Source organism: Macrosteles quadrilineatus, unplaced genomic scaffold (genome assembly GCF_028750875.1).
Source record: "Macrosteles quadrilineatus isolate MER2022 unplaced genomic scaffold, UCM_ALF_1.0 Scaffold_7__1_contigs__length_78375512, whole genome shotgun sequence".
Taxonomy (NCBI): Eukaryota; Metazoa; Arthropoda; class Insecta; order Hemiptera; family Cicadellidae; genus Macrosteles; species Macrosteles quadrilineatus.
This window is the reverse complement of record NW_026542600.1, coordinates 72,466,472-72,536,536: the sequence shown is the minus strand read 5'-3', so window position 1 is coordinate 72,536,536 and position 70,065 is coordinate 72,466,472. Positions and strand designations below refer to the sequence as shown.

The 70,065-nt window shown below is 35.0% G+C and overlaps 1 protein-coding gene across 1 annotated transcript; it reads left to right on the top strand.

The window, feature by feature from the left end:
- The first annotated feature begins 24,615 nt into the window (after positions 1-24,615).
- LOC128998641 (protein O-linked-mannose beta-1,2-N-acetylglucosaminyltransferase 1-like) lies at positions 24,616-69,744 on the top strand. Its single transcript, XM_054424865.1, has 15 exons — positions 24,616-24,895; positions 27,770-27,923; positions 40,858-40,954; positions 42,580-42,722; positions 44,273-44,452; positions 45,813-46,029; positions 48,827-48,954; positions 52,212-52,282; positions 53,515-53,775; positions 58,940-59,141; positions 60,610-60,800; positions 66,153-66,261; positions 66,604-66,675; positions 67,754-67,863; positions 69,534-69,744. Exons 2-15 carry the CDS (start codon positions 27,789-27,791, stop codon positions 69,607-69,609), a joined length of 1,992 nt encoding a protein of 663 aa, XP_054280840.1. The 5' UTR covers positions 24,616-24,895; positions 27,770-27,788; the 3' UTR covers positions 69,610-69,744.
- Positions 69,745-70,065: the final 321 nt, after the last annotated feature.

Below are 70,065 nucleotides of genomic sequence, written 5' to 3'. Positions count from 1 at the left end.
ATTGTCTCCCTCCATCGCGGCAAATTCCTAAATATGCCCCGCGGTATGGAAACATCACCATTATCTCCTGAAATAGCAGCAATTAAGCCTCTAATATCACCGACGGTCACTGGATCCTCATCATTATCGTCTCCCACGGTCACGACAAAACCATGAACATCCAGCACAGTAACGGAAACATCAAAATGGTCTTCTGCAATCCCAGACAAATTCTGATAATCTCCTGCGGCCGTGTAAACATCATCTTCTATTGCAGTCACAGAAATGTCGTCGTCGTCATGTGCGATTGCAGCAAAAGCCATAATTTTTTGATCGCATGATCTTTGCAGGCAAGTCGGGTATGAGTATCATCATAGACTTTTGTAAGTTTATATACTTTACTATATACTTAAATACTTACTTCTGTGGCCACTGGTATCAAATTCATACATACTTTACTGTATGGCGACTGGCAAGTGAAATTCTAAATTCACCCTCACAGAGTAATATATACATAAACATATGAGACCTAGAACACAGATGCAAATCAGACGGAACCAAATAAAATTAAACTCATAACTTCCAAAAATGTTATCAGTAAAAGGAACAAGTTTTACTCACTGGAAGAAAAATGAAACTTGCTCTTCAACAGCCTCTAGAAAAAGTTCATCAAAAGCTCCATCCATCCAGATTTTATGTGTACGTAGCCATTTGCTACATGTAAAAATTAGCTTGGCAAATGGATGTACAATACTCTGCAAAAAGTTAAAGCAGCGTTAAACAATCATGAGACAATAATACTTTTTCGGTTCCCCTGGACTCTTAAGTGATATATACAGTAAGCCCTCATTAAATCGGGTCCCATTAATATGGACTTCCCTTCACCTGGACAGCCTTTTGACGGATTTTTGTAAGGGTTTGAAACAGCTTAGTTAGGAATCTGTCATTGTTGTCTAGTTATGTTGCACAATTTAAAGTGCTTCAGCAGTTTACTGTGTTTTAGCAAACTTCCCATGTAGGGAATAACCTATTACTATGGTCGTCCACACATATGGGCAAGAGGGGACTCGGGCTCCCCCTTTGATTTCAGGTTAATATTTTTTTTTAGATTGTGCACTAAAAAACATTAAAGTTCAATAATACACAAGTATGCTCGTAATACACGCCTAACGCCCGGCAAAGAAGAGGATGTTGAGGTTGGTTGACTCACGAATTCCCCCCCTCTCTTACGCCTTGCCTCGATTCTATTTATGGACTCGCCCCTCCCCCCCTTCATCCTTTTAGACTTATGCCTTGTTTACTGTATAGCAGTACAAATTGCCCAATAATAAGTAGTGGTTATGGCTTCTGTTCAAGTTACAAGATATGTAAAATGTACCTATGTGAATTTCTCAAAACATGTTCTGTTGAGAGATCATTGTAAAAACCTGGTTACCTAGTACAATGGGAGAAGCCTGACTGTCCAGTCTTTGTTTGTTAAGTATGCACAGGAACAGACTCAAGGCAAAGAAATTAGCACATTTTGTTGATGAAGTTTTGGATGTGTTTGCTCAAAATAAAATAAATTTACAGTTTACGTTTTCTGATTAGTTCTATAGTAATAAAACATTTTTGTAAACAAGCCAGGCCAGAATGTTACACTATAGCTAGAGTGCCACTGCTACAGGATTACCAATAATTTTTTCGTCTAGTTACCACTTTGTATATGTACACACTACAGTTACTGATTTTGTTCCAATTACAATAATATCATTAAACCTAATGTTATTTCGATAGGGAAGAAATCTGACATTTTTTACAAATATTTGAATGAAAATCCAATCAAAATAATGGAAAATTCGCTTATTTGACAGATTTGCTGAGACGGGGATATTTTAAATTTAGGATATTATATTCAAGCTATTTCTGTACAACCTGTTTAACTATATGCAAGGGTCATTCAACCGTTGTGAAATATCACTGCCTTTCTTCATAACGAGTTTATTTGGTTTAATCTGAACTTTTATTAATTCAGTTGACTTTGTCAATTAGTCCAGATAAATGAGGGTTTACCGTATATAACTAATGGGTAATGGGACACACAAAATAAATTCTGCTAATGGGTAATGGGAAATTTTCTTTTTTTCCGGAAATTGCAAAAGTATGTAATATATATGATTTTGTGGTTTAATGAATTTACGGAGATCAGATTTATAAAATATACGGGATTTATTTGTAGGATTTCTATATCAGAAGTAGCCATTTAGATTATAGTGTTGGAAATATAATTGTAAACTGTTCCTCAAAATTATAAATTACAAAGCTTTCATAAAATCTTATTTTATATAATTACAATCACATTATTTTATACAGCCTAATGTTATCAATCAACTACATAATCCTGGGTTTACTTTAGAACTTCTTGGACAATAGTTACTTTCTCTTGAGGCTTATTTGTTTTCTAACAGTTTAGCAAAATGTGAACATTTTTCTCAACTTCCTCCACACAAATTGTTACATTTTTAAACTTAAAGGGCAAACTTCAACAACTACTTGTCATAACATACTCAGTAAAGTTACCTTCAGTTCATCCAACTCAGGATATGTAGATATTGGAAACTTGAACAAGACTTCTTCATTGTTGATCCAGCTAACAACTCCGTCAAACTGTTCCAGTCTTCTCAAGAACTTTTGAATGAACTAATAGACAAAAATAAATAAGTTTAGGCTTACGTTAATAGTTCAAGTTTATAGCTTATCTTTTCTATATTCAACATGTACTGTAATGCAACACTTGTACTGTTCAATAGCGATAAAGATTATTATTTACTACATAACAAGTAGTGACATTTTACCTGGACATACTCAGCAATCTTGTTGACATCGTCCATATTGCTGAGAGAAGTAAGAGATGGTCCAACATCTTCCAACTCCTTATTGAGCTTCTCCGTACTCCTCTGTAGCCTTTCCTCCAACTCATATTTTGTGTTCTCAAACAGCTGAAATAGTGTCGTCAAAAAGAAAGGAAATCAACTTTTTCATTCCCAAAATGAATTACATATAACTATTTAAAAAAATTTAGACTATAAAGTCTAGTTAATTTTTCTACGTATCGTTTGAAATTCATTGAAATGATGGGTGTAAAATGTTAGGTGCTTAGCACCTTATGATTTTCAAATATCTACGTTCACTAGACGGGACTGCTGTTTGGTTGGGTTAGGTGGCTAGACTACTTGTTATTAAACTATCATTTAAAGTATATTTAAATTTTAAGCTTCTCTTACGTCATTGTACTCCTGAAATATAGGCTTGATCTTGTTGAGCCAATTGATGACCCTTGCGTTGAGGTGTAGCTGCTCTTCACTTAGGCTGGTGAAGTCCATGAGACGGATTGCTAGCTGGATCGATCCCAGGATCCGGCTCTTGACCTTATCCATAAAGGTTGTACGACAATACTTGATGTAGGAACCCATCGCTACAAGCTCCTTGGTCTTAACTGGCATGTGGAGGGTTCGCTCAGCTACCAATTCAAACTCACTGCAGATTCTAGCCAACAAAACAATTATAAGAATAAGAACAATTTATTTCCTACAATCTTTTTACACTAAACAATGTAACAAATGAACATATATAAAGAACACTTCAGATGATAATCTACTAACTGTCCATTTCCATTGTCAGACTAGATGTAGAATGTATACAGTAGACACCCTCTTAACCGACCCTAATGGGACCGGACCTAGGTCGGATAATTCAAAAGGTCGGTTAAAACGGGCAATCCCTAAAAACATGACATAATGAAGTTCTATTCATTTGGAATAATATAATCATTATTTTGAAGTCGTTCTTGCATTATTTATAAAATAAACTACACTTATCTCCTTTTTTCACATTGATAGAAAAGTCACAAATAAACACAAAACACGGTTAAGTCAAATACTTTCAATGGAATAAATTATAGTTGTAGGCAAGAGTAAAAAAAATCTTATTTTAATAACTTTAGTACTGTAATATTATATTGATGCTTTCCAAATCTATTGAAATAGGGTACAGAATTTTTTGTGAAAAATAAATATACAAGCAACTATTTTGTTACGAGACAGGATGTTTATTTATAGCCTCTAACTAGAGGCTTGAGTCACAAAACCAATCTTGACCTTGGAGTCATTAACCCTCCTTCCCTTCCCTCCCTGCAAGTTATGTTGTTTGATTACTCTAGCGATAAGATAATCAATCAGTTATCAAAATCGTAACGCACTTAACGATTTTATTAATTTGCCGCACAGATAACAAATCAGATGTGCTCCCGCTACAAATGATGATGACCAACTGGCAATATGCAACATTTGTTGAGATAAATACAAAATAAATTTTTCTTAGTCACATCCTGTAGAGATAAGCATATGGTTTCCATTGCCGAGCATGGGAGCGGAAATGCCAAGCTTCCTAGAAAGTGGCGATTGAACCGAACTGCTCTTAAAGCAAGGTTGGTTAAAACAAACTGTAACATTTTACGATTGAGAGCGGATAATCCGATTAATCGGTTATTGCGAGGTCGGTTAAGAGAGGGTCTATTGTAGTTGTAAATAAATTTACATAAAAGAAAACTTCATGTTAATGCAAATAAATATTTAACATGTTGTGTCAAGTTTCAATGAGAATGGAGGAAACATATGGCATCCAAGGCAAAACCATAATAGAAGTTCCCATCTCTGCTAACAACTACAAAATTAATATCGGCGAGATGTAAAATATAAATGTGAAAACAAAAACGGTCTCTACAACAGAATTTAAATTAAATGTGTCCAAAAGAAACTTAACTGAAAGGTCTTTTTTAAGGAAATCTTTTTTTAAGTTTTGAATCTTTGAAACCAAGCACCGCACTTCACCACCGGCACTGGCACCTTCCCGAAAACTTGCCTCCGTAATTGGTCTCCTCGGGTGCCATCTGCATAGTATGCATAAGTATTCTATGCAATACTTAGACTCTGTATGGTGAAGATCACTATAGTGAACCCTTAAGTTAACTCAAGCTTAATTATACTCATAATTGTTTTAGTATTACAAAGAGTGATGTTTCTTTCTAAAAATTGGTTTCTTTAAAGAAAAAATGTTTTGTTTGATGCATATTTCAGATTCTACTTAGTGTATTATAGTATTGTATCATAACAGAAGGTTTACTTGAATAAACATTTACTATTATTAAAGTTTAGTCATATTATTAGCTACTTATGAATCAGAGTAACTTCACTGATGGACAGTAACTATGCAAGAAAGAATATTTGTATTTTATACTGTCAATTAATAAATTATTTGCTTCTTTTTTTACTTGACAATCTATGTAAACAGTAAATTACTTTGACAAATAAAATCATACTCAATACTCATTTCAAGGCGAATAATGGCAAGGTGAAACAAAAAATGATGCATATTACTTTACAGAGGAGTGCAAGTAAAAGTAGGTATTTTAAGCCAAGTATGAATGGAGATGAGTGTAGGATGAGTAGCGCGATCTTGTAGTCTTGTTAGTGACTAAGGCCGACTTATTCCTTAGACACAGCTGTTAATTAATAGCCCATACAGCTAATGGCAACTAAGGGGCCTACAGTTTATAGTGGAATCCGAACCACATTTTTGCCTTGGTATATACAAATTGAAATTGGTCTAATTTTCAGGATAGTACTGTGGATAGTCATAATACTCACTCGTGCAGACGTTAATCCACACCAGGGAGTATCGCATCCACAGTGCATGCCTATAAATATCCACAATTCGTATCCTCCTATTAGCTGGATTACAGGACGACGCCACCCTTCCCAGTTGCTGATGGAAATGGAAAAGTAGTCTTTTTTACATGCACAGTAATGAAGAACTTGAAAAGGTAATTATGAGGACTGTCTGTATGTCTGTAAATAAGGGCCTCCATTAAGATCTTGTTTCCAATTCTGAAACCTGTGCCATGTACTTTACTTCATCAACTACTTTTCTAGCTGGAACATAGCCCTAGGCTCATCATAGAAGCAGTAGCTAGTTCATAATAGCAGTAAGTAGTTCATCTTAGTTTGTGATGTGATGAAGTTTGAAGTTTTTAGTCAAGTATGAATTGTGCTCTGCGAATATGTTTGAGTGGGAAACATCGGTAGCTCTTTGGAGACTTTAATTTACTGACAACAATTGTACTACCAACCAACCACAATTGTATTTTTGCACCCCTCTGTATAGAAGCCAACCAACACACAAATTACCAAACATCTAATGAAAACGCAACAAACTAACATATACACTAGAGCTAAACATTTTCAACTTTTAAGATGTATTTATTCCTTTTAATTTTCATGCTCACCACCATGAGGCTTTTTTAATTTAGGGATAAAATTAGTGTAATAGCTACTGTATTTTAGGTTCCAACGTTCCAACACATTTTTAGGAGTTAAACTTACTTTTTATTTTCATTTATCTGTTGGGCAGAAATCTCTTGCAGTATTTGGGACATAAATCCATTTGCTACTTTGTTTAGATAAGTAATCACATCACTTTGTGATAGCCTGAAAAAGTAAAATTTGATTATAATTATTCAATATAGACATGGATGAAGTGATTATTGTAGAACTCTGATTATCCTAGTTAGACTGATTTAGACAGTAGAACTTGAGATGGATCATACAAGACCCAAATCAAACATGAGTCTGTGGAGCTTTTAAACTCAGAAAACAAATAATTTAATGATTAATTTAGATAATGATTAATAAGCTTAGAAATTTTGTCTGTGCAACAAAACATGTAATCCACTGAGAAATTGGAATAATTGTTGGACTATTTGACTGAGGTACTTAAACTTGTTATTTTTAAGTGGACTCACTTGACACCACAAACCAGCGAATGTTAGATTTTAAAGAACCAAAATAGGACAATGGTCACAGATATTGTAAATAGCACGTGGTTGCTGACTGGTAACAATATGCTTATTCATAATACTTATTAGAATTTAGAATTTATTTGTTTATTTTCTTTAAAAAATAAATTTTTCCCCTATATTGTTATGCCACCAATTAGTATTACAGTCAATCCTCACAAATGCATCAATTCAGAGACTATGCTGGGGTAAAAACCCTCCAGTACCCAGCATAAGATTTGTTAGCCATGATATAGAAAACAAGAGTCACAAAGCAGAAACCTTATTTGCAAAATAAAATCCATTGATAGTAAAATCATATGGGAAGTACTATGGTATATATTGAAGCGATGACATTTTCAAATAAGAAGATGGATATGGTAGTCATGCATCATGAGACCTAAACTTTCATCAAGCGAGCGGAAGTACGACAACAGACAGTCAGAAACAGTAATAGATTCCGAGGAATTGGTTATCCCAAGCTGGACATATAGGGTTAAATAATGTAACCATAATTTAACGTTTAGAATGTCATCAATTCCCAACTACATGACTGATTGGCAATGATTTAGTAGAGTAATGAACTCAATCTGTTAAACCTACCTCAATGCAAAATTTAATGGCTAATAATTCATTACATGTTAAGTATGTAAACAAAATTTATAAAATCTATCATTCTACTTGACCTTACGACAGTGAAATATTCTTTATACACCATTTTCTTCACTTTTCTTGAATACATCTTTAGGTAAGAAACCTTTTCAAACATTTCTTCATAGCTGTGTTTTTCTCTGATGAATGTTTGAATCTTTTGTTGCTCACTCTCTGAACATAAGCCAGAAAATTCTTCTCCTAAAATAGAAATAATTTAACATTATTTAAACATAAAAAAAATTATATACAGTAGAATCCCGCAAACTCGGCACTCACTAACCCGGCAGTCTGGATAACTCGGCCATCACCTGGCTCAGAAAATTTGTGATTTTTTGAGTCCAAGTTAAGCATGGACTCAAGTCAAATCATTCGCAGCTCGTACGAAGGATTTGACGTACTATATCTGATAACTTAATACTAACTTGTGTTATAAATATAAATAAAAGAGGGAGTTAATAACCTTAAAAATTTTATTGTTATTATTTTTGACCCTAGTTCCTGATAACCCGGCATTTCACAAGCTCGGCACCCTTCCAGTCCACATTACACCGAGTTTGCGGGACTCTATTGTATTTAAAAAAATTATTTAAAATCTTAAAGGCTAACAGATTTTTGTTTTGTTTAGGGGCGACGAATATCACATAGGCTTCTGAGCTGTGAATACGTAAGCTACCAAACTGTCTTTCAGCTCTAGATTGTTAACATGTCTTTTAATGAATATGAGTTTATTTGTACAGAAAACATGAGTTAAGCTAATTGTACTCTCAGGTGCATATCACAAACGCCAACGCATACACATGAACTAATTCAACCCATATACTTTTGTCATTAAATTTTACAAGAAAGTCCACACAAGAGTGGGATAATTCATTATTCATAAATCCTTATTCTTACTAAATCATGAAGTATGAAAGGAATGTGTCATAATGTGTATAAAAAAAAAACATATTTCTTGTCTTCTTACAAGCACAGAACTAACCAAGCGCTTTCATGTAGTCTCGAACGGGGGTAAAGAGCTGGTATAGGTTGCCTTCAAGAGCCTGGTGCGAGGCTCTAAGGAAAGACTCACTGCGCTTCACAGCTATAAACTTGTTTGGACATGGGACAGCGAACCAAGCCTCCATAGCTGGCATATCCTGGGCCATGTAGGAAATCTGAAAATGGACAAGTCTCCCATGAGGATAAAAACGTAATTGTAGATAAGATCAAAATCTTTGTCAGTACTATACTTTGTTTATGTCCCTGAATATTTACACAGTTGGACCAGAAAAGGTTTAGAAATCTTTGTAGCTTCTTGAAAATATCTTTCAATACAAATATAAATGTATTTTTTTATCCTTTCGGCAACTATTTCATCTTCTTTGGATCTTTTTCAAGATTATTAAGTTTTGCTCATGTTGAGGTATTGAACATGTTGAGGTATTGTCATCGAAACATTGAACTTGCTAAAAAATCATGTCACATATTTAACACATGGGATAAATACTGTGGCTACAGAGACACACTGTTCTGGTGACATTTGATTTAGAATATAAAGTACGGTACAGTACATTTCACAGAACAAATTAATGAAACCAGTCGCAAGTTTTTAATACTTTATTTAAAATCCTTAACTTTTGTAACAAAGGCTCTTATATGGACACTGCAGAGGCATTTAAAATTTATAAAGCCTCAATTAAAGATCCAAAAACAGTCTGACTTGCTAAATAAGTTTTAAACCTAATGAATTATTTTATATCAGGGTTGCCACCATAGTGGGATGATAAAATTCATGCAGAATTCATGGATTTCATTGGTAGTTTAAAAAAAAAATCATGGTCGATGCGCTTATAACAACACAATTGAGTTTTGCTGATTTCATAAACTGACGTTAAAGAGGCAGTTTCTTTGTGTGTTACTTTAGAATAACCTTTCAAACTTAATGTAGAACATACAAATTTTTTAGAGTGATTTATAAACATTCAAAACAAAGTTGAAAACAAAAGAGGTCTAGCTATTTTATATGAGATATTGGAGAAGAATTGTAAAATATATTAAGTCTAGGTCTACTTCAGTCTTTCCACTGGAATAAAACAAAAATCCCACTCACCCAGCCAAAAAAGTATTGTTTTATACATAATTTTCATAAAATTTGCATTCTGGTTTATCTTATTCCACAACGTACTAAGATATGATGGTTTTATCCAAAAAGCTAAAAAAATCAGGCCTCAGAGTCGGAAATTTGGTTTTATTGCGCACCCCGTTTCAATTCCGTGCATGGTCTAAAACTTCTGTTTTCGTGATTTAAGTCCCCATACCCCTTTTTCATACGCAGGGGTTGACCTAATGATATTTCAAACCATATACGGTCCTAAGGAAGTCTCAGCTGACATCAGCATCTTTGAATGACTTAAAATGAACTAAGCAATTGTTTCTGATCGTGGAACATGTTAAATAATCATCTCCACACAGTATTTTCATGGTGTTCGTTTCTATGAACTTTTTTTAAATATGAAATATTTGTTATTTGGAAAATTTAATGGTACTGGTTGAATAATTGTTCCTGATTTTGAAAATTCATGGTCCATTGGAGAAATCCATGCATAATCCATGCCTTTTTTTCAAGGTCACAAGAATTCATGCATAATTCAAGCTTTTCAAGGTTTTCATGGCTGGTGGCAACCCTGTATATGCTCCTCAGACTACAACAGTGATAACAACAGGTTACAGAATCACCTGACAGAATCAAGGTATCCTTTAATTTATACGTTAAGGGGATACCAGACTAAAATTTCAAACAAAAATGAAACGTATACAAACTTTTGTAAGGTAGTATGTTTAACTGTCACATTTGTGTCTATTAATTCTTTTACTATTCTAACTTGTTTCACTAAAGCTAGACCAGCTTCATTGATAAAATGTTTGACTGATGTTTTAAGTTTCAAAAGAACACTAGGGTTGCATAAAGTTTAATTTTGGGTTATAATTTAATACTGATGTTACAAACTAGAGTTCTCCTTTTGGCAATCTATAGTTTTGCTTTTAACTTATGTGTTTGATGTAGCATATAGATAGGAAACAAAGATCTATAGTTTGAGAAGATTGAAAAATTAAGATGGTGCAACTACGCTCTCCTTCCGTTTTTTTCTAATGTATCTTGATTCTCTTTTTTCTTATTACATATTAAAAATTGTCTATCAGTTAGCAGCTGTATCAGTCTGTCTGATAACTATTATTTTGCTAAACCTTCAGTTTCCATCAGTGATCAGTTTCCATTAAAGTCCTTTTGATGGGATTCCACTACCGTAACTACAAAAAATATTTGATATCATAGTAAATGGCCTTAGGGTATCATACGGTGATATCATACAGTATAAAATTTGATCTATCTTGTGCTTTAAACTGCTATAAAAGCTCACAGTTACAACCACAACTTAACTGGCATCAAACAAAAGGGAAAATGTAACTTGTACACTTACAGTATCAATAATTCTATGAAAACTTATAAAGATTTCATCCTCCGAAGGAATCATTGCAACATTACTTCCTTGGAAATATGCATCAAGGTTGAGCTGAGGAAATGTATTGGCATCTGACAAGGTTTCTATGATGTGGCTTATTGTCCTCTGCATCAATTGAGTGATCTGCAACAAATGAGTAATGAAAATGATTAATGAAGGTATGAAATATTTGTTGGAATGTTAAGTACAACTACGGCACTAATTACTAGCAGCTAAATATATACAAGAAAAGTTTATGTAGACAACGTTTAGTTGTCAAGTATTTGTTTCTTGTGGTTTAACTTATTTTTAGACAATTCAAATAGAATAAAATGATCTCTCTTAGTTCACTCCAAACTTTAGGCCTACCAAAATAAACCCCATATGAAAATAGGCTATATATGATACAATATGTTGAGAAGTCTAGTTGCACTATCAAAGTTGATATTACGATATCAACTTGTTTCTAGCACAGTTTCCATGGGTTCACACAAACAAATTATAGGCTAGTGGATTCCGCTAGTAGATCACATGACAACCAGCAATATCATTAGCTAATATAAGCTAATACAAAATGAAAAAAATGATTTGTTCGTCCACGAGAGAGACTTGGTCCCCATTGAAAATGTTGCTATTAATATTGTAAATTTTCAACTTGCCACTGGTGTTCCGGTTTCGGTGATAGTCCAAGAAGAGAAATCGTCAAGAACTCTTTACAATAAACTGAGCTTTGATGCATTAAAAATAAACACCATCGAGAAATAAGTGAATACAGGAAGAATACTTGGGAAACAAATTAAATGTTAAGGAGACAGGTCCCATGGTATCAAGACCTCAGGCAAATATGTCCCAGCATGCTGTTGAAGATGCTACATCCAGCAACTCCTGCCCAAGACCAGTGGAGTCAACACCGGTTGATAGTGAGAGGCAGTCAGGGGCAACATCAGTGTCCAATGAGTGTAAAAGCCAGTCTGTGCTCCACCAACAGTGTTCTCTTCCTAAGCCTTCCAACACCTCTACTCCTTATTCAACTCAAATTGATGTCTAATGCCATCCATTTATAGAAAATAGCTATGCCTAATTTATAAGGGGTCTGACAGACTTGTTACAGTTCCAATTAGTATGATATTTCTTATTTATACTTCTAAAATATATCGAAGCATATATTTTTTCTGACAGCGTGTTGCTACTTTCTAATCAATAGACTTCACTGCATTAACTAATCCATAGGTTACAGTTTTAACCCTCTAACGTTGTATGTGAGGTGTTTGGGAATCATAACACCGCAAAGCTGGTGAATTCAATAAACAACCCTCTTTCATTGAATTGATTTGTTCGAGGGATAGAACAATTTGAATTTACCAAACAAATTTAGAGGGGCTGGGTCTGAATAGCTATTCCACAAAAGCATTTTTGTTTGCTCTGAAAAAATACCCCTCATTGGTTAAGAAGAAGGGAGGAAAGGGAAGATAATCGTAGGTGTCATACCAAAGCCCACTGTTTAACCCTTTGGAGACCAATTGCTGATCTAGTGGTCAAGTCCTGCCAATCACCAAAGGATTTTATCTAAGTGATGGTGCTGTGAAACTCTAGATTGAACCTGAAGTAATGTAAAAACGGAGCAGGATCTAGCGTCCTAAAAAATGTCAAGGTGGGGAAAAAACAAACTATTCAACCCCTGCTAATCTACTGGATTACACAGACCACCTGTAGTAGTTTACTTATCACCAAATTATGGCACCTGTCAGCAAAATCAATTAGGCCATAGTCAGTGCTCCACACATTACCAAGCAGGCTATTGAAAAACCAATACTTTGCAACACATGATGTTTGGTGAGTTGGTGGCTAAGTCGGCATTGCAAAGGATTACGAATCCATGGCAGTGATGTCGTGGGTTTGTGAGCTGGTACCAACCACTAAAATTTATCACAACAGTTCACTCTTGTATTTTGCCTTGCTAGCTAACTTCTACACACCGAACCAAAGCCTGTGTGGACAGTCAAATACAAGGTAAAAAGAGGGTGACTACCTCTTAAATAAAAGAAAATGCAATAACTTAGTTAAACTACTGATTTCAAGTAAGGGTGAATGACTTCCAAATGGTGTAATAATCCTTAAAACAAATAATATTCCAGGTTGTCACAAAATCATTAAAAACCAGAAAAATGAACCGACCTGTACAGATACCACAGTGGAAGCACATTTCACAAATCTTGGCCACAGAACCATGGGTACTGTCTCCAGTGAGTTCTTGACTGATATCATGTTTATCAACTTGGGGTACCAGTTCTTGCAGATCTGATGTTCTGCCATCTTCATATCAGAAGTTATCAGGGACAATAGCTTATCCAGGTGAAGCCATCCTCGTTTTCTGACAAAAAATTGTCATTCATTGAGTCAGCGATACAAATAAGATTGAATATAGCAAGGTGTATGAGTGAAGTATGTGACATTTAGTTAGAGGTTTTGTTTAGCTTTAGTGTAAAAAATAACAGGAATAGATACATTAAAATAAATATAGATTTAAAAACAATACAAGAACTACAAACAAGTTGTTGTGATTTTTATTACAAACACACACACACACAGAGTGTTCAGTGTTGTGTGGATATCCAAATAAAATCATTGTTATATGTCAAAAACAAATTTAGCATAACATAATTATTTAAGTTCATGTTATTTTAAATATTTTTCATTGAAATTCTTAAATATTTTTTTGTACAAAGCACAAAGATGTGTTTACATAAATCACTAGCCCTAATTGTAGACTGAGAGCACTGATTCAACAATTGAGCCTGATGACGAATGTAAGTTTACTGGTGTAAATGTATAGCGAATGAAACATAGCCTATATTATATAAAATATATATACATTCACTATCATGTAAATTATCACAATATAATGTAAATATGTCAAATCAAGTTGGAAGACATATTCTATTTTATCCAAAAGAGCAAGAAAGGAATTTATTTTGCAAGCATTAACACATAGGCTATATTAAAGGTTAAAATAAAAACTACAAAACAAAATTTGGAGGTAAGCCTAAAAAAATTACCTGTAGTTTTTGAAGTTCACCAACACTTCAGGAATAGCCAGTTTACTGGAACTCAGAATTTTTCTTATAAGGGGATGAGTTAAAAATAACTCATTCTCTATTATGCGTCTAAACCCATAAAATCTGTCAAAATTTGATGTTTTCCCACCGACACTGAAAAAAAGTAAAGTTTGTTCACAATTCTTAGAATAAGGATATTACTACATAGTCCAGTCAATGAATGCTCAAAAGAGGGGTGTAGAAGACATGGAGAGGGGGAAAAATTTTTTCTGCGGGAATGTGTTTGGGGTAGTTAGAAGATAAAAATACCAAAAGTCCCCGCCCCTGGCCCTGCTGCTTCAGCGGGGGGAAAGACCCCATTTTTTTGTTTTAGCGAATTTCCTTATAGGGAAGTATTACCGTAGGTGGCACGGTAAGACCTAGACCCGGGACCGATTTACTTTTTCATTTTGATGTCCCCAGAGGCCAAAAACACCATTCGTTCAAATTTTTATATATGTATATATATATAGACTTATATATATATATACGTCCGTGAACGCGATAACTTGAGTAATTTTTGTCCGATTTTGATGAAATTTGGTTTAAAGGTGTAAAGCGGGATAAACTTGAATGAGTTCGCGAACCAGCTTGATCGGACTATGGGAACGGGGCTTTACGGGGGGTTTTATGGGGTCAAAATTGGTTTTTCTCACTTTTGACCCTCAAAACACAAAATTTCCCGATTTCTCTTTAGACCTTTTTAAAGAGCTTAAAAAAACAAATAATTTAGTATATAAAAGTATTTTTGTTTGATTATTAGTAACGGAGAAAATTAAAAAAATTGTAAATTTAAAATTCCCATGTTATTCTTATGGAGAATATTGTCAAAGGTTGTAGTTTGCGTGTTTATGGATATATTTTGATCAAACTTGGCAAATTTATTTATTTTGTACTAAGCTATCAATATTTTACCCAAAAACACACTTTATTAGTTTCCTTGTAGCAGCAAACCTAGGTACTCGTTAAACCTAAAATTATTAAAATATATTTAACTGAAAATCAATTCAGACAAATGGAAATTCGCTTAGTCGGCAGGTTTGCTGCGGCGGGGGTATTTTATTTCTACAGTGAAAACCGTGCATCGTACGGAAAAATGTAAATTATAAAAAGAAAGATGATGAAATTCTCTACAAGAATGGTCATATACATTTCTTCTGTATATGCATTTGTTTAAAAGATATTCTCAAAATAATATAAAAACTCTTTTATTAACTGATTTTTCACGCGTTTTTGTCTAATAAGTTCATATAATCCATTAGCCTGCTGTTGTTTTACAATAATAAGGACATAAACAGGGTTTGGAGCACTAACCTATATAATATAGTATATCAATTGTATATATTGTGTTAAAAATAGTTTATATAGTTTTAAATAAGTTATGTATATTTGTCATGGAAACAAGCAATTTTGGCATAATTATTACACTAAAAATTAAAAAGATTATGTTTGTAGCTATATTTGTCCATTTTTATATATAACAATTACCGAAATCAAGACTTAAAAAATACTACACATATACAATACATACAATAATACTTGTAATACTATTGTTCATGGTCTTGCTCACTTGGGACGAGAGGGTCCGACTTCTGTCTCGAAAACAGGTGCCACCTGGATCTGAGAATCACCATCGAGGGCATCTCCATAATCCAATTATTTTGCATTAGACTCAATATCTGCTATCGATGTGAGAGTGCAGTGTATATAAAAGTGTAAAGGATTATTAACGATTTGAACTTGCTCCATTTCCCTTTATTTAATGAGAGTTGTATGAGAAAGACCAAAAAGGCTGCACTGTTCAAGTTCTTTGGAACCAACCAACAACAGTTTTAATGACTTTTAATTTGGTTATCGATGGGGTATTTCTCAAGCTTAAGGCTATATGGCAAAGGGGATCTTCAGTGTCTGCGATATGTAATGGATACTTGAGGTACGTGGATAAATATTACCCTGTAAGGTAATGCATTGTTGTTTTTGACGGATATAGCAATTCAGAAAACAGCACGAAGATGGCAGAACAAGAAAGACACTATAGATTGAAAAAGTACAAGTACAGTAGCAGAGGCGGTCCCAGGACTTCATTTTTGAGGGGGGGGATAACCACCGGAGGGTCCGCCCCCCCCCCCCCCCCCACCGGGAAAATGGGAAATTTAAAGCATAATAACGTATTTTTATATGTATTTGAGCTCTAAAATATCTTAAAGCTAATAGTATTTATTAAAGCTAATAAAATATTTCGGAGGGAATATATACCTCCCCCCCCTCCCCCCCCTCCCCCCCAGGGATCGCCACTGGTCAGTAGATATTCATTTGAACAGAGACACCGAAATTATAGTAAACAGGAACAGTAAATCCCTTAACCAAGTTTTTTGCAAATGTACAAACAATTTTAACAGTGCCAGATGTGCAATTTGTGCATGCAAGAAAATGTCCAATTGTTCTCCGTTATGCCAGAACTGCTAAGGGAACTTTTTACATGGAATACCCCATTCTGATGAATGAGAAAGATGAATAATATATAGGCCTACACCGCATTCTCACTTCGATAGCCAATATTCAGGCTAATTCAACCAAAATTGAGTGATGGAGATGTCATGGATGGTGGTTCTCAGTTCCAGATGGCACCAGTTTTTGGGACAGAAGTTGGACCCTCTCGTCCCAAGTGAGCCAGATCATGAACAATAGTATTAGGTCTTGGTTTCGGTAATTGTTATAAATAAACCTGGACAAATATAGCTACAAACATAATCTTTTTAATTTTTAGTGTAATAATTATGCCAAAATTACTTGTTTTCATGACAAATATACATAACTTATTTAAATCTATATAAACTATTTTTAACACAATATATACGATTGATATATTATATTATATAGGTTAATGCTCCAAAACCTGTTTTCTATCTTGATTATTGTAAACCAACAACAGGCTAATGGATTATATGAACTTATTAGACAAAAAACGCGTGAAAAATCAATTTATAAAAGAATTTTTATATTATTTTGAGAATATATTTTAAACAAATGCATATACAGAAGAAATGTATATTACCATTCTTGTAGAGAATTTCATCATCTTTCTTTTTATAATTTACATTTTTTCCGTACGACCCACGGTTTTCAGTGTAAAAGTAAAAAACAAAAAAATGGGGTCTTTCCCCCCGCTGAAGCAGCAGGGCCAGGGACGGGGACTTTTGGTATTTTTATCTTCTAACTACCCCGAACACATTCCCGCAGAAAAAAATTTTCCCCCTCTCCATGTCCTCTACAATCCCTTTATTGACTGGACTAACAAATTTAATTCTTTTATCATAAAAGAAATTTAAGAAAAAATGTTTAACTAACTTTCCAAGCCTAACACGTGGACTAATTCAATGTAACTGAAAGATTTTGAATGGTCATACCCTTGATACTGTAATTTTACCAGTAGGAATAGCTTATCACAGTAAGCCACTTTCATTGTCAATAAACATTTTGCAATGGTCTATACCAGGGTAAGTATTTTACTTATGTTTAACAAACAGATCACTTGATAATTAGCAAACCATGCATGATTGCATACTCTTAGCTTTGATTAGACTATTGTAGTCAGACTATGTAGTCTATAAGGTGGTGTTATCAGAAAATATCATCCTGTTCTAACATGGACATGACAAACCATATCTGTAGAGTGAGATGTAAAGAGTCTTGTCATATTAGAAAAAGAAAAGAGAAAACAAATAATATGCCATGATATAAATAAGTAAAGAGTTAACTAGGTAATTATTTAAATTTTTTTAAATAGCTAAGCATATTAACAAACTAAACACAAGTACATACTCAGGTTTAAGAGGAAGCAAAAACTTTATATTTGGTTCACTCAAGACGGAGCCAAACTTCAGATAGACACTCAGCCTGAATAACGTTGACTGGTAATCCTCTTTCACCTCTTCTATAATCTGTTTGACCAGGTTGCTGTGTTTATGAACCACTTTTGGTGATAGTATCTGCAAAAGATATAAAGCAGTGCAAATTTCCACCCTTGTCCTTGAAATTGCTATATATAACTGTGTGAGTCTTGAGTCTTGTGTATCTCATTCATTTGTTGGTTCACTTTCTAGATTTTTGACATTGCGAGTTAAGGGAATTGCTCTGAATTGACTACAGTTGAACTAGAAGACTGAAGGTAATTTAACCATTATCATTCACTTTTAAGGTCGTCGTGTTATAAGAGGACACGATTATGGGAGATGATCATGGGTGTTGCTGCAACCTCAATAGACAACTAAGGATATTGCAAAGATTGCAGCAACACCGCGATTGTGGGAAATCATCGCAATGTTGCCATGATTACGCAAGACAATTACAGTGTTGTCATGACGGGAGCCACATATGACCAAAAATACTTTTTCCAATATTTTCTTTATGTAAATTTATTACTCTTCCAAATCACTCGAACAATTTGGTAATCCAAATAGACTTCCAGTTAGTTCGAATTAGTAAGCTACGTCTACACCTACGAATCTACGTGTACACATACTACGAATGAACACCGAAGATGAATTTATACTAAGGCTGTCTGGCTGCAAGGTAACTCACCGATGAGCTCAGTAGTTCTCTAAGTTGTGTATGCGTGGTGATTAGTGTGGTGAAGTGTGGGCTGGCCTAATCGACTATAGAAGGTGATTTCCAAAAATTAAAGGTACAAATCAACAGGTTAAAAGAAACAAGATATCAACTGGGAAAAAATTGCAAGTAAATTGGCGCTAGGGCCTACTCTAAAAAATTACATACTTTTTACTAACTAAAATTGTGTCCAAGCATTTTCTAGTTAGATTTAAAATTACTGTAACAAGTTCAGAAGAAACTTTTGGGATGAACTTACTATTATATTCCTAAGCATAACTTATTATATATTATTACAAAGTTTGACTTTTTGTCCTGCTTTCGGTGCCCAGGTCTGTACCAAGATTTGATAATTAAATGAAGTCTTTCAGGCCCCATAATTCTACATTATTTGTCGAAATCATTTAACGACCATACATTTTAATAATTATAATGTAATTATAATACCTAATCCAATGGAAATAAAATTATAATAATTTTTTTTATAGAACACCTTTAATTTTCTAGTAGTCCACGATCTAGCATTGTACTATTAGTAAACACTACATCAATGAAGCCTATAGTCTCATGTCCAACCTTATAGATGTTATCAAGCCAAGATTGTGTGATAGGAGGAGGCTGCACTCTAGCAAACCTTTGAAGCACAATCTCATACTCTGGAGCAGGAGTCGGTTCTCTCTCTTTCTCCTCTTCAACTTCCACTGTTAGAGCAATTTCTCTCATTTGAGCCACCATTAGTTTTACTTTTGCTCTCAGGGCACACTCTTCTCTGTAAATCATATGAGATAACTAAAGTTAAATACAGCGATCAATTAACAAGAAATAAAAACAAGGTGAAAATAAAAGTTTTTTTAATAGTTACTTTTGGAGATTTTGTGCTGATAAAGGAAACATATCTCCCCCTTTTGACCTGGCAAAATGGAAAACTAAATCAATTTTAAGAAGAGATGCTATTGCCTAAGAGGATAAACTATAACTAAAAATAAGGTTATTTGTCCATTTTTATATGCCCACCACCTAGAAGGCAAAATAAAAAAATATGAGTGTTTATGGTGGGCTCCCCTCAAATTGAGTATAAGTTTGAGCCTGAATCCCATTCAAATGTTGCTGGGCTTGGGCCGGAACGTTACACTGTAGCAATAAATATTGGAAGGGTTTAAAATCATATCCTTTAAAAAAAAATTAAAGTTTTGTTAAAATGTTGTGTTCAAATAGTGTATTTTAAAGTGTTGTAATTGTATTTTAAGGATTCTGTTTTACTTACTCTGTATACTTGTTGCTGGGTAGGGTGGCAAAAATAATTGTACGCAACTCCACCTTGAAAGGTGTTAACAGTACTTGCATGAAATCCAGAGCTCAGCAAGCTTCGTACGGGAACTTCAAGCTCGTACAGTAAACGCCTACTTCGCAACCTTGTAGCATAATATTCTTTAACGTCCTCAGGGAACAAAATACCAGAACCTTAATATCTTAAGCCTCTAATGTTAAGGGATCTGAATGGTTTAAACACAAGACTCACAAGTATTCGTGCACTTGCTGCTTCTTGGCAGCAGGCAGGTTGAACGCAAGCATCTTAAAGCTGGTGGAGGGGATGAGATCAGGTGTACTGTGCCGAGGAGCTGTTATGACTGTGTCAGGCCCCATCAGCTGTTGAAGCTCTTGCTCTTCTCGGCCCAACACTGGCTTCAGCATTCTACTCCAGCTGCACTGTGAATTTATTTCTACCTCAGCTTGTTCTTCTTCCATTGCTAATATTGTTAAAAATCTCTGCCGTACCTGCTTTTCCTCTGTGAAAATATTAGGTCTACGTAATCAAATGATTGACTATAAAGGTGAAGGCATGAAGAGTTATTTTATAAATTCCCTCTAACAAATAGCAAACAGCTACTCATCAATTTATTAAAAAGAAATTATATTGTTAATTTAAAGAAGTTGGTGGCTTCTTTTAACCTTGCATTTGCCTATCCACATAGGTATCGAGCAGTTGCTGGTTCCAAGGGGGGCTATAGTGGCTAAAGCTCCCCCATTGAACCTTGTAAATATAAATTTAAACATAGGCCTACATTTTGTCATAAAAACGAAACGGAGGTTGTTTTTTGGACCTAGTTCTAGACCTTAAAAATGGACATATCCCGCAAAGCAAGGGGTGAGCCAGTAAAGTACAAGAGTCAACTGTACTAATAAAATTTAGTGGCAAGAACCAGGATGCAAACAATGTCAACACAGCCATGAATTTGTAGACTGTCTTGCTACCAAACGAGCCACTGACTCACTAAACTAACCTGCTAAGAACTGGACCCAGCAACCATAATGCTCATAGTCATTAGCAGCCTAGCAAGGCTTTTACAGGAGGCTAGTTTTTGACGATGAATATTCGACTGATCTCACTCACTCAAAAAAGCTACCAAAAGGTACTTTGGTATTGTGCTGAGGCCACATATTCTACTGTGCGCTGCAGCGGCTATGTTTGGTTGGATTATCACAAATATATTTAACCTTCCTTTTTTTGTAATGAATCGAACAATACCAGATGAGTCATACTTTCTATTTATGATAACCCAACCTAATGTAACCGCCGCAGCGCGCTGTAGGCCTATAAGGGTGCCCTCCGTATAATACCAAAGTACCCAAGCGACTAAATATTTCACCCATCCCACATTCTCAGACTATCCGTAGGCGTAAGTGGGTTAAAATACACCTTATTTGTGTAGGCCTATCTGTCTTTTTCAAGCTGTTTAGTGATAAAGAATGACAAATGTCATGACTTAATGTTGCTAAATGGATTTCAAAAATACCATTTTGTCTTCATGGTCCATATGATTAAGGTGATGGGGAGACATATACTTGATGCTACTTATACCAGGCCTATGTTAATTCAAAAGTACAACACTTAACAGATTAAAGTTCAATAGTGGAAGAAGATTTGGTACTTTAGGAATGAGGTTTGAAATGATCTTGTTTACTCATGTTATTTCTTACCTCCTGGATTAAAAATTTATACAAAATAAAAATAACTAGGTATGTTACTTTTTCACATAACACATGATGCTTTAAGCATTCACTGCTACGCATCATGATACATAAAATAAACATGAACGGCACATTTACAGTAACAATTGCCAGGCTGGGAATTCTAACAGTGTTTGGTCACTATATCCTCGCCTGTATAAAGTACGTAATAGATAATATTGAGGAGTTTCCTTCCAGAGCTGCAAAACATCACCACCTTACTAGGCATCGCAACCAACTAGATGTTCCTAGAGTTAGACTATCATGGACTCAGAAGGCCTTTAGTAATGGAGCCCTAACAATATATAATAAGTTGCCAAACTCCACCGTACTACTGCTTTTTTTTACCACACTTCTCGACAAAAGGGAACTCCTCAAGGTACTCACTGCATACCTTAAAGGAAAATCCTACTACTCGCTGAAGGAGTCTTTCGATGACCCCCTAGTAGGACTAGGCTGACTTACGCCTGTCCACAGCCTCAGTGTTAAAAATATGTTTTTTAAATTTGTAAATAATGTATATATTTTAGTGCAGTGTTTTCATGTTATTTAATGACGCCATCAATCCCCCATGGGGTAAAAGATGAAGAACCGGTAATAAGGTAATGTATTTTATAGGTTAAAGCCTATAGTAATTAAATAATTGAAGCAGATAAGTTGTCTCAAGTTAAGCCAATTATACACAGTTAAGAGTGTGGATGTTTTAGTACAATTTCAAAACAGGTAGGCCTACTTACAAATTAAGTTTTGTTTCTGTAATATTACCCTCATTAAGCTACAAAAAAATACATTATTTTACCTACCTCAACTATTATTCATACTACTCATCTTCAGAGCATGGGCTAAGCATGGCTTAATCTGTTTTCTAATATTGATCTAACTTCTACATTACTAAACAACAAAATACAAATACACTTCCCATAGCAGTAGCTTAGCTACAGCTACTTGTTTGTTTACAAAATATAGCAGACAGCTTTGATCTCAACCAAGGAAACGGAAACAGATGTCAGCTGGGACAAGCCGAGACTAGGCCGAGACAGACGTCAAGGAAGAAGATAAACTGTTGAACGACATGACCATTGACTATATATGACCCACGGCCGCCTTTAACTCCTGACCCTACGAAGTCGACATCTCACAAGGTCGAGTCAATTGAAAAAATCAAAAGTGCCCCAAAGCATCGAAAGTCAATGATTAATTTGAATAGTAAAATTATACTTCTCATCATGTATATATACAAGATGCCTATTTTTATGGATGTTCCATATTTATTGACTTCGTTTTTCTCTCTTATTTAGGGATGTTGAATTTTACTTTGGTTGTGATTCCAGAAGACAAACAATTCATAATGGGGGTTGATAATGGGATGATAAAAAATAAATATTAATAAACAAACAGTAAAAAACTAAATTCACTATACAACAAACCATACGCAACTAACCTTAAAATTGTCTTCAACCAATCCAAATGTATGAATCGGCCGAGGTTCATAATTTCAAGTTATAATAATTTACGGTTTATCTCTAATGTTTTAATAAGTTAACAGTTTTCAGCCGACACCCCATAGCTTTGGCATCCGCAAGACTGGTGACTCATAGGCTAAACCAGCAAATGTTACCAACAAATCCTACAGTTATAGTTATGGAATCTTCTCTGTAAACATTAGGCGTACACCGTACAACTACGCTTCAATTAACTATGTGTGTGTGTGTATTATAAAAACAGAACACAAACGGATGGAACCCTCCCTCTACGACAGTACTCGACCATCTGTTTTAATCATGTATACTGGACTAATGGAATACCTAAAGAATCCATGTGTAGGAGAGACATGTTCATAGAGGTATATGGAAACTTCACAGCTATTGTGCCTACATTTCTGTCATGGCTTATATTGGGACACACCAATCCGTGAGCATGAGGCGCAGCTACAGATCCAGCCACTACAAATTAGAGACGTGTAATCGTTGATGCAGTCTTCCTATTCAAACTGATCAAATCTCTTCTCGACTGCTCTGAACTTCTATAGAATAGATCTTGCTGTAAGTTACCTAGAGGAACGCGCTCCAGAACCCCTTTCCAGTGACGCTCCCAGCCGACACTTTTTACCTACCACAGCGGCCTGTCCAGGTTGCATCGAATGGGGAGTCAAATTCCTGCACATCATAACTTCTTCTCTGGTAGGCCCTACAACTGCTTCTTTCACTAGATGGGTTGGTGCTGTGCTAAGTGAAGCTATGTGAAAGCTTTATGTTGCTGTTATTGAACCGCTACGATCATTAGAGCGGATTATAAGGGTCAGTTTTGCAGGGTTGTAAAACAATTGAACCACCACGCGGGTTCTGCCAGGTAGCGAGGGAACTTTTCGAAATATTTAACCCTCCAGTTCCCCATTTTGATATAGGATTGACTAAAATAAGAATCAAGATTCAAGACTAGTATGAGCAACAAACTGCAGTTCTCACCACAGGAACCCAATGTAAATATGGAGGGTATTCGTCCAAAATTTCAAGTTATGAGAAGCGTTATAAAGCATATGAATTAGAAAAGAATCATACACACAAATAAAGTTATAAGCCCTGACAGAAATATATGCTCAATGGCTGTGAAGCTTTTGCTGTTGCTCTCTGAACGAACAGGTCCCTCCTACACAATTTACACAATAACATAGATTAAACATGTTATTGTGCTCCTCAAGGAGTTTAATCTATGACAATACACAGTCATGATGGATTCTGTATTCCATCAGTTCAGTCGTTCAGTCAGTCTACAAAATGATAAAAAAACAATAGGTCGAGTTCGAGTACTAGAAGTACTTTCGTACGTAGTAGAGTAGAAGCAGACGGAGACTCTTTAGTTTTCATCTGTTTGTGTTTGTATTCTCATCTCATCCTGTTTGTTTGGTTTGTTTATAATTTTGTGAACTGCGTTGCGTTGGTTTGGTTTGGGTTTGGCTGATGTTGAATCATGTTGGTTGATGATTGTCCGATGAATATCGAATGAACGACACTCCCCCTTGCCTAATCCTCTTTGCACGGATTTATTTTCTAACTTAATTATCTTTTAACTTAGTTAGTTATTACTGTTTTATCAAATAAATTCAGTTAAAGTACAGCTTCGATGAGTGTTTTTAAGAACATCTTTAGTTTTTCTGATTACAGTTTAATCAGAATTTTAAGAATTTCATTTTAACCACCAAGGTAAGTTCGAATTATCCTAGAAATATTTGTTATAAGCATTAGTTAAGATTTTGTTTTTGTTTTCCTGCAAAATACTTATAGGCTAGGGTTAGTGTGTTAGGCCTACTAAAATGCTGCGAGAAATTCTGCCTAATGTTTAACCTAAGCACACTGTAAAGCACGGGTCACGCTAGGCTGGCATCAGCGGCGAATTGAAAGAAGCCGCTACTGTAAGCTTAATGTGACCACAAAATTCGCAGCTGGTACCGCTAGCCGGCGAGTATTTGTCAGCGGCTGGCAAAGTTGGACATGTTTAACTTTTGGGAGCAAGGCAGCGGCGACTAGAGGCCACGTCACCACTCGCACTTGCTGACGCCAGCGAGCAGCGTAGTCTGATCACCTCTAGAAGCATGTCATTGTCAGCGGCGACTGAAGATAATTAACAACTTGGTTTAACACAAAAGGACAATAGCCAAACTGTCTTAATTTTTAATTAGAGGTTAAACTAATTCTAGTAATTCCTGGATGGTGACTTTCGTAAACCATGTCTGTATGTTTCTGATTCATCTTTTAGTGCGTTTGAAAACATGGTATTTAAAAAAAATCATTTATTTATAAATTATTTGTATCCATGGCCTGGTCTACTAAGTAACGTCTCTTCTTGTGGTTATGCATCTTTTAATAAAATTACCTATTTCTCTTTCACACACATCCTCAATATTAAGGTTTATGAGGATCCAAAAAAGGCGACAAGAACTGAGCTTTAAACTAGGCGATTAAAAGTACTATTTGTAAGTTAGCATAGAAATTATTGAGCTTAGGTGGTCGAGGAAGAAAGTTATTGATTTCTTAAATTCATTCCAAAACTATATTTACCTGCTTGTGGGACGTTTCTTTAAAGAAGTAAGAACATCAAATAAGCAGCTTACGGTGATTTGTTATAAAACCTCACAGCTGTTCCTTCTCACACATCGTTAATATCACGATCATCAGTGGCTGACAAGCAGCCTAGTGTGACCCGTGCTTAAGTATGGATGACGTGAGCACTTGCTATGGTAATGGCAATAAGTCAGAATCTTCAGCAAAACAGTGGTAGGTATACTTAAAACCAGGGTTGCCACATTTGGTTGGGGAAAAATCTGGACAGGCCCCCCAGATTAACATGGGCATAAACACGGGCACAAGGGACCGAAATCGGGACTGTCGCCACAGTCACAGAATCGGAATGGGCAACCCTGGAGAACTCTTCACTCTGAGAAGTTTGAACCATATATATCAGGAGGACATGTATGGACTGTGGGATAGGCCCATGTAAGCCTACATTATGCATAGTGTTATCTAGTCCTAGGGCTATCTTGTTATTTAATTCACATGGAGTTTTAAAATCTCAAATTACTCTCACAGAATCACATGCTGGAGAGCTGTAAAGGCTGTCCCTCCTCAATCAGACAGAGACTGAATCGTATGGCACAGTAAATGTCAGTATGCCTAAGTTGTGAGCCTGTTTAACAAGAATATATGTTGTATTCTGTTATCTAATATATTAAAATTGTAGAGTTCTAAGGTACCAGTACCTATAATATAGCCTAAACTAAATACTTTTATCCCTGAAATTGGATATACTTACTAAAACAATTAAGTTAGTATTAAGTTATTGGGCGCGTTCTGGGAACATGTACCGGTGCACTAGTGCAGATGAACCGGTGACTTACTCACCATTACTACGCCGTGGCAAAGAGTCTTGGAATCCCAGAACGGTTAGTCACTGGTTTACGGTACACATCGGATTATAATTTACACATCTACCTACTATTTACTTAAGAATAAACAAACTTACCCTGCAGAGTAAATTGTTTGAAAATTATTCACTTATTACGTAATATAATTCCCTCATAGAATAAATTATTCACTCATTACGTAATAAACCTATCAAACTGATGAACCTTATCCGATGGATCTTGTCGTAGCTGAATACTTTTGTCCAAGAAACTGACCAATCAGAGGCTGCCGGTGTATTATGCACCGTAGGCTAAAATTTTTTCGGTGCATTAATCTTGCACTGGTCTCGAAAAAGACGTAATAGCTGTCTGCTAGGTTATCTCACCAGTCTCCGAGAACGACGCATTTTATGCACCGGTCAGTGTTCCCAGAACGGGCTCAATGTTGACTGCAGCAAAACCCTTTTCAGAAGGGTTGTAAAGTATGTTCTGCACTTGCACTCATAACCTTTTTTTACACTACTGTACGGTATTGACATTTGCTTGTTTTTTTCTAGCCTAGGCTGACTTATTTACTGATAATAATAGGTTAAATACCTTATTTACGTCTTCAATCCAAGTAGTTTTTTGTGATGACTATAGTTTCGGGGCCAACAGCCCCATTGTCAAATCTTCTGTTTTGTTAAATTACTTTTTGTCTTAGAATACAGTGGAACCTCAAAAAATAAATTTTTCTCATTTCACAGCATAAAAAAGTCAACAAGTTAATCTTAATGGTATATAACAAGTTTACTATTACGGTATACCATTAACTTATGATACCATTATAATTAACAAGGGAATTTTAAAAAAGGTTTTAGACTAAGTCTTTGCACCTAATTTTTTAGACCACCTCTACATAAATTGAGCTTCAAACAGAAAGGCATTTTTTTAATAACTCCCTAGTTATTTAAACCTTGGTAGGCTTAACGTCAATCTTTTGACGGAAAACCTCAACAAATTAAAGGTTAATATCACCCTACAACGCTAGCCTAATATACTATAAAATCAATTTCTGATACTGTTTATCTGAACAAGTTACTATAATATCATCCAGCCCCATCAGTTGTTGATTCTCAGAGACTCAAATTATCATTGAATAAACATTTAACTCTATTGACTCTATTTGTTATTGCAGGCAATAATGAACATTACAAATGGATTCCTGGAAGCCCAATCCTCATGCTGTGCCTTTTGTGCCAAGGAAAAATGCTGGAAAACTTTTCATCCACCACCATCGTTTTGTAAAGGGTTCTATGAGCAAACATAAACTGTTGGCCAACATATTTCAGGTAAAAAGTTACTACAGTGAACTAGGTCCTATTTTCTTACTAGTAATGAAAAGATAATTTCTTTGAGCAAAATACTTTTATTTATTGCGGCGAAGGAACATTTGCACAGGCTGGGCGCTGGTGATGTGAGTCAAATGACCCTTGACTTGAAACACTTATAAATGGGTATTCGTCCAAAGCCATTTGGAACACCCAAAGATTGGGCATTTGTAGTAGACTCTGAAAATCTTCCCTCCTCACAGCCTATTTTCTAGGCTAAACATATTTTTGTGACATTAATTTACTTTAGAATGCTAAACAGTCAGGGCCTCTTCTAAGATCGATTAATTGAAGGCCTACTGAATATTGCCTCAGGGATTTCTAATTACAACTTGATACATTTATGTTTATCATAGTCTTCCTAAACATCATCAGGCATTCATCATGTCATGTTGCAATATAGTAGGCTGAGGTTGCCTTATTAGCGTTCTAACCGTACTGTGGTCTCGTAGATAATAGATGTTGAGGTTTCAGTTTTAAAAAACTTAGTTTCCTAATGATTGTTTTATAATATGGGAGAGATTGTACATCTTTTAGGTAAAAACTTTTGGTACGTTACTAAACGTTCTGAATTATTTGTTTGAAGTAATTGTTTACAGTTTACATAAATGCTGTATAAGAGCAAGTTAAACTACAATCGGTACTTGATAAAAAATATGTGATATTTGCTAGCCATGTCAATAGCTACCACACTAGGATTTGCGACTTTCGCTACTAGTTTCTACCTGGCAGGGAAAGACATCAGCCCTGACTAGGGACGTAGCAATCTTCTCTTTCGATACCATAGGTATCGGTCTCGGTATCAAATCAAGCGATAGTTTGTCACTATCAAAAGAAGTCTATTTATTTATTCAAATGGTAAATAACCAATTCTGTGAATAAAGAATTAGTAATATGACACATGTGTGCAGGATGGCTAATAATAGAGATCAAAGTTACAATACCATATCATAGACAAGACCTATTACTTTTTGACTTGTGGCTATGCCATGAGAGGACTCAAAATGTGTGTCTTATTATCTGAACAAGATGGTAAAATTTATTTTCACAATAGTCGGTTGTAATATTTTGTTATAACCAAGTATTTAATATTAATAACAAATTATAAGAAAGCTGCAACAATTATTGTTGTGTCACAAGGTGGAAATTCCAGTTGGTAGCAAAAGTCACTGGTAGAAAAAGTGGACACCCTTTTTTAAAAACCAATATATCAACACTATTAATGTATAATGATGCATAATGATCTGTGTCATTATTACAACAAAACTACCGTAAAACCGGCTAGACCCGGACAGGGGGTCTAGTCCCGGACAGATTGCATAATTCAACAAAATAATTAATTGTAAACTAACCTGCAACGATAAACACCTGATTCCGACGTCACTTGGCACAAAACAACATCTTAGAAGTGTCTGCACCAATTAGAAGTGAGTATTTCAAATATTTCAATGTCATCTTACAGGTTTACCAACTTTCAGTTTTTTGAAAAAATAAAATGCGTGTCTAACTTAGACATATAAATTTCGTCAACATCGTCGTATCGGGTTTAAACTGCCATTGATGTATTCAAAATTTAAGAGCGCACAATTTAATGGGGTTTGATTTTATATTTAACACATATAAAAATATATATACACTATTTACGTATATCAGTTTTGACCCGGACGCGTCAGTTACTACTCCATGGCCGCGGTTCGCGCCTATACTCCCACTACTCCCACCACCAATCCTTGCGTTCCCGCCGATTTGACACCTTTCTACCTTGTTTAGCTGCAAGATAGATATTTTATTATAGGTTATCTCGCTACAAGTTGAGTTAACAAAGTTTTTGACGGTAGTTTTGGTTTTAATTAAGACAGACGGCATTTAAATATGAGTATGTCACGAATGAAACTAATCGAAGAAGCAGTGAAAGACGTAAAAGAAAGAAAACTTAGTATACGAGCTGCAGCGATTAAGCACAATTTGCCTAAATCTACAATAAGTGACCATGTCACTGGCAAGTACAAAGGCCCACACGGTAAGCAGCCCGTGTTTACATCGCAAGAAGAACGGGTGATGGCGGCCCACATAGAAAAGGTTGCCGACTGGGGGTTTCCCTTTTCTAGACTGGAAATCAGAATGTTGGCTAAGTGTTATCTTGACAAAGATGGGAAAAACGTGCAAGTTTTCAAAAACAACTTTCCCGGAGAAGATTGGGTTGATGGATTTCTTAGAAGAAATACCAATCTCCGACTCAGGATGTGTCGAAACATCACAGTTCGAAGATCAAAGGTAAGAAAATAATTACAGTACCGGTACCTATTTAAATTATTAATAAAATTATCTGATGATTTAAAATTGTTTAATGTAGCAGACAACTAAATGTCAAAAAACGATTTTATCTTAAACATACTGTCACTTAATCGTAGGCCTAACTAATTATAGGCCTAGCCTAGCCTAGGCCTAGCCTTGTTTAAATTTCATAGTTTTTTACTTACCATTTCAAAATTTATTATTCGTTCCTTTTTTCTTTCAGGTTGATGCGGTTTGTGTCACGTCATATTTTGAAAACCTGAAGGTTACACTCGACAACGTACCAAAAGAAAATATAATGAACTACGATGAGACAAAACTAACAGATGACCCTGGAGCCAAGAAGTGTGTTTTCAAGAGAGGGACAAAATACCCTGAGAGGGTACTCAATTCCTCAAAGAGTGCTGTGTCACTGATGTTTGCTGGGACTGCAAGTGGTGAAGTTCTCCCGCCTTACGTTTGCTACAAGGCCGAACGACTCTGGGACACTTGGGTTGTAGGGGGACCCGAAGGCACCAGGTACAATCGATCCAAAAGTGGATGGATTGACGAAATTACGTTTACGGATTGGTTTAAAACCATTGCCTTGCCTTGGGCGAAATCTAAAGATGGTAAGAAAGTCATGATTGGGGACAATTTGTCGACACATTTCTCACCTGAGGTTGTAAAGTTGTGTGAAGACAATGACATTTTGTTCGTGTGCATGCCTCCAAATGCCACGCACCTCCTTCAACCCTTGGACGTTGCCTTTTTCAGGCCATTAAAACATGCGTGGAGGGAGATTCTAGGCGAGTGGAAGCTGTCAGCAGACCGCCGACTTTCAAGTCTGCCGAAAAATCATTTCCCGCACCTCCTAGGGAAATTGATGGATGCCATATCCGGAAATGCTGGGAAAAATCTACAGGCCGGGTTCAAAGCGTGTGGCATTGTTCCCCTAGATGCCAACGTTGTTTTGGCTAAGCTCCCCACCAATTCCGTAGATGAATCACCAACAAAAAAAGCAGTGGAACTTGTTGGAGAGGGGGTGATTGAGCTGCTTTCCAAACTTCGTTATGACTCTCCAGGGGCAGCCAAAAGGATAAAAAAAAAAAGTTAAACGTCGCCCCAGGCAAAAGTGTCTCACAAAGCGATTTTGTCGACAACGCTCGGGCATCTACATCCAAAGATGCTACCGGTACTATTGTGCCACCCAAAAAACCATCAACGGGAAGGAAGAGGAAGAGGGTCGAATACTGTGACACAGAAGATTGTGGCTCCAATCCAGATGATCCCGACGAAATGCTCACGGATGTAGCCATCAATGGATCGCATGTACCAGAAACCGAAGATGCTAATGAGCCATACAAGGACCCTGAAGTCGGGGACTGGCTCCTCGTGAAGTTTTGTGGCAAGAAATCAACAAAATACTACGTTGTAGTGGTAGAGGACAAGAACATAGACCTCTTCGTCAGATGTGCGCGACATATTGACAGGAATAACTTCAAATGGGCTGATCCCGAGGATCGTTGCACAATCGACTACGATCAAATCGAAAAGCGGCTGAAACCCCCGAAGTTTAACTTCAGAAATGACAGGCTGGTCAACTTTACCTTTGAGTCAGTGTTTGCTGGAGAATACATCGTTTCCTAAATAGACTTGGTTTTGTCATCACTGATTTTTATTTTATACTGTATCTTTACCTTATGTATTTTCCATATTACCAAAGTATTCAATTGCAATTGTAAATAAATATTCTTATAGGCCTAACTCACTATTCTTTATTCCTTGCCATTTTTACACATTAAGCTTTAACCTTTGTCTAATTTCACATGGCCTTAACTCACGATAAGCTACTATACATCTTTGAAAGGCTTTGATAACTTAAAAGACATCAGACGACACAAAACACTGTCCGAATGCGGACAGGAGATGTTAGTTTGCAATTTATTGTGTTATTTAAGTACGCGTCCGGCTCAAGACCGATCGGGTGGGTTGACCCGGACACTTTATTTTATTTTTTTTTTCTTAATCTTAACTTCTAACAACACAAACGGGTAAGGGATATAATAAATGAAACACACACTTTATAATGGTAATATTTTTATTGGTGATATCTAGGTTATAAAAACACCATAACCTAAAAATAGCAAAAAAGTGTCCGGGTCTAGCCGGTTTTACGGTATTTCACAAATAAACCGAAGAAATAAAATAAATCAATCATAAAAGAGAGAGTAGTACTTTGTTTTCCAGTTACCTACTATTAAATAAATTGCAAAACTAAATTGTTCATGTAATAAAAACCACTCACAGAACATAGCCTACTGTTAACATGCTTTTAAAGCTCAAAGTCCTTAAAACTGTTTTAAAATTTATACTTATTTTTCAGTTTTATTTCCTTTACATATTTTCTTTAGTTAAATTGCTTTATAATATTTATTTTAAATAACATTTTTCAATAAAAGTTAGTATGCATTCAAAGTTTGTTCGATCACCCTACATATTTCTTCAAGCATTTGAGATTGTTTGTTGATGTATCTGTTTGGCTTGGGATCAACAAATAAACACATTCTTGACTCAATGTATACAGTGATATTCTGGATCTGTTAACTGGCTCCCAAGGATAGCAAGAGCCCGTCGTTGAAACTCCGAACGTATATGAATAATTTATTCAAATTCAATTGAAAAAAATCTGTTGTCTATTTACATAATTTTTACAGTAATAGTAGCCTATTTTAGAGTGCATATTTACCAGTTGCCTGGTTTTTAAGTACATCAAATTGAGCTTAAATAGAACCTTATATTTGCTAAAAAATAAAAGTATCCTGCAGTGTGACCATCATTTTTTTAAAGGTCGCATGTTACTAAAAGTAGTTGTTGAGTAAAATATACCATACAAGATGCTATTGCTTTTATACATGAAGTAACAATGTACATATTAGCTTATCAACTTATTTGACAAACAAATTTCTCATTATAAGCTATGTTTTGATATGTATCAGTAATTTGAGCATATCATAATCATCATTAAATAATACCACCTGCTGCAGCAAACTGCAGACTGAGCAAATTCCCATTTGTTCCACTGGATTTTTTATTAATATTTACATAAATATGTAAAATTTAATTCTCATTTTAAATAACATTACTAGGTATAACAAGTACTTAGGTTCCCAGCAATAAGCATAGGCCTACCTCTTCTCTATAAAAAAAACATGAGGATTTTAAATAAATGTAAACATTTTTGGATTTTCTCCGCAACCTTTAATTGTACAAAAACACTTCAGTAGACTATACAAATTTTTGTTTTACCGCTTGGAGACTGAATATTCTTTGACATAGCATGACAATCAGAACCCAATTATAAGGTTTTAGTATAAAATCCATAACAAATCTGTTGCCTGACCCACATGCAATTTGTCTTATTTTACTCAGAAATTAATTTCCTTTCAAATAACATAAGTTTTTAATCCATATAAAAATATATTTATTTTTATCCTAAGTAACAAAAAAATTTTTTTTTGAAAGCAAGGTTCAAAAACATTTTGTATTTTGATTTTGATGTGCTAGAGATGTATAATTGCTATTCATGTATACCGTATTAATTTTCTACGTGGAAATATAAAATATATTTGTGTATCTGTTATACTTTTTTTAATTAGGTAGGTATATTTTTTGTAAATCACGACAAATATGAAAATTAAGTCATTTTTCACTATCTAACCAAAAATTAAAACAAGTCAAGATATTTTCTCTTGTGATTACTAGACTGCATAACAATTATAAACAATAAAACTAGTGAAAAGAAAAATAATAAAAACAATGGAATCTTACCATAAACAAATTATCTATCGCACTCGATTCAAGTTGGCTGAGGTACACAAATCCAGGATTTCATATACAAATTTCATGTTCATTCACACACAACTTTTCCTAACTAACTTTTTCAATAAACTTAGGCTAAGTTTAGCCTAACCTACATAATATTTACACTATTTACAAGTTTGTTGAGGTCCTTTCTAATAACTGGACGTAGTGTGGTAGGTCTCGAAACATCCCTCGAGATGGAGTGGCTTTTGGCATTTCTTGCATAGCCACCTAACTTCTGATCGAAGTTTGTTCTTTTAACCTTATAACAAACTTTACAATTCCTCGTGGGAAATTTAGAAAACAATTAAATAAAAACTGAACAATACACATACAATCACTCATTGTAAACAGTAGTAACGTAGTTACGTATCACAAAACGTAGTAAAACACTTTTGTTGCTCTGTTCAACATTTGAAATTATGTTTTAAAATTAACTTTATTAGGTTAACTTATTGAAAAATAAATTTTAAGTTGTGCTTGTTTCTAATGATATACAGTAAACTCGCAATTATCCGAGAGGGGTTATCTAAGGTTGTTAAAGGCCTAAATCTATTTTTTAAATTTTCAGGCGGAAAACAATAATTAGGCCTACTTTATTATTGTATGTTTTTGTTCTAAGAAAAGTAACAATTGTAATTTGGGATTTATTAATCATAATACTTGAAATAACCATTAATTATTATTTAAACTTAAGAATAGAATAACCTAGAAAATGAAAAATCACACTGTACTAGGTTGGCCACCAGTTGGCCGAGCCATCTACAGAACGTAAACACGTGCATTGGCAGTCATGTGGTTACGATTTTTTGATGTAGACTGTGACCGTGTTTTCGGTGGGGTGTTCGGAATCTAAATCGATGCCCAAAATAGTTCAGTCTGCGCGGGTTCTTAAATTTCCAGGGGTCTGTCGAGATTTGTTTTTACCTAAACAAGGTCGCAAGAGTTTTGTTTGCAGGAGTGAGAAGGCTCAGAACTCTGTCCAGACTCAAAACACCAAGGTTTATTCTGTACTTCCATAATCCAAAACAAATAAAACAATCTTCTCTCCTTGTTCAATACGTCGTTTATTATGTATAAGGTCAAACATTTTTAGGTGTCTATTTTTGACCGTTACACACTCCTCTGTTTTCGTAAAAAAGACCAGTAAAAAAAGACGTATACTTGCTGCAACTCAACAGAAATCCTAATCTTACGGAAAGTTCCCTCTCCATGGGCAAACGTAACCTTTTATATTTTTTATTTTTTTTTTGTATTTTGTATTTTATTATTTTGTTTTGTTTTTTTTTCCGCTGGTGGCATAGGTTAGCTATCCAAGCCTTCCGTGAAAATTTCCAACCGCATTGTAACCGTCTTCTTCGGCCCTCCAAATAAATTTTCTTCTTTAACAGTCAAAATAAATAAACAGACCCCCTGGGGTATAAAATCAAACAAAACTTCCTTCTTCTATTCGAGTTCATCTCGCCCGTCTCGGTGATCAGCCAAATGGTTTGAACACGGGTAGGCCCAGCCTCTTCATGTTGACTCGTTTCCTCGACCCATTGTCAACCGTCACCCACATCTTCCTCCTTTTCATCCTTGGCTTCTGGCCAGCCGAGCGGTTTACACGAACTGTCGCCGGGTCCCTTGGAGGATACCATTCCTCCTAGGTTAGCGGAGGATACCCCCGCTTCGGTCGTGAGTCATCCATGCCGGCGCAGCTGGGGTCTGGCCTCCCTAGACAACTTTGCACCACCGGAATAAGCAGTTTTCCTTCCGAGCCCCTCGTTTCTCCCTGGCTTCCTAGATCCATAGCCTCCGGGTGCTCTTTTACCGGTGCTTCATTTGGTAGCAGCTCTTGGGTCTCTGATCGTTCTCGGGGCGTCTTCACCCGATCACTAGAGGCGTCAAGGATGGCTTCTAACAAGTCAGCCTCCGCGTCAATGGACAAGGCTGGGGAGGTTGGTCTTCCGTCTCCGGAGCATGAGGGTTTATCTACGACAACGAAGTCATGTTCCGCTTCCATCGAACCACAGACTTCGTACATATCTACGACGTCCTTGAACGGGTCTTCTTCGTCTCCGTCGGGGTCGATTTCGAGGTTTTCAATCTCTTTGACCTCTAATACTTCCAGCTCTTCTACGGTGGAGAACCCTTTGACCAGATGCATCTTTTGCAAATCCTCCAACATCATCGTCATCTGCTGCTGCAGACCTCTCTGAAGCTCCCCTTCGGTGTAAGTCGCAGGTGGTCCTGTGAAAAGGTCTTCGGCGGGTTTCGCTCGCTCGGCACCAGCGGTCTGCACTCTATCCCTCCTCAGTACAGTGGATACCCATTTTCTAAGCTCCTTGCTGGATGGGTCCTTCACGGTTGTGGGATCTACTCTCGTGACGATACAATTTGCGTAATAGCAGAGGAAAAACCCACAGTCAATGGTGTTTGACTGCAGCACTAAACCGCCCGGATTCCCTTTCAGGGTCCACTCTCTGCGGTCAATTTTATGGCCGATCCGGAAGGTCTCCCATTCGATGTAATTGACGCATTGCCGAAGTCGTGAGGGATATTCCTGTCCCAGAGTCAAAGCTCCTGATTAATTTCTCCTTTATGAAAGCGGCCACCAGATACAAATGGCCTCTTCCCGCGGACTTCCCATCCGACTTCTTTGGGGCGGGGACATGTATGGGAAACAGTAGGACATCATAGGACAAAATATTGATCTTCTTGATCCACCTGGCGACTCGCGAAAATCCCCCTTCATCGACGGCCTTGGAAAATACCGTCGGAAAATAGTGGAAACTAACGGCCCCAGTAGTTCTCCCAGCCTTGTTCTGCAGGGCACGGAGGAAATCTTCGATGACTTTGTCACTACACAGACTTCTCGGGGAGATTTCCGGGCGTTTCGTCACTTCTCCTTCCTTCCTTCCTAATTACTTTCTACTTCTACGTTGGCTACTCTACTCTTCTAGCACAGATAAAGCTGCAAGCAAGCTTGCGAAATTAGGCAAGCAGTGCAATAAGCTACGTACTACTTAAGCATACAAAATGGAATTACAATTTACGATCCCACCTACATGCTATCCTTACTTAATTACGGGCGATCAATGATGTATCGGTTTCCCATTGCCGTCGTAATCCATCGCCGGTTCTTCAGCGTGGGGCAAAGGAAAAGGGGCAACACGTGGTCAAACATGTTGAAAAGGAGAATTCGATATTTTCGGGCGCCAGCCAAAAGGCAAAAATGGTCATATGTTCTCAACAGTTAACGATGTAGGGTCCCTGTTCGGGCGCCAAAATGTGACCGTGTTTTCGGTGGGGTGTTCGGAATCTAAATTGATGCCCAAAATAGTTCAGTCTGCGCGGGTTCTTAAATTTCCAGGGGTTGGTCGAGATTTGTTTTTACCTAAACACGGTCGCAAGAGTTTTGTTTGCAGGAGAAGGCTCAGAACTCTGTCCAGACTCGAAACACCAAGGTTTATTCTGTAAGGCTCATCATCACCAACTCCTTTCATTACTACTTCCATGATCCAAAACAAATAAAACGATCTTCTCTCCTTGTTCAATACGTCGTTTATTATGTATAAGGTCAAACATTTTTAGGTGTCTATTTTTGACCGTTACAAGACATGATTTAGTCAAGCTTTAGTTTAGGTCAAACTCAACAAAATGTAATTTTATGCCTTTTAAACTAGGAAGATCCACCTTATTGTTCTGTTTCAAATATTATAGTGTATTGGTTTAACATAATTCTCTGTGTATGAAGTTTTTCAAGACAACCGAAGAAGTGTTGAGCATGTTTGTATCATTGTTTTCTTTAATAACACTACCTTAATTAAAAAAAAGATTTGGGCCTACATGAAAATCTCATTTGATCACTTTTTATTTGCCAAGTATTGTTAAAACATTAATTTTACAAGTATTTGACTTCCTAATTTGATACCTAGCTAGGGGTTATAGCTTCAAAATATATGCGACCTCTTTGTTATCCAAGATTCTCTGTAAACGAGATAGTCTCGGTCCCAACAACCTCAGTGTACTGTGATTATTAATTAAAATTCGGTCTTATGCAGGAATCATACAGCACTTGGGAAAGATTAAGGTTAAGATACTACCTTAAGTAAACAATATTCTGAGTGATTTTTTTGCACAAGCAGAAAATTATTTTCTGTTTGTGCAAAAATCACTGTTTTTTTCCAACAATAGTTTTATGTACCTACTTGAGTAGCTGTCCACTTCATTATAGAGTGCTCTTCTCCCTCTGTGTCTCTCTCTCTCCCTCTCTTTTTCTACTGTGTTTATTTATAGTGTATAGCACTCATGATTGGCCACAAATAGAACAGGGCATATGGGCAGGTTTTAAGACCCACACTTCAGATAAGGTTTAATTATATAGTTTATGGGGAATGATATACATATAAGGATATTTTTAACTGCTTAGTACTTTAGCTTAAACTTTGTAAAACAAAACTTACACTATCCCTCTAAATCATAAGAAATTACATTCTACAAGGTAAATGTTTAACCCTATAGCTGGCAGTCATTTAACTCTGTAGTGGCAAGGATTTTTTAGGCGCCGCCCAACCATTTTTTAAAACACTTAAAAAAAATATATAAATAACCCAGAAAACACATTATATTATATATCATTTTTTTCAGCAAAAAACGAGGAATAATATTATATAAATTTTAGATATGAAATTTTAATTTACAAAAAAGATTTTTTAGTATATTTACTAAGCGTAAACTTTTTTTATTTATATATGCATATATAATTCCGTAATATAACACAAATCAATGAACTCAAGAAAATTTTTCAAAATATACAAATTGTGCAGAATTCTATGAGGAAAAGAATGATATATAATACATGTACCTTGTTTCTAAAAAAAATACATATAACAGTTTTTATTACCATATACATATTCGGTGTACAACCTACACTAGGCCTAGTACTTGAATTGCATGTCTCCTCGCTACTTAGAATTGGAACTCACTAGATTGGTCACAGTAGTTACAATCATTCATCTTGAAGTGAAATCAACTCACATTTCAATAAAAAATAAAACTTATAACGAAAAAACACCGAAACTAACCAAACACAACACAAAATAAACAACAACAGACGCTGGTAATAAGCGATTGCGTCATCATGACAATGTCGTCAGCTTTATTTTCATAGAGTTTTAAGTTTTCCCAAAGGCGTATAAATAGTTTAAATGCACATCAATTGACAGATTATTCATTTCTGAACCAATAAATACTATATTAAGTGAATTTTTTTTCATTTTCGTGCAAAATTGGCGATTTCCGTTAGCTGCCGTTTCGGCCGCGGCGTAAATCGCCCGATATCGGGCGCATGCCAGCTCGAGGGTTAAAGTACGGTCAAGTTTATTAATCTTTCAATGAGAGATTACTGAGACTGCAACTAGTTTTAATCGAGCACTATCTAATTTGATTTATTTTTTAAAATTAAAATACCGTACTCATTATTACAATGCCAGAATTGTTTTTCTTGCACACAAATGAATGACAATAATTAGAGTAAGATATGACATTGAAGATTTAAATAATTAAAAACTGTTAAAAAACTTTTGATACTATACAGGGTTTATTCTAATAAGTGATACAAAAGGTGTTACCAGTAGAACTCTAACTATATTAACTCCAGCTATCAATCTACTTACAGATAGAAAAAAACACAGTAGATAATTAGAATCTTAGAAGGCCGAAGCCGTGATCACAGGAAAATCGTAAAACTCTCTTGCGGTTGATTTTTCATCATCTCCCGCGGCCATGAAAATATCATCAACGTTTTTCATGATCACAGCAAAATCTTGCACACCTTCAACAGTCTTGCAGAAATCATCAACGTCTTCTGCAGTCATGGGAACAATGTCATATTTTTCCGCCACTGCAGCAAAATCTTGAAAATCTTCCTCCTGTTTTGTAGACATCATCATTGTCAGGAGTGATAGACACCAGCCCGCGGTCACGGAAAATCGTCTTTCGCAAACACTGCGAAAGCTTGAATTTTTCTTTTGCAAAATATTTGCAGACACGTTTTGCAATCGCAATAGTAAAAGCTCGGCTCAACTCTGCCTATTATCACAGAAAACGTACTACTATACCCAGAATGCCAACCGCATGGTAAAAAGCATTAAGCGGTTTGAGAGAGCTTTGCCTGTCAATCCGTAGGCAGCGCCACCAGCGTTGCTATGCTATTGCATGGCAACGCTGGTGGCGCTGCCTACGGATTGACAGGCAAAGCTCTCTCAAACCGCTTAATGCTTTTTACCATGCGGTTGGCATTCTGGGTTATAGTAGTACGTTTTCTGTGCTATTATCTGTAAAACACCACCAAATCTGGTAAAAATCCAACTATCCGAATTTTCGATTATCTGAATGTGTCTCAACTGATTGGAGTTCTACTGTAGTAGTGACCAGCAAATATTTTTTTCCTTCTGCTGAGAGAATAAAATTGTTAGAAGATATTTGGTGTTCAGTGAACCTGTTTTCATATACAGACAGTACATTATTTCTGTTAGAAATTCAGCTAAAACAGGATTCAGTAAATTTAGTGTAGACTATTTTAGATTGTTTTTTTAATTGTGGGTTCCGTCAGCTATCACGAGTATTTTATATCAATTCCAAGACCTGTTCTTAAATAATTCGTACATTTTAATCCTGCATGCCAAACGCAATATACATTTATGTCATATTTTAAATCTGACAGCTAACAGTGTTTTTCTCGCTATGTATTTAAGGCTCTATTTCTTTTTAGGTTCTCCTAGTAATAATTCTCATTGTAACTATCATCATAAATGTTGTGTTCATTTTGGATACCAGCCAGAGACTTCAAGGGGAAACTTTTCATTCAGGTAATTCTTATAATTTAACAAAGATATTACAAAATAAAAAAGTGATAAGCTAGTGTAGTCAATTACTTGGGCATAAAGTGATTCTCTTTACACAACCTTTATTTTAACTACCTAGGACGCCAAAGTCGGAAAATGAGCAAAAGTAAAAACTACAGTTTTGGTCTGTGTGATACACCACAATTTTCATCTTCATTCTGCACCATTCTTTAAGCTGATTAATTCTCAATGTGTACATTTCTTACACTGTTTACCCTTGTAAGTTAGCTCCCAAAATAGTTTCTGTCTTGTTTTTCTAAATCATTACTACTTACTGAATCATCAGCTGTTAAGCCTGGTTTACACGGGTCGAGTATTTCAGACGAGTTATTCGGCCCAGTTACTAGGCCCAGTTGTTGATTTGTTCAACTCGCCCGGTACTTTACTAGACTGTCTACACGCATTCCTATTTCGAACAGTGACAGTGTAGGCACAGAGAAGTAATTTTTATAATTTCTGTATGTTCTGTGGTGTAGGGTATTCCGTATACCGTAGCTTTCGTGTTAAATGTTTGAGTTTAAAATGGGACTTCAAGAGTTTAATGCTGAATTTATAAATTAATTAAATCACTGAATTAGATTATTAGAATTAAAACTGAATCACCCATTAAATTCAGGGGTTGCTTAAAATTTTTTTTTTTGCAAATACTGTACGATAGACCAAAGTGGAAGGTGATATTCTAAAAGAATAAGATTTGTTACAAATTACTATACCGGTACTGCATTTCTTTAAAATAAAATATATAGGTAACCAAATAAGTTGCCTCCAAATAAAAAAATGTGAAAACACCGTTTTCAATTTTTAGGGAGTGAGCTTTCTAACAACCCATTGATCAATAAAATCGTTCCAGTAGAACTGTAGAACTTAAGTTGTACAACAATTTTGAAAACTGAATTTTATAAGAGTGAGTAGATTTACGAACAGCAAGGCAATGCAACACAGGTCCAACTGTTCAACTGAACCATTGAGTATTGAGGTTGATTAGGCATCATACACTACTGAACTAACTCCAAAAATACTGATCGTTGTGATTGACTCATTGTCAGCGACCACAAAATAAAAAAAATATTTTTATTCTGTGGTCGCTGGACTCACTTGATAGCAGTAAACAGATGTTTTGCGGGCAAATCATGGTGGTGGGGGTAGCTACTGGGCCGAGCAACTCGGTTTTCAACTAAATCACTCGACTCGCTCTCTACTGACCTCTTTTTATCAACTCGCCCGTTGTTCGACTCGCCTGCATGTCTACACCAAGCGAGTTAAAGAGCGAGTGGCAACTCGCACACTGACTCGCCCGCCGTACTCGACCCGTGTAAACCAGGCTTTACTGTTGTAATACTCCGTCAAGACTATCATAAACTCAAAGTCAAATTTCTGAAATTTTCCTACATTGCAATTTGACTAAATGTTGATATATAGTAAGCACACTACAAATCAAAAGCATCATTGAGATTCGCTGGATTTTTTTCAATCTTAAAAACCACTTAATCACTGCAATGCATCTATTGAAAACAAAACAACCATTTTAGTATATACAGTAACGGAAATATATTTGAATGTTTATATTTTTGTTGTAACTGTTATTGTAGGGTCAGATGAGGATATGGACTCCAGAGATGTACCAGGACCTGAGTTGTCACAAGCTCAGCTAGATGAGACTGCCCCCAAGATGCTCACCATAGAAGTGCTGTCAAGCCAGTCAAGAGTGGCAGTTTCTGTTGATAGTGCTATGGTAAGTAGGCATATAGTGGAACCTTGGTGAAAAGACCCTCAATAATAAGTTATTCTTGATAACAAGTATCATTTTCAAATTTCCTTGATTTTATACTACCTTTAAGCACCTGTTATGGCAAACCTCAATAAGAAGTTAACTTTGAAACAAGTCATATTTTAATGACCCCCATGAGAGCCTTGTTACCGAGGTTCAACTTTATATCTATTTTCAAGCACTAGATGTTCAAGTTTTGGTTAAAAAAAATGTAAAATTTAATACTCAAAAGAAAATACAACTGAACATAAATGGGAATGGGAGGTTGGATTGAAGGGGTTGGAGATTCAGATTCAAATAACTTAATTCAATATACATACATATTGTTTTCTATGAATGGCATCAAGACTAAAACTTATGACTAAAACTAAAAAGAATTTACACTTCACAGCTCATAATAGCTAAATTAAATATAATACAAAAGTCAAAATATTACAAAATATTATTTAGAAATAATAATAAAACGAGTTATCTGACTATCTAAGTTGGTAACAAAGTAAAATATACACATAATTTAATGGGTGGGAGGGGGCCAATACATTTAATACTACATCATTTATTTTTTTTGTTTAGGATGTAGAAAATTTTAATATTTTCACAGGACAAAATCCGTTTATATTTTTATTTCATGGGAAGTGATAACATAAAGATTAAATCACTAAGTGCTGTACAATAGTTGATGTAATTTTAAATAAGAACTAAATAATTTATAATTCTGCTATCAAACATAGCTATTCAAATATGGTATATCCCATGGTATAAGTATTGAGGATATAAGTATCTTTTATTCAGTTTGCAGCAAGTTTCCATTCTGTGTATGAAAAATCTCTTTAAAAATGTAGTTAATAGTGTTATAACTTAAAACCCAATATCACTAAACACCTATTGTTATTCCTAATTGTTTAAGATTGTCACATAGCTTAGAGCACACAAACACAGCTCTCATTGCCGCTCTAGAGTGGGAATGACCATTCTCGCTCTCTAAATCAGATTTTAAAATTAATGTTGCTACACCAACCACAGCTGCTGGTTTGGTACTTAACCAACCGGTAAGCAAATAACTAACCTAAAAAATCAAATAACTAACCTAAAATTCAAACAACCTAAATGATTTAGATAGCCTACAGCTAAAAAGTTAATCTGCATGTTATGACAAGTTAATTATGGTGGTAGGAAAAAATCTTGTGTGTATTACGAGCACAAACAGTCATTGCCACTCTCGAAATGTATGGCCACACTCAGCTAAAGCTCTGTGCGGTTATTTACAGTTCTCGAGCAGCAATGAGGTACTCTGTGCTCTTAATACACAAACAGATTTTGTCATCGTGAGTGGGACAAGTAGTGAGCGAAGTTAAAATTTCAATTTCACTGTAAATGACAACTGAACAACCCAAAATTGCAAGTTAGGTAAACAAAGTAAAAATAGAGAAACCAGCAGATTTGTGAACTAATTCTAGTGAACAAAATGACAACTGTAAATAAATATAATTCAACAAAAACAATTGTTCCTCCAGATTTTAGAAGATGCAGAGAAGACGGAAGGTAGAGGCATTCATGTTCTTGTTCTAAACCAAGCAACCGGCAGTGTGATGGCACAGAGAATATTCGACACCTACTCCCCTCATGAAGATGAAGCTATGGCACTCTTCCTCAATATGGTGTCTGATGGCAGAATCATCATCTTTGCAATCAAGGTTCATTTTTAATCTCGCACTATTGTATTTTTTTTAACCTTAGTATATCTTGAAAATGTATATTAGTTGGGACAAAACCTGCATTAATTAAAATACTTCCGCCCCAGCAAACCTGCAGACTAAGGGAATTAGAATTTGTCTGATTGGATTTTTACAAAAATGTTTTCATAAACAAGTCATATTTATTCCTTATTTAAATAACAGTAGATTTAACAAGTACATAGGTTTGCTGCTATGGGGAAGGAAAAAAGTTTTTGTCGGTTAGCGAATTCAATCTCAGTCTATCCAGGAAATACATAAAATCCTTTTGAATAGCTTCGTTGATGAGTTATCAACAGGGCCACGCTTTTACGATTTAGTAAATAATTAATAAAATTAAACTGTTACACACACAAGGCCTGATGTGACCCAAGGCAGCTGAGTTGCAAATGCTGAGTTTTAGTGAATTGGTTTAAAATTTTAAAAATGGTCTCAGAGATTAAAATATTTCAATTTCATAATTTGTTAAATAAGCTGCAGAAGAGAAATTTTGAACTTAATAACAAAACAAAACAAAAACTAAGCACAGAAAAAAACATAACAGGTTACATAGCCCACCCACAGTTTTAATTTTTAAGTAAATTGCGTCCACAGAGGATAGTTAATATAAGCAGAAATTAAATAAAGTAAACTTAACAGCCTTAAAATATAACTTTCCTACTTTGTTTCCAATTAAAATTCAAACTATATAAAAAATAGAGTAGGGCCTACGATTATAAAAAAAGAACCTTTACTTTACTTTTTTGTTTTTGGTAAGTAACATTGGTTATCGATGTTTAATATAATGGTTTAATTACCTTCAGTCTCCAGTTCAAAGTAAGTCGATTAATGCGACCTAGGTTTCAGCACGACGTTGTGCTATCATCAGGCTTCCAGTCGAAAATGTTCAGTCCATTGGACGTTGTTTAGTAAAAACTATATACAGTTCACAAGACACAAACACATACACATTTACCGATAGGTATTTACAAGGGGAGAACGAGTACATTTTGTCAAATCACCGGCGACGAGTGACATCCAAGCCACAACTCAGGACATCTTATGATGTCAAAACTATTGATGTTTGTTTTTCAACTCATTCACTGGTTAAACATTGACCTTGAACGGCAATACATAGTATTAATAATTTTAATAATATTCAACGCTGTCACAATTTTATGGGATTTTGGTGCATAATTTTGAAATTGAACTCTCTATCACATGCAGCCGAGTTACCCCAACTACCAAATTGTCGATGGCTGAGTTTTTAAGACTACTTTAAGCAAAATAATAGGCCTTTGCAAAACTATCAAGTTGTGAGCCTTTTAACCTGATTTCACAGGATGAAGGAACATTCCAAATGAAGCAGCCTGCTAGAGAACTTCTGCACAGGCTGGGGTCTCGACGCGCTCAGCTTATCTCTTGGCGAGACATGTGGGCGATGGTGGCGCAGAAGGGCGTCCGAATGTATGGGGAGTCCTTCAGCAAGAGTACGGACTTCAACACATGGGGTGCTTCTGTGTTGCTGAGGGTCCAAGTTCCTTTGGTGTCTGTTGAAGGTTTGTGTTTGTTTTACATTACACTTTTCTCATCTCATTACCTCATTCCTCTAGAAACCTCATTAACCCACATTATAGTAGGCCTATCCATACAATTCACAATGGTATTATTTCAAAATTCAAGGTTACAATACAAGGTTTACTAAGTAATAAAAAAATATTAGATAATTATGTGGCTGAAAAACTTGAATATATGAAAGGTACTGGGAACAACATATTGTCTGTAAATTTGTATTAAGGAACACCAACATAATCACTCATTCAGGATCTGTTTAAATCTGATACTGCAATTATTTTCATAGAAATGCAACAAAAGAAAAGTCAACAGGAGCATTTGAAAGTAGTGGATAAATTATGTTACCTACAACAAAAAGTTGTACAGGGGTACCTACTGTAGCTCAATGTATGAATAATTTGTCAGTAGGATAAACTGTTTGAATTAACTTGTAAAATTGAAACATCTTTAGCCTCTGGATCATGTATTTTACAAATAAAAGGTTGAATACCTGTAGGTGATCTGGGTTTAGGTCAGCGACCCAGGTTTTGATCCTAAAGGTTCATTTTCAAGCTGTCCCCAGTTAAAACTTAAAACATACTCCAAATCCTCTTCTTAACTGGCAAGAGTCGTTAAATAAACAAAACACAAAAACGAAAACATTTTTTTTTAATTGGCCAAATATAAAATTGACTCGGTACGATTAGCCGGCAAAAGATGAGTAATGACTCTACACCACGCATGCTACCGTATCAGTATTATATTTGACCAATATTTGTTTAATGTTTTCGTGTTCGTGTTTTGTGTATTTAACGTCTTCCCAGTTATGAAGAGGATTTTGAGTATGTTTTAAATGGTGACAGCTTGAAAATGAATCTTTAGGTTTGAAACCTGGGTCGCTGACCTAAACCCGGATCACCAACAGTACTACAGATACTTAACCTTTTATTTGTAAAATTGCTTATCAATGGTAAGAAAATTTGTAAAATAAATTATGTGTATACAAAAAAAACCCGATGGAACATTAATTCAAAGCTGAAATTTAAAACTTGAAACCCAAGCTTAATGACACATTAGCCCAGATAACCCCTCAACAATTTTCTAATTAGCATCTTTTTCTCATCAGGCTCAACATTAATTATGAAATGTACTTAAAGATTGATACAACTCCTACAAAACGTTTTCTGATTATGACGCAAATACAGAATGACACTATAATTGGATTAGCATAGAGTAAGAATATGATATTGTATAATCAACTGTAAAGTTAACTTCAACACATACCAATCATTATTAGTTTATCATAGGCTCAGTTAAATGTTCTCTTAGTAGCCTATATTTTACAGCTCTTTAGAATCAAAAGGCTTGGATCTAATTATTTAGGAGGGCCTACATACAATGTTTGAGTTAAAAACAATCAGGTAACTCAGGTAATCATCAGCTAAATCAGGTAAAAATAGGAAAGTCTCTATCATAATTCTGGTTCATAAGATTTATGTTGCATAAAGTATACAACACAATTAAAAAATATAGGGATGAAAAAGGTATATTTAAACCCAATCACCAACAGTTGATTACAATGCACGGACAAAAATGCAATTACATGATTTAAGATTGAGACTAAGTTCATAGATAAAAAGAAAGATGCAATAAACCATGCTTGTGTTTATGTCAATTGAAAGATAAAATCAACTTTGTGATAAATATGTTTACATACCTTATAATCCGACAAACAGCTCAATTTATGTCACAGTTGCTTACATGTTTCGGCTTGTATCTATCTGCCATTGTCAAAAAACTGCAGTTGGATGAAGAAATCCTTGTCATTGTTTACTAATATACATAAACATACACACACAAAAGGGACAAAGACATTTACAAAACAAATACAAACTATGAATAGGCCTATAACAATAAATGTATGGACGTGCACCGCGGTGAAGGTCAGAATGCAATAGTCCTTAGTGGGAGATAATTTTCATAGTTGAATTTTAAAAGATTTTACAGAAAATTGGTATAGTATATGCTAAATATGTTCAAATATTATGTATCATTTACAGAACTAAACAATATTGTAAATATTTTTGTACAGAGTTGTGAAATAATGTAATGTGTAAATTTATTTGCAAAATGATTATACAGCAGTCCTCCTCTTAACCGACCCTAATGGGATCAGACCTAGGTTGGATAACTCAAAAGGCAAGAGTCAATAAAAGTTCTTATTTTAATAACTTTGGTACTGTAATATTAATTGATGCTTTCAAATCTATTGTAATACAGTATAGAACTTTTTGTCAAAATTAAATATGCAAGCAACCATTTTGTTACAAGACAGGATGTTTATTTATAGCCTCTCACTGTAGGGTCGAGTCACAAAAAATATTTTGACCTTGAAGTTGTTAACCCCCCTCCCCTGCCCTTCCTACAAGTTGCATTGTTTTGTTTGTTTACTCTAGCAATAACATAACTCTAGGTTATATTACAAAAATAGCAGCTGTTTTCTGAAACATAAATCTTTGGAATGAATACAAAATAAATTAAGTTATTCTTAGACAAATCCACATCCTGTGGAGATAAGCGTATGGTTCCCATTGCCGACTGTGAGAGCGGAAATGCCGAGATTCCTAGATAGCAGCGGTTAAACCGAACTGCTGTCAAAGCAAGGTCAGTTAAAACAAACCGTAATATTTTACTATCGAGGGCGGATAGTCCGATTATCGGTTAATACGGTTAAGAGAGGGTCTACTGTATTTTGATTTTATTTGAGTAAATAATTGTTATTTGGTCATGCTATTCTTCCAGAGAGTGAATGTGAATGGGAGCAAACCGAGGAAAACATTCGTAGACAAGAGTTCTGCAATCACATTGAGGGCTACGGCAGCGTTTGTAGCTGCGCAGAGCCTGCGCTGCTCACCTTTGACCCTCCTCCCGTAAGTATAACATCCATCATAAACATAGTATGGTGGCTTTTATAGACTTAGCAAGGGCATGGTTAGTGGCTTAGCGCTAGCAGGTTACAGACGGTTTTTATTCACCTAGGATGAGTTAAAAATAAAATACTTCATAAGCTGCTTAAAGATACATCCTCAACCAATGTGAGATATCAGTCTAGAATGAATAGCTGTTTTTACTCATCTACCTGAACTTTTCCATCAATACACACAATGTACTTGTCCAAGTCCCAAATCACATAGCGGTTTTTTTAAATTCAATAGAACTTTGATTATTATATTTTTCACAGTTCACCTTTTTGTTAGGTGTGTCACTAATAATTTGAAATCTATGAGGCTCATCAGACCCGATTTAATAAAACAAGAGAATTTCAAAGGTTTAATTCTGGATTTAGTGGTATGTTATAATAATGATACTTACTTTCTCATTTAACTAAAGAACAATATTAATAAGTCGCTAGATCGGGAATTTTTAAAATATTGCTAGGATAATAGATGTCAAGAGTCACTCAAGACACAATTTGTGAGCATAATTTAGTCAACATCCATAATCCTAAGTTATAAGTTAGGATACTACTTATAACTTATAAGTAGTTATAATTTATAAGTAGTGATATGTCGATCGATAACAAAATTGATCAATTCTTAATACCAATACGCAAAATATCAATTCTAAATTCTCGATAGGTACCGATACCATTTTTTAAAAATTTACCTAATTTTCTCTATGGATTGGTTATACTACACCAACCCCTGTTTTTATTTCCTACCTCCAAAAAGTAACTTTGGGGTATTGGGGTGTTTAAAGTACAGTAGGGCTTTAAAGGAAAAAAATACCTACTGCAGCAACGAAAAATTATTATAAGTAGCCTAATTAAGATTAACCTCTTCTGAACTGATTAAATAAATACCTTCTACGGTAAATGAAGATCTAAAAAAAAATCAAAAAGAAAATTGAATTATAACTAGGAGTGTGTCAGTCTGAGATTTTTGACCTAGCCAAACTCGAGGTAATATCATGACCACCTCCTCGTGGAGACATCATCATCGTCTTCTGCGATCACTGCAAAATCCTCAATACATTCCTCAGTCATGGAAACATCATCACTTTCTTCCGCAGGCGTGGCAAAATCCTGATTATCGCTTAGGGGTAACAGAAACATCATCATCCTCTCCGGCGGTCATGGAAAAGTTATCAACAGCTTACACAATGACGTTAAAATACAGTCTAACCTTGATATAACGAACCTCGGTATAACGAATTTCTTGATATAACAAATTATTTTGAATCCCCTAGAACTCTCCATAAGACACAATGTATATTTTACCTCTACATAACGAACAAACCATAACAACGACCTTGATTTAATGAATTTTTCATGATTTCGGCTAAAATAAGACACCTCAATACAACGAATTTATCATTGTCAGAACCTCTACATTGCGAATTTAACCTCTGCATAACGAATTGTCTACGTCTTTCCCTCGATATAACAAATCCCCCACCCAATTATTGTTTTGGGAAAATCTGTTTCTTTATCAAATTAAATGGAAAGGTCACGTCATCGCTTGCGCTAACATTCGTCTGCTCCGTTTTACATCTTTGTCTGCTGTCGCTGCGCGCGCTATGTTGCAACTGAGAACTGATTTCATTCACTGAGGACTGATGATGACGTAATGTTTAGTAAGCTGTGATTGGGCGATATGGGATAACTATGGTGAATTGTACAATTTTTGGATAAAGAGAAAACTAAGAAAGAATATAAAAACAAAACCAAAGAGAAAGAATAGCAACATCGTTATTTTAACATTCCTTTTACGAGTGTTTTTATTATCCTTAAGTTGGCTATGATTATACACTTTTATAATGACTTATCTAATAATTTATTGTTTTCAATACGATTTGTTCTGTTTCAAATAGCAACCAATGCTATAGTTAATGATTATTATTGACATTCCTCTGTTGTGATAAATCAGTACTGTACCGTAAGTAGCCTACCGGCCTATCGCGAGCAGTAGCTTACAAAACTTTCTACTGTTTTGTTTTGTTCTTTACATGGTTTATGACTACACAATACAGTGTTTGGCTAGGTTTTAGGAGGGTTAGAACGAGCTGTGATTTTAAACTTGCAGTTTTTAACCTGTACCAAGGTCAATGCCATTGTCATGATTGCGCAATATTCAAGATCCCTCCCCTTTATTATGCTGGATAATTTAGGTTCTACTGTACAATGTAAACACTGTACTGTAAAGTATTGTAGCCTATGCTACTTTAATTGTATTTTAATGAGGTCAAATCCCGACATATATTGACCGACGCTGGTTCTGAACCTCGACTTAGCGAAATTCCTGCAAACCTAACCTCTATATAACGAACCTCGTTTTAACGAAATCCTTGATATAACGAATATTCAGTTCGGTCCCTTCAGATTCGTTATACTGAGGTTGGACTGTATTGAATATCTCCCATTGTCGTGTAGACATTATTATCGTCTCCCGCTGTCACGGCAAAATCTTGAATATTCCTCGCGGTATTGGAAACATGATCATCAACTTCCTCCATGATCGCGGCAAGAGTCTGATCATCTCCAACAGCCGTGTTGATATAATTGTCTCACGTGGATGTGTAGACATCATTATTGTTTCCTTTCTCCTTCAATTGCTGCAGAATCAAACATCTCTTGTGGTCAGTGAACATCCTCATTGTCTCCCGCGGTAACAGAAATATCATCACCCTTTTCCATGATTGGGGCAATATTCTGATCATTTCCTGCCGCCTTGTAGACACCATCTTCGTCTCTGATGATTGTGGCAAATTTCTGATAATTTTCTGCTGTCGTGTAGACGTTGCCACTGTCTCTTGCGGTCAAGTATCGAATCGAGGTATCAAGAATCGGTATTGAGAAAGAGAATCAACACATCCCTATCTATAAGCTATTTTGTCTCATTACAACTCAAAATGCCTTAGGTAGTAATAGCCCAGGTGTAGTCTTTGCAAAATGAAAATGTTTACATGTTTTTAATCCAATCTAAAATTTTATCTCAATCATATCTTACACTTATAGAGCTCTTCTTACTCTTGCTGTACTCTAAGACAGTTCTAAAGCAAACACAATCCACAAAAAACATAAGCACATGCAGTTTGCAGATTTGTTGCTTGTTGGTTGTCTTGTTTCTTGTGCTTTGCTACGGGTCTGTTTCTATTTGTGCTCTATGTGCTGGTGGTGGTTTTGCAGATTGAGGAAAGCAAGGTCGCAAATGTTCCAGTAGCCATCATTGCCAGCAATCGACCTCATTATCTGTATAGGTATGTTCATTGGATTTTATTTGGCTTCTGTGAATTTGCTTGTGTCAAATGTTTTTACCTCTTATTTAAGTTTGTATTTGAAACTGTTGTAGTTATATTGTTTTATATGGTAACATATATTAAATGGCACCGTTTAAAATGGTATTTTAATTAGCAGAGTAAAAAAAATTTAAGATTTAGGTGGACACATAAATTCTGCTCTATATTTTAATTTTCATATTGAAACATGCATTGCTGCTGCAAGTAAAATGATAGGGTTTATAGTCAGACAAAATACAAATTTTAGGAACATTGAAACTGTATGCTTTATCATTCGGTGGCGAGATCAAGATTAGAAACCTGTTCCTTACTTTGGAAACCAAATAATTTACAGTTTAAAGATGCTTTGGAGAAAGTCCAGAAGAAGTTTTTAAGATTCCTGTTTCACAAATGTTTTCAGTATTTATACTTCCAAAGTTCCATACTAGGATTTGTTACAACTGTTTGGGCTGCAGAGACTAGACCTGAGGATAATGATCATGGCTCAGGTGTTCCTGTACAGACTGGCACATGAATATTCTACTTATAATTGGCATATAAGGGTTTGAAGGCTCTTTAATTTAAAATCTAACAGTATTTGTATCCCGGTTTCTCTTCATTTTTATAACGCTCAGCAACTGAATTTTACTATCATCTGGGGAATCTAGCATTTACACTTCTTAAGTCAGATGATATCTTCTAAAAATATCTCTCAATAATCTGACACTTACTGGACCGGAAGAGTAACAGATTATCAAAGAAGCAAAATACTTAAACTAACTTATAAGCTACAAAATTTCAAAACTTATGATGTTTTATTATGTACTCTTTGAATTAAGGGTCCAAAGTTATAAGTTTACCTGTTGTTAACAAATAAATAGTAATGTTTATAAAGTGCAAAACACAATTTTATTTAGTATATTAATAAAACTCCATAATGTAGTCCTGATTTTTACCTACATTCTTCATTCATCTAGGCCAAAATTTACGATATAAGTTTCAAACAGTAAATTATCTGATTAAATAAAATGCCGCTTATATGTAATATTCTAATCTTCCATCCTAAAAAAAATTATTTAAATTTAAACCCGAGTTAAATTAGTAATCCATTGACAAACAGACCATCCCCCATCCCCTACAAATCATCCAATCGTAGTTTAAAAATTGTTTAATTGTTTAGCCAGAAAATAAGCAAAGTCCAAACTGTTTTGCAGAATGTTGCGATCGCTTTTGTCAGCTCGAGGGGCCAACAAGGATATGATCACAGTGTTCATAGACGGTTACTTCGAAGAACCATTGGAGGTGACAAAACTATTTGGGCTGAGAGGTATTCAACACACACCCATTGGAGTGAAGAACGCCAGAATATCTCAGCACTATAAGGCCTCACTGACTGCTACCTTCAACATCTTCCCCACAGCTGAGTACGCCATCGTACTAGAAGAGGACCTAGATGTGTCTGAGGACTTCTTTAGGTATAATCATGTGTTTAAGTTTGTTTGAATGAATTTGATTTCATTGCATTTTAATTATGCAATAAAACAAATTTAAGGTAGGATGTGTATAAAAGGTAGCCGAACTTTGTCAGTTTCTAAATTACTTAATTATTCATCAGTCATTTGATTTTTTAAAGCTTTGAGAGGTTTGTACTTTTTTACGAGGGATACAATATTTCAATAACTAGTTCTTAACAGCTACGGTATTTTTATTTATCTAATGGTAACACTTGAACATAATTTGGTTGAACATAACGTTCCTAGTTAACTTCTGGATTACTTCAGTATTATCTGAAATTGCAAGTGGTATTTTCCCAACTACTAAAAATCAGAGTAATACAAATAATTTGTCCTTAGCGATGTTTATTTCTTAATGTGGTATAATTAAAACTAGTAGTGCCTAATATATTCAGATGCAGATAAAATGACACAACTATATTTTGTGTACATTTATTTACTGCCACAAACACTGATATTTCTCTCAAGTTCATTTTTGGAGGTTACGTTATCTCAGAGATTACTGTTTTCACGACGTTTTGTTATCTGGAAATCTTACCTTACCAAAAAATCTTAGTTGTTGGTGATTTAAATATTGATCTGTCTAAAACTTCCTTCGTAACAGATAAACTGACAACCATTATGAGATCTTTTGGATTCAGAAACACGATAAGTTAATACAAGGGATTTCAAATGTTCTAGATCCTTGATGGATCACTACTGACATCAATGATAAAAGAAGTAAGAGTGAAGTTCTTGTGACAGCCCTCTCAGACCACCACGCCCAGATAGCTTTCATACACTGTTCACTGAATGACAGAGATAATCTAATGAAATAAAAATTTTTGAGAGAATTCAATAATAATACAAAGCTACTCTTTAAGCTATTACTTAAGCAACAGAACTGGATATCAGTGTACAACGCAACAACAATGAATGACAAATTTTCCAATTTTGAAAGCCAGTTACGCCACGAAAAGAAAGAAAGTAAAAGAAAGGAAAAACACAGATCGTATAGTTTTAGACAAAGAAATGAGCCAAAAAAGGACGGTAAGTGATTGACCTATACAACCGAACAAAAGATCTTCCCTCCGAACATTACATGAGACAATATTATTTAAGAATAAAATCCAATTTTAGAAAACTTGTGAGGCAAAAGAAATCTGAACTGTTGTTATATAAAGTAAACCAGGCAGAAAATAAAAGCAAGGCTATATGGGATACAATTAATGAAAATAAAAATGGAACACACAAACAATTTAAGGAACCCCAGCTCCTTGATGAGAAAGGTGATTTAATCATAGATCCACAATTAGTAGCTTCTTAATTAGTAGCTTTAGTAATTTCTTTGTTGAGATTGGCAGCCAGTCAAATAAAAAAGGTACTGACAGCTGTACAAGGTATGTGTCGAATTCCCTCGTCCTTTGCCCAACAACTGAAAAAGAAGTCGCAACTGAGATAACGGTTGAAGAAAAATAACAGTTCAGCCAGCACAGATGAAATATCCCCAAGGCTATTAAAAGAAATAGGCAATGTAATCTTGACACCTCTGACTCATTTAATTAACTCGTCCTTAATTTCTGGCGAGTTTCCCGATACTCTAAAGTTCTCTGTTGTTAAGCCTATATATAAAAAGGGGGATGATCGTCTGTGCGATAACTACAGACCTATATCAATTGTGTCAACGTTTTCCAAACTTTTTGAAAGATTATTCCTAAAAAGATTGCTGGAATTTCTACATAAAAAAACATACTCACCTAGGGGTGTGCGATGCAGCATATTTTTTTCGATTCGATGCATCGATGCGATTCAAAGAATTTCGATGCGATTCGATTCGATGCAGCACGGCATGATTTTCTTCAAAAATTAAATACAACATGTGTTTCTGTAATGGATCCTTTACCTTAAAAAAAGTTAAAGTAAAAAATGTACTAAATAAAATTATGAACAAGAGGATAGTTGCTGACCTAACCTCATTAATGGACACTGCTAATTTTATGGTTGGCCTAAGGAAATTCACCCTTCACTAACAATTAGAATAAGCCTATATATCAATAAAGCAATCGTTAAGTTTATTATTATTGACCTGTATTAAATAAAATAGAGTTTATTTTATGACGTACGGTAGTATTGTTACTTAGTTTTCACATTTATATTTGTTGGCTTTCAATACTTCTGGTTCATTCTTAAATCAGCACGAACCAAAAAAGTTGATTATCAGTGTTTACTGTCTATTTTAGTGATGGTCGGATCCGGATATCGGACTACCGGATCCGCCGGATCTGAGCTAGAACCGACGCCCGATCGTATCCACAAAAAATCGGATATTGGGCTGGATCCGGTTTTAATGGATCCAATTTTATCTATACTATTAACACAAAATGGACGAGTATTCGAGATTTTAAGTTTGAGTAAAGTACAATATAGAAATAAGCAAGAGGTAGTTGTCCTAACCTATTTTTATAGCTGTCACGACAGAATAGGTCAACTCAAAGCAGTCGCCGGCGACTGACTGCCGACACAGAATAGAATGACATGACCGGTAGTGGTTTTGTTTTAAAGTAGGCCTACTGTTTCACAATAGAAAATTTCACTACTGAACTACGTAAGCAATAAATTTATGTTTATAAAAGTCAGAATAGAAACACTATAAAGGCAAAACAATAGACGGGAGGCAGGCGTTGTGCAATGACCTTGAAATGAGCGGAATAGTAACATTGAGTAGGGGAAGGGAAGGGTGAGACCTTTGAGCTATATTTAGACTAGACATTCACCACTTCCCAAATGGCTGGGTACGGGGATTACAATAGCAGGTTTTTTCCTTGCCTGGTTTGACTTTTGTCTTTTTGTGTAGGAGATTTGAATAATCAAAAATATAATTTGAATTGACCACAATTATTTAGCATTGATAATACAATTTGCAAGGGACCAGGAGGAAATAGAACAAAACACTAAAATTAATAGAATAACAAACAAAGTAAACAACAAATTAAATACAGAACACGGTGATTTAACACTGTCACTGTCACTCAATTTTGTTGTCTAGAAGGGTCGGTGAACTAATCAATAAATAGCCAAAACCAGTTTCCTCCCCCTCTAACCACCACCCCTCCCCCCTAAGTCGGGAGGCCCAACACTTTGTCCTTGAAACACCCTAGCCTCTGAAACAATAAACCCTTACACCTGCGTTGCTGTTTTGACAACAGGTTTATGAATGCGTTCACTATTTTTCATTTTCCAGAATTAACTATCAATTATTATTATTTGCAAGTTACAAATAGGAAACTACATGACATTATGGTACCTATTCAATGACCCATGTATTATCAAAAATTTATAATTGATTACTTATTTTGATAATAAAAAGCATTCATTACAGCACGCAGCACTTATTGTCAAATCTAGGTCTTTGTAAGACAAAAGAAAATCACACCGTTTTAAACTTTAACCTAATTTTATACTCTTTACAAACAAACACGTCCTACATAACGGTTCTTGATATTTATCAATGTATCTTAGCAATCGTCACTTGCTCCATTGAAACACGAACGTCGATTGGCTGACATGACAGTGCAGCGTGGCCTCTCGACCAATGAGAACTCTTGTTACATACTTTGATTTATCTTAGATGGTCAACATTTTCATTCATTATAATATTACAAAATCGACATAAACTATGCGTATGGTGTTTTTCAATCAAAACTTATGTTATAGTAGCACTTAAAACTTCACTTAAACTCTTAAACTAGGTAGATAGTACAGATATAATATGGATCTACTTTTTGGTGCAATAGGCAAGTGCAAGCCTAACCCTCTGACTTCGATGTTGTAATTGAATCGAATTTTTCTAATGATGCGTAATGCAGGGATGAAACTGAACATTTAGACAAGTTTATAGGTTATTTATTTTGTTCTAAAAATAAAAATAATACATTTAAAGATCTGACTTATTGATACAGACATTTTTTAGTATAATTTCGTGTTGAGGACACTCGCGCGCCGGTTGGCTGAGACTGAATTCTGACTGTCTGACATCTTGAAATGTAGATTGTATTGTGTTGTGCAATATCATCTGCCTGCAGAGAGAACAGCTGAAAATAAACTTTAGCTGTTTTGAACTAAATAGTGTGCTAAGTTGGTTACTAAAGTTGTTACCGTGATTACAAAACTAATAGATATCAAATAAATAAATGTTAAAATAAAATATCTATCCATCCCTGTCGGCTGTCGGTATCGGCGGAATCGGGCAAAATCGATGTTTGGCAATCGATTCTTGATACCGATATTCCTAGTATCGGCAATGTCCGAGTATCGGTGGTAGCGATAATTGACACTTCCCTATCTAAAACTCATTTTGGAGTCCTGAATTAGTTTTAAATATGCATCGGGACGTAATCGTTGCATCGGGAGCTAACCGATGCATCGGTCTTTTTCGATGCATCGAGGCCAAATCGATGCATCGTGATTTCGATGCATGCTGAATCGAATCGCGATTCGATGCATCGAATCGAATCAAATCGAAATTTTGATGCATTTTCGATGCATCGCACACCCCTAATCACCAGTAAACAGTTTGGGTTCATAAAGAACGGGTCGACAACAGATGCAATTGATCAGTTCATGACCTTCTCAAGGAGAAGTTACACTCTTATGGAGTTAGAGGGCTGTCACTACAGTGAATCTCGTCTTACCTTGCCAACCGAAGTCAATATGGTGAAAGCAGAGGATAGCACTGGGTGTATCTTCGCTTGTCACTTGCATATTTTGCATTCCATCATAATACTAGTGTTACATATGTACTTCTATCATTCATAATGTTACCATCATGTTGTTTTATTTAAAAGCTTTTGTTTTTTTTGTGTTTTACTACTATACTGTTCTGTTGGTGTTCTTTATTGTGTTTTCTTGTAACACTTTAACTATTTTCTCACCTCAGAAGGGGATCAGATCCTGAAATGTTGTTAAAACTTAGTTTTTAGTATTTTGTGATGGAAAATGTTCACAATAATGTTTTAGATAACTAATTCTGTTTTGGTAATACTTATCACGAAGTTATTCTGCTGCAAAGTAATACTAAAATATTACAATGTTTTGTTGATTTGATACTACCCAAGCCTTTTATAACCCTCCTATGATTTCCCCACAGCTACTTCAGTCAGACTGTAGAGCTTCTAGAGAAAGACCCAACATTGTACTGCATCTCTGCATGGAACGACCAAGGATACGAACACTCCAGCAGCAACCAGAGTGTGCTCTACAGAGTGGAGACTATGCCTGGGCTGGGCTGGCTTCTCAAACGTTCTCTCTATAAGCTAGAGCTAGAACCTAAATGGCCATCACCGGAGAAAGTAAGAACTGTTTGATGTGATGTTTCTTCTTGTAGAGTTTTAAAACGTACACCGTTTCAAGCAGTGTAAAATACTTTCTAAGATTCAGGTATATATGACCTGAATTTTTTGGTATTTTTTTTTTGTACTGGTTCAAGATGTGTATACCGACCAGGGACCAGCTACTTTTCAGAGGTTGATTCTTTCTGTATATCACTTGGAAGCAGGGGTTGTTCGAAAGTATTACAAATATCTCTGTTGAACATGAAGTTTTTGTTTATACAGGAAATGCTACTGAAGAATAGAATTAGTTGTTCAAGAGAGATATAATTTGTCACAGTATCACAGCTTAAAAAGTAGGCCTACACTCTACGATTAGCATAACTGCAAAAATTTATATATAAAAGTACATAGACAACAAATACTTAAGCAGGTGTCTCCTAAAAAGTCTGGGATGGCATAGCAAATTTTAACAAGCAGCATTATCTTGATTCTGACTTAAAAAAACATTCACTGCCAATTTTTTAAGGTTTGTGTGACAAATTGTTCTATATCTTTACAATAGTTATTTGTGCAACTAGTGAGAAAAGTGAGCAATTGACTCACTCAAGAGAAATCCTTACTCACGAGCCGTAGGCGAGTGAGGAATGGTTTCTCGAGTGAGGCAATTGTACTTTGAACTCGAGTTGCACATTATACTTTTCCTACAGTTACCATAAAACAAAAACATTTGTGAAGAAACATGAAGAAACATAACCTATTTTTACACAGAAGTGAACTTTTAATATAACATTTAATGTGAAGTGACAAATACAACAGTACAACAGCTGACCAGCTGATTTACAGCCAGTGCTGCCAACGTATTTCGCGCGCATACGACGTTGCCTGCATGTTACGCGCTCACTATTTCGTGCCTTCACGTTGCAAATCTGGAGTGAGACAAAGTAATTAGAGTGAGACAATGTTAACATTGTCTCACTGGTGAGCGAATTGGCCACTTTGCTTTCTCAAATCAGTGAGAGAACATGTACATTGTTAGGTAACTGTAGGAAAAAGTATTTAATGCCATACTGACAAATAATAAATAAGTCACATTTTATTACGAAGGTAACCAAGGACAGTGTAGATCAGTGAGCCTACTCAGATTGTCCTTTTAAAAATAATTTATAAATGTTTCTGCTAAAATATACTCAAAAATAAATTTAAAAGTAATAACAAAATGCCAAGCTACACTTACACTCTTCAAACAAGGACCTGCAAGTCAAAGCAATGTTTAATACCAATTATCCATCACCTAATAAAACAATATATCCAAGTTAAATACTTTAATCCCTTTGATAATTCAATGATAGATAACCAATTTTCACCACAATTGTTCTTACAAAAATTAATTTCAGCTTCAATCAAGTAAGTACATCCTACATTTTACTCCTGTATTTCCTCCACTTCAGTCCCATTTCACCCGTATTATTGCTGCATTTGTTCACAGATGTGGGACTGGGACATGTGGATGAGGATGAATGAGGTCCGCAAAGGCAGAGAATGTGTTGTACCTGAGGTGTCCAGGACTTACCACTTTGGCTCCTCGGGGCTCAATATGAACTCGTACTTTCAAGATACTTACTTCAAAACTCATTCCTTCAACACTCAACCCAATGTTAACCTAGTCAACATTGAAAGGTGCGTTTATTATTAATACATCAGAGTCCTGCTTATTCAAACCAGCTGATATAGAGGAAAGCTTATTGTATTTAAATTGATTAAGCTATGTGTACTTATTAATAATAAATAATAAATATTTATTGTAATTTAGTAATACATAAATTACAATAGACAAGGTAACATTTGTTACATGTTTTGTTACATTTGTCCATCTATCCATTTGTTACTGAGGTCCAAAAGTGCCACACTAAGATAACCACCAGATTCAAAACCATCCAAAATGTCAGACACCACAGATTCTATAGCCAAAGTAGTTAAGCCAAAGTAAGGTCTAAAACCAAATTGGTTATTGTTTAAAATATTTAAGTTCAGAGACTCAAAGATCTGGACGCACAGGATTAAAATATTTTTGAAAAACCGAAACCATTGAGATTGGTCTATAATTTGAAATGGGGAATTTATCTCCTTAATTTTAAAGGGGGGTAGTTTTTCTGATTTAATTTAGAAAGGTAGAACTAGATAACACCATATTTACAAGATGTATCAGTGGTTCCATGATATAGGGAGCAATGAATTTTACAATTTTGTTTGAAAGTCTGTAAGCATCTTCACCATTTAGATGGATTGAGGGATCTTATTATTTTTGTCATAATTCTCTGTTACCAATTTCCAAGAAAATTTATTTGAAGAACGATTAGCATTATTTAGGAAATTAGAGAAATATAATTTTCTACCTTGCTTAACACGAGCCTTCTCCACTAACTTTTTTCCAACATTTATGTATTGGTTATTAAAATTAAAATTATTTGCTGAAAATGGTGGAACAGTATTATTATGTTTGAAAAAATCTAAAAATCCCCACTTTCTGATTTTACGATTTGCCAAGCTGCCTGACATGTATTCCTTGAACTGCTAATGCTAATACATTTCTCATTATATTTAATCTTAGCCTCTTTAATCATTGTCTTGTATTTTTTCCTATAAACAGACAGAGTTATCTTTAAATCATCATGTTTTACTAAACTAGGCATTTTTGTTAAATCTGCAAGAAAAATGACTGTATCTCGCATTATGCCGGGGATTCTGTACGTTTTAGCGGGAAAACCGGGGAAAATGTGTGAATTTCATTTATAGATTCTGCTGACAACCCTGTAAATGCAATTTTACTGCATTTCTGGCTAATCTTAACAATTTACTAATCCAAACAGGTCTTGAATTACCAGGCTCTGTGTTATATTTTTGTTCTTAAGCTGGTACAATGCAAAAGGTACAAGACCTACGTTTATCCTATATTACAAATGCAATTACAATCTTATATACTGTACAGTGTACTGACACAAATTTGTTTATCTTGCTTCTACAGTATACTCATCAGTATGTAGAAATAGCTTGAGCTAGGGTTATAAAGGTTTAGGATATAAAATTTAAGTTATGAAGGTCGTGACATAACATCATTGTCAGAAATTAAATCAATACCTTAGTATCTAGAATTTTACCCTTACAACTTCAGCATTGAGATATCAAAGTCCTACTGTAGCTAGTTTTGAAGTGTTTTAACTTTTAGTTGGTGTTTACTGGACAATGAACTTGACTCTTGACTTTGAAATAGATTTTCAAATTTTCACGTTGTAATGAAGGTTTACTATAACTGTTTTGCTTTTATTTTTATATTAAAACAACGTTAATTAGGAAATATAATAGTTTTTATTTGACTGAGGTCTGTTATTATATATGTGAGTATTTTTGCGTTGTGATGAAATGTTGGCTTTGCCTCACACATGAATCTTGAGCGCACACCAGAAAATACCACTTTTGGTACTAGAAATGAAATATACTATTCCAACAAACCTTTTGTGAACTGAAGCTGACTATTTTTTAAATTTAAGTTGTTTCAGTTTTCGTTTAATATTTAGGCCTATTGACTAAGAATATAATTTGCTTGCTGTCTAAGATACAAAAGTGAGGTAATTTGGCCTAAGTTAGTAAACAATATTGACTAAATATTGTGATGGTGAACAGAGTATCTTGTTTTTCTAGTTGTATAGAATTATGAAGTAGATGTGTTACCAAGCCTAGCATAAGCGTTCATCTGAGCCAGGGTGACTCAACGTTATCTGAAACCACATCCGCCCTTTTGCTTCTTCATTAATTATTTTCTCAGTAGTTGAACTTTGTTTCAAGTTGCGCTGTTTACCATTATGTTGACAGCAAAGTAAGCATAAGCCAAGTATCCAGATATGCAATAATTTGAAATACAGTAGCATTATAAGTCTATCCATTGTAGGCAGTTTCACGTCAAAGAAGTGTTTTAAAATTGCAAAAATGGGATTACAATTTATGTTATAACTATAAATATACAAATCAAAATTTAAATTCTACCTGTTATAGTTCATGACTAATGTGTGATTAGTCATGATAGTTTACAATTGATTTATTCATCAGAACCTAACAAAGGAAGAGTTTGTTTGGTCAAATGATATTTTTCTTGCTGTTTCAGAATTTTTTAAAGTTTTTATTGCTAGTCCCGTCATTAATAGCAATACCGTAAGCCATATGCGAGTTGACCAGAGCAAAATAGATTGATTTCAGAGTGTCAATATTGCATACATGAGACATTTGTTTCAAGGCATGTATGCCAGTTGACATTTTATTTACTACATGATCAAACAGCTTATCACAACTCAAATTCTCGTGGATTAATTTAAGGAATTTTGTATGGTTTACTTGAATAATTTTTTATCCATCTAGCTGAACGTTTGGTTGTAATTATAATCCAGCCTGTTTTGTATTGAATGATACAAAATTTGATTTATTTGAATTAATTAAAAGATTTTTACTGTTTGAAAATTCACTGACTGATACAAGATTTAAAAATGTTTTAAGCTCTATTTCTTCCTGGGATTCCCCTGTAACTGTGACACTATCAGCATTCAGGCATACAGAACCTCCTGCATTTATAGCTTTTGGCAATCCCCTCATATAACGAAGGAATAATAGAGGGCCTAGGATAGATCCCTGAGGAACCCCGTGTTTTATAATGCAGAATAATAGTTTTGAGTATAAGTAACTCATACCCTTTCAAATAAAGAAGTATCTATTATAGATTACAGAAGGTATCACAATAACAATTCCTTTAAACCTCTTAACCAAGAAAAAGATCCTGCGAATGTTTAAAAAACCAGCCTCAAAAACTCATAATTTAAATAGTATAAATTCAAAAAACACAGATTCAGTTTATCTTATATGCACTATATATATATATGATCACTGCCTCCTCAATGTAACCAGTCACAACTGAGAAGATGGGAATTGTCTTATCAATGGTTTACTAAGTCTAGACAACCCCCAAACCTAAACCTGAGATAATACCTTTCATCTAACCCACTCCACTTCAACATCCAACCCAACTAGCAGGCTTAAATATTTATTCATAATTTAAATATGTCAAGACAGAATTACAACTTTTTGATATAACTGAATACAGAATAAAAACTACTAGATCAACACACACCTTTGGACGAGTCTAAACTTAACCTGCACAATATGAAAAAATCATGTTTACATACAATACAATACAATATTCTTTATTGTTAATTCGTTAAGAATTACAATAGTGTCAATACAATAGTGAATTGTACATGTTAATTTCCTTAATTTTCATAAAATTCCTTTATTGAGTAGAAGGGTCTTGCGATTAGCCACTTCTTCAACTCCTGGTGTAGCTTGTTGCCAGTCAGGTCTCTCAGGTAGTCAGGTAGATGGTTCCTCAGCTTGCAGCCGGTGTAGGAAGGTTTTTTCTCCCAAAGAGTTGTTCGGTGAACTGGTTAAAAATTCAATAACCTAACTGTAAAAACTGCAAATTTGAGTTCAAGTTCTGAATGGAAAGATGTAAAGTGCAAAAATACAGAATGCGTGTGAGGTGTTTCTCTTAAACATGTGATATAATGCTGCCGTTGCGGTGTCACATTAAAGAATGTGTCAGACTATCAGAGGTCAGTATTTCTTGCCTTGCGTATTCTTCTCTTACCAACTATATTATTTTGATTAATAGTTTATGTATACATTACAACCACCTACCACCACTTCTGTGTACCTATCACAATGTCTATATGAATACATTGTGAACATATCCCGTGATCAAGACATCATTGTTCATTGTTGGGAAGTCTGTGTGTGTGTGGAACCCTTGTGAATATCTCTTGCAATCGCAGAAACGTCATCATGGTCTCTGGCAACACAATTAAATCGCTGACTATTGGAACATTTCCTGTCCCAAGAAAATGCCAAATTAAATGTAATCCCGTCCCATTGATCAGAAATATATTTTTCCACAAATTTCGGGACCCGTCCACCTCTTATTTCTCTAACTATTCGTGGTAGGTTGTGGATTGTCAACCTTTGGTCTTTCATTATTAAATTGTTCTGAATGAAATAACTTAGTAAAGTTATTAATGGGTGTTGATGAATGTTAGGCCTACTTACAAGTTAATCTCAGTGAAAGAGACTAAGTTTTCCGTAAATAGGTACTACTTACAATCACTTTTAAAGTTTTATTTATCATGATTTTAATTAAAACGGAAACATACTCAAGGATTTCAAATTCAAATTCTTTATTCACTCATTAAATCTTTGAGAGTACAAAGAACAAAGATAGAAGTGTTGTCATATTAATAATTAAAAAAACTATAACTAGTAAATTTACAGTAAAATTATTACTGCTGACGTTAAGTAAAAGTTATCGTTATAAAAAAACAACAAATAAGATAATGATAATAAAATTAATGAACGCCATCAGGTATGTATTGATACAGGAATTAAGTTTGTAAAATAATTCATGTCCTTTTAGAAAACATCAGGATAAAAATCTTCTACTTTTTAGTACCTATGCTTTTTCAATTAATAACTCTTGTAATTTTATTAATAGTATGTTTTTAGGATTGTTGGGGATTCTTTTTGGTAATTTATTAAAAGTTTTATAGCCATGTGTTTTGGTGTTTGTTCAAAAAGAGTGAGTCTACGTGTGGAAATGGAAATTGATATAAAACTGTTTCTGACGTGTGGAATAATTTTGTGTAAATTTTAAATGTTCAAAACTGTCTAGATTGTTATTTAGTAGTTAATAATTTCAAAAATTTACAGGCTCGTAACGGTTAACATACCTAATCTTATTAATCTTTTGATCAGAGGATTTATATTCTATACTGTATGCTAGATAATATGTTTGGATAAAAAATGACCCTGATAAATTGAGAAAAAATGTGGTTCAGGAACAAATGCAAATGCTCATTACTTCAACAAGCCAGTAGAGTGTGTCTTTGTTTATTACTTAGATATTTTAAAAATATAAGTGGTGTAAATTTTTGTTTTCAGCGTGTTACATGACAATTATGAGCAGCTAATCAAAAGACTGATCTCAGAAGGGCAGGTGTTAGACCATAGCAAATCCCCTTGTGAAGAAGATTTCATTCCTGATAAGAAGGTAATTATCGATAATAATAGTAATCGAGTATTGTATATAAACTTTGGTTCTTTTAATTATAACTGTTTTTATGTCCTTTATTCACATCCTATGAATGATAGGCTCTATCTCGCAATCCTTAAAAGAATCATAAATTTAATAATTTGCTTTACCTTAATTTAATTTACGCCATGAAAGGTGAACAAGTGTAACAAAATCACCAAATTAATCAAAATATTCTTTAAATAAATTTAATCTCAGTATTTTACTTAGTTTTATGTAATATCTAAAATCAAAAAGGGTTAGTAATATTTTAATGCACATTTATTTGTGATAATGCTGATAACATTTATTTATTTTCAGAACGATGTGTTTCTTATGTTCATAAAAATGGAAGATTCTAAAGACTTCCGAACGTGGCTTCAAGTCGCTAAGGTATACTAAACATTAACTTTAGTTTTTTTATAGTTGTTCTAGTACTGTACAATAAGCCATAAAAATGCCTTTAATATAGCCATAATAAGCCTTTACAATAGCTACTTTACAATAGTCTATACAATAGTTAGTACTTTGTTTTTTTTATCTTAATACATTGCATCATGTACAGGGTTATTCAAAAAGATTGGTGCAAAACTAATGGATGGTACATCTGTTTCCGTGATTTCAAATAGCTGATTGTTACACCATAGGAAAGGGCGTGTTTATAAGTTTGTTTTGACAAGGTTATGTTTTGTCTCAGTTGTTTGGTTGAGTTCCACAAATCCGGTCAACAAAATCAAAGAATACCAACAATAATAGAAGATATCATGGCAAAAATGTGTGCGTTTTGGCTTGTCAGTAAGCTTAAATGCTTGTAATAACTGCAGTTTGTATAGGTTTTGTCTCAAACGCTTGCGTAAAAACGGGGACTGTGTTATGTGAAGTTTCCTACCAGCTTTGACTGTGAAGGTTTTTGGACCCCACGCAAACTTAGCTTTGATTCTCTCCACAGCGTCTGGCAGAGTCTGAGGACGGCCCACACTCTTCCCGGCACACGAACATCCAGTTGTCTTGAATTGCCTCATCCAACGAGCAATGCAGTTTTGATGAGGAGCCTCTTGTTTAGATTTGGTCTGAAGATTCCGCTGAACACTAACAATAGCATTAGTACAAGCAAATTCTAATACATAAAATGCTTCTTATTTTTTAGTAGCCATTTGTTGGCAGGCTTCGTGGTACTAAGCAACTAAAACAAAACATAAACTCGTCAAAACAAACTTATAAACACACCCTTTCCAATGGTGTAACAATCAGCTATTTGAAATCACAAAAAAAGATGTACCAACCATTTAGTTGTGCACCAATCTTTTTGAATAACCCTGTACTTTGGAAATATAGACTAAAGGAAAGAGCTCTATTTAGATTTTTCTGATAATGTGGACACTTACTTCCCGGCCTTGTAGTGTAATATACCATATACAATATATACCATTTTCAAGCATTAAAATGCACTTATTGTATGTATTTTTGTCAGTGTTTCAAGATCTGGGACCTGGATGCCAGAGGCTACCATAAGAGTATGTGGCGGATGCGGCTCAAGGGAAGTGAGGTGCTTATCATCGGAGTCCCCAACTCGGAATACTCGTAAGTCATGATGATACTTAAAACTATAATCAACAATCAATTGGAAATCTTAACCCTTTAAAATCAGAAACACTGTTTAATCGTTTTAATCAGTGAGCTGGCCATTTTTGTCATTATCATTTGCACAGCAACTCAGATAAATTTCCCGTAGATTGTCCATGCCACACATGACCAGAACTATTCATCAATAATAAATGGCTGATTTAAAAGCAATCAAACTCTCTAACAGCCAGCACTTAAAAAAATATCTTTTACATACAATCTTTCTTTTTTTTGTTTTTATGTTAGCTTTGTGGTGATAACTTAACCCTAAAAAGGCCACATAGAGAGTTTCTGTTGGGTCAGGCAGTTTTTGCCTTCCGTGCAGCATTTTAATCTCACAGTTTTAACACCCCTATTTATTTACCAAAACGTATAATATTATATAACATCAAATTTGTGGCATCGTAAAATTGTTAAAAAATCTTTTTACCTACATAAATAAAACAAAACATTTGAAACCACGATACAAGTTTTTGAGTTATGTTCAAAAGTGTAAAACCATTGAGTGCCGACATATAACATATAAGAGGGGACAGATGATGCTAATAGTTGTTGATTTTGGTGACAAAGTCTGGGCCACTGACGCTTGGGTTGTGGTAGTCAGTCGGTAGTGCAGTGCACCTCTGAGCACCTTTAAATCATTTAGTATTAAAAACTCATTATAAAACAACAAAACTAACACCAAACAAACAAGTTCTATCAACAAAATTGATCAGAGTTCATTTTCCTACTACTGGAAATTGAAGATTTAAATAATAAAATAAACTGTTACCTTGTTCAATATCCTTTTTTCTTCTTGTGATGACCGGTTTGTGACGACAGTCACATCATCAGGTGAATCCTCGTGGAACGATTCGTTATATATACATAAAGTATTTACCGAACACAAAGCAAAAACACATTATATTTACAAAGTATTTACAACCAGAAACCATAGCGATGCGTGCACTCTTACGTCAAGCCAGCCGCAACTCAACTAGAGTAAAAAATAAAAGTCTCAAATAGAGTCGCGGTCGGCTCTAACCGGCCGCTACGGATTTGTTAACATTGTCGTATTTTATAACAATTCTGTGCTGTTTATGACAATGACACTCAACAATGATTATGATCCAACCGAACGCAAGTGGTTGATCTGTAGATGTCCACAAGGGGATGAAAAGAGCTAAGCTCTAATCATTTATCATTAATCAGATAATGATTTATTCACCATTTTTCTTGATATTCCCAGGCATTTAGAGGATATATCCGCTCTGGAGTATAAAAATGTCTGTGCCCAAAGAATTAATTGGTTGTATTCATTTAGAAAAGAAGGGTATGAAAAAGTGCCAGAAATTTATTTGTTTTCCATTTTTTTCACATTTTAGGCAACATCACTCCATCCTGGAAGAGTTAAACCTGCACCTTTTTGGATTTGACAAACATTTTACATTCTTAAATAGTTTATTGACTATACTTAGGAAATACACCCAACTGTTGAAAATATAGTTCAACATTCAACTTTTTAGATTTATATTCGCTCTTATCACCTCCTTTTCTTAAAATTTTGTTCATAACCTTACTGGTTTTTACTTCTACAAATTTTTAAAAGTGATATTTATTTCACTTGATCTTGTACTTGTGATTTACAGAAAGTACAAACCAAGCAACATAACCCCAATCTACCTAGAGTCGCATCAAACGTCCGGACGACCCAGAGATAGATAGCACAGCGAGGGTCTTCTACAGTTCTAGTCATCATTGTGCCAGTGAACCCGCCTAGACAATAACTTTTACCTACTAAATGTTACTGATTATTGTAATTTTTATATGTTTTTAATAATAACATTGTACTTAACACTACTTTGCTCATTACTTTCTACCCTCATAGCATACTGAGTGTGTTAATTACATGAGTTTTGTCGCAGTTTAATTTCTGAAATATAAGTTCAGTCAGGGTGTATAAAAAACAAATAATTTATCAATTTGGAAGAAACGTGAGTTTGTATATTGTGATATTCAGTATTCAATCATCTTTATTCATTTTTATGTACATAGGACAATGATCAGAGTCGATACAGCTACAACTCTTATATTAAAAATTATAATTATCATTGAGGGTAAAATGAAAAGTAACCAGTAGTCGTTCTAGGACCTTCTCGAGGAGGGGGTTAATAAAGTGGG

Coding starts and splice junctions, on each gene's coding strand:
- LOC128998641 (XM_054424865.1), top strand. CDS start 27,789: ATGGATTCCTGGAAGCCCAATCCTCATGCTGTGCCTTTTGTGCCAAGG. Junction 27,924..40,857: donor TGTTGGCCAACATATTTCAG/GTAAAAAGTTAC, acceptor ATTTCTTTTTAG/GTTCTCCTAGTAATAATTCT. Junction 40,955..42,579: donor AGGGGAAACTTTTCATTCAG/GTAATTCTTATA, acceptor CTGTTATTGTAG/GGTCAGATGAGGATATGGAC.